The sequence below is a fragment of the Lucilia sericata genome, unplaced genomic scaffold (assembly GCF_015586225.1).
Source record: "Lucilia sericata isolate MDLA Ls3-8-SP2 unplaced genomic scaffold, ASM1558622v1 Contig000168F_arrow, whole genome shotgun sequence".
NCBI lineage: Eukaryota > Metazoa > Arthropoda > Insecta > Diptera > Calliphoridae > Lucilia > Lucilia sericata.
In genome coordinates, this window is record NW_023994197.1 from 187,433 (window position 1) to 259,521 (window position 72,089).

Here is a 72,089-nt window from a genome sequence, read left to right on the forward strand (position 1 = left end):
GGAATTATGTCTAGGAAACTGAGTTTCAGAACATTGAAAACAACAGACCTTTTTTTTCATGAAAAGCCCGAAACAGTTGCCTGTTTTTAATACATTAATAAATTGTACGATATTTTATATAAAACAGTTTGTAAAAACGTCTGCAAAACAGGTAGACAGTTTAATGTATTTTTGTACGAAAACTGTTTTTTATCCGTATCTAAAGAAGGTTTTTGGCAAGTTTTATTTATATTTTATTAAATTATCCGAATAAAAACTTATTCGTTATTCATTCGAATAATCGAATAATTTTTAAAATTTAATCGACTATTTGAATGAATAAATAAAGTACATTTTTATTCGAATAATTTTAAACATGAATAATTGACAACCCTAGTGTTTAATTTCGGCACAGTCGAATACAAACTTTATTTTTCAATACTAGAATAATTTGCATTTCAAACTTTCTACAGATCTGAGTGATACCGTTAAAGGTGAATTACCTTGTTCCTAATGTACATACAATTTTAAGTAAATACTACGAATATGATATGTTCCAAAACTAATACGTATTTTGTGTAAAATTCCAAATATTTTTCAAAGAAAATGTTCTAAATTGATGTTCGAATAATTGAATTGGGCTCTGTTATAATTATTGGTTCACATGGAGCAGTATGAGGTTTTTAAAAGTACTTTCAAGCGGCAGCAGCATTGCTTTAATAAAATTAATGTTTTTACAAAATTTTCCATATACAAATATTGACACATTACGAATATTTTGATTTGGCAATGATGAGCGACGCAGCAAAGTTGAAAATCAATTGTCATTCAAAATTTTTTATTTTAAAATTTTTAAAATCAACAAAAGGAAAAAAAATTTAAAACAAAAAACATTTAAATAACAAATAAAAAAATCAATTGGAATTAATTGAAAAAGATTTTAGCGCATTGCAGAGGAATGTTCCTTTAAACCCTAATGCTTTGAAATTTGGATTATCTACATTACACGCGAGCATTAGATTTTTGGAATCGATTCTTCATCTGTCTTATAAATTGGGACTACAAAAGTGGCGAAGCCAGGATATGGCAGTACTAATGATGGCAACACATCAAAAAGATTTTTTCGGACCCAAAACCTGTATCGAAAATCACAGGAATAAATGAAGAACTGATCCGAAGGCTAAATATAATATTGGAAGCTATAACGAGTGGACATCGCATAAATATTGAAAAATTTGAAGATTATGCATATAAAACTGCCGTAATGTATGTCCAACTCTATAGTTGGCACCCCATGAGTCCAACGATGCACAAAATTCTTATTCATGGCGGTACTGTAATAAAGCAAGCAATTTTGCTAATTGGACAATTGTCAGAAGAAGCTTCCGAGGGCAGAAATAAGAACTTCAGATTATATCGTACCAATTATGCGAGGAAATTCAGCAGATGCGAAAACAATCGAGATGTACTGAATAGATTATAAGCTGTAGTACACGAAAACCGCGTATGAATATAAAAGCATTTTCATCAGATATTATTGAATTGCTCCATCCTGACATGGATGATGAAAATGATAACGATTGTAGTTAGTTTCACTTTTTAAGTATTTTTAAGTTAAGTATTAAATAATATAAAATAAATTAGTATTTGTATTATAAATATGAAATATTATAGAAGTTTCAAAGCCTAATTATATCGACTATTATAACAATATATCGTCACCTAAAACGCAAACGGCCCTATCTAACATTTTTAAAATTTTACAGGAGAAGCAAAAAACTATTTAAATTGAAAAGTTTGTTTCTATCAAAGCGATTTATTTGTAGTAAATAAACAAATTGTTTAATAGTGAAATAGTGATAATTAACAATGGCGTATATAAAAATGGATAAATTGTACTTTTTACCTTTAATATTTAAATGTTTTTGTAGATAGGGCCTTTACTGTCTATAAAAAATATAATTGACCTAGGGTCAATTATGATCCGATCACAATAAAAATGATTAACATTCATATAAAATTCGTTCATGTCGAATTTCATCGCGGTACTAAAATGTTTATGTCAATTACTATTGTTAAACTGATTTTTTAACGGGCCTTATTCGGGACCTAGGGTAAATTATGGACCGATCATAAAAAAATTTAGTAAAATGATTGATTTACGTAAAGCACGTTCATGCCAAAATTCATCACAATATCAATGTTTTTAAGCCATTTATGAGCGTTAAGGTGAATTTCGAAAGGGGAATTTATATGGGGACTATGTGATCCGATTTTTACCAAACTTTACACTATGATTTCTAAGTACACAAAACCGTGCCAAATTTTATCTTGATTGTTTCATAACTGCCAAAGTTATGGGTAAAAAACTGCAATTTCGAGGGGAATATGTATGGGGGCTAGGCGAAATTGGACCTGTTGTGCTCTCCTTATCATGAAAAAAAAGTTCACTGAATGAATTATTTTTCAGTGTTCAGAAACTCAGTTTCCTGACCGCAATTCCTAAGAATCTTCCAAACAATGTTAGTCAGGAATGTTGTTTCCAGAATAACATCACTTCCAAGATCTAACTTAATCGAATGCCTGGCAGTGGCAAAGAAAGTGCTCCAGAGTTTCACTGTCCTCTCCACATGCTCTACATTCGTCTGAATCCGCATGTCCAATTTTGAATAGATATGTGTCCACTCAGAATACGTACCATCATACTAACTTTAGACTTGCTCATTTTTGAGGAGATTTCTCGTCTTGTTTTCATCAGGGTCACCCCATGGGATCTTTGTGGTTCTACCCACCGTTTCATTATTCTTATGGGATTTCTCACCCATACTTTTAGTTCAGCTTTTGTTGCGTCGAATGGTTTTGCGTTCGTCAGTTTAACTACCTCGAGCTCCCTTCCCTTTAAAGTTATTACATTCGCCCTTTCGTTGCCGACTACTACCGAGTGTCCTGGTACCCATATGATGTAGACCTTACCTCTGGGAGAGTATTCAGTTAAAGCTTTCTTACAATCCAATACGGTCTTAGATTTAATTCTATCACCTGATATCGCCCTAATTGCCTTCTGAATATATTAGGGGCCGTGTGCGCATTATATTTATGGCCGCGGGCGCATTATTTGTTCTTATCCAATTTACACATTCCGTTATTGCTCGGACTTCTGCCCGGTTACCCAGGGCTTCTCCTGGGCAGATCTCCGCTCTCGCAGAGGGCAGCTGTCCTCGAACGATTCAACCAGGGCATTTGTGAACGTTTCTACTTTGCCGCCTATATCCTCCTTATTTAGACATTGAAAAGTGTCCTGACCTAAACGATTCTTTAGTAAGGTCCCGAACATTGTCCAATTAGTTTTAGACTTATTCCGAAACTTTATCGGCTTTGGTGGTGGTCTGAATTTCGTTTATAAGCTCTTCTGAACATATAGTTATATCTAATACTTCTACTCTGATTCTATTGACAAAGGTTGATTTATTACCTAAGTTCAATGTGATCAAGTCTTTAGTATTAAGGAAATCCATAAGGGCTTGTCCCCTGCGATTGGTATTTGTACTACCGCAAGCTATCACAATCTATTAAAATTTTCTTATTTTTCCTTTGTGCCTCTTCAACCAGTAACATCAGATCCGACGTTGGTGGTAGTGTCGGAGAATCGAAGGGTAGGTAAACGGAAGCGAGATATATGTTGCCACTACCTTGCTTCAGTACGGTTGCATCCGATGTGGATAATCCTGTTGAGAGGAGGAAACATAAGTTCTTGTGACGTAAGATACATGTTCTCGGGCGAGACCCTGTCTCAGTGTAAAAAAGTTGGAAATTTACGTGATTTAATCCAGAAACCTTGCCGCGAATCGTCCAAGGTTCCTGGATTAAAGCTATATGTATTTTACCTGTGTTAATTTTAGCCATCAGTGCGTTGGTAGCCGTCTCGCTCCGATGGAGGTTTATTTGGATAACTTTAATTATGGTCATCCATTAAACTGTCTTCCAGTCCGTCTTTCACCTCCTCGCTCTTTGGACTTGACTCCTCCGGGTAGACTGAAGTGTTCACTAATGCAGTGGGTACTATTGATGGCACTGCGGTGTCCTTATCTGGCATTGGAATGTGAGACTGTTTAATCGACACCTTATCAATTTCTTCGCTTTTAGGATTTGACTCAACATTACCAGTACTTGCTAATGATGCTTTGGGTACCGTCGTAAGTGTTTTAGAGACCTTGTCGGGGCCGGTTTTGACAGCCCTTTCAATCGGCGCCTTCCCAATTTTGGAAAGGGCAGCTGCACTTTCTTCTGGCGAGTTAGTGGTAACTTCCTCGATTTTAGGATTTGACTCCTCAACCTTATCAGTAGTGGTTACTGATGCTGTGTTTTAGGTTTTTTAGTGTCCTTTTCGGGGCTTGTTGTAACAGCCCTTCCAATCGGCACCTTCCCAATTTGACAGCTTTAGAAGCAAAGTAAGCCATACCTTAGTAGCCAGTTTACTGCCCCATTCTTTTATGTAGACAGTGGACTTTAAGAGCACCGGAAGTTCAATCTTCTTTGCCAGTCCCAGCTTAGCGCCGTCCCAGAGAGAAGGGATACTTTCCACCAATTTCTTTAGGATGCTAACACATTGCTGAGATGCCAACCTAATCAACATCATGCCCATGCTGAACTCGCAGCTCACGCTCTTTATTGGTTGTTTGCCCTTTGAAGCGATTGCGTGGTCCACTATCTTATTGTTCACCAGATCTTCTACCTTACTCCGTTGGTCTATTGGAATTTTTCCAATTGGATTACCGGCATCGCAAACTTGGTTTCGACTGCGTATTAGAAGACGGGGAGCTCTTTTTCTTCATAGGTTTATTCTCAGTTGTCAACTCTTCGGGAGACCAGATCTTGTGAGAGTCCGATTTTTCCTTAGGAGTGTCGTGGGATTGACTAACAATGATATCCTGAAGCATCTTTTTCAATTTCCTCCTCTGTGCTCCAGATAGTCTTAGTAATAGGTAGCTTAGCTATGCTATCACTTACCTCTTTCACCATTTGCTCTACTTCATCCTTCTTGGGATTTGCTATAATGGTGTTGTTATAATCATCTGAGGATTCAGAATCGGAACCCTCACCTATGTTTAAAGGCTGAGGTAGCTTAGAGCTCTCTCCGAGTATATCCTTCTCTTTCACCCCTATATTTTTGCCAATGGCATGCTATACACTTGACGCATTGTCCGCCACGGAGGCCAAGGTAACCACCTCCGTAGTAGTATTTTGCTCACGATTGCAGGATGACGACGACAAGTGACTCGCGAGTGGATCAACACTTGCCGCCGGTACTGGGTTATTTAGGCTCTGCAACGTAAAGTTTATATTTTTATTTTCCATGTTGTTTTTTTCAGTTTTTTGGTTCGCGGGGAATATAATATTCCCAGGTATTGGACAATCTGTCCTCCCTCAGCTTGAGTGAAACTCCCACCCAAGGACGCGCTCGGTAGGAAAAACGGGAAAACTCTCCCGAGCAAATGGCCCTAATTCAAAATAGATTTTATTGTTGATTCTAATGTATTGCATCAAAACAAATGTCCATACAAGCAATTGGACTTCTCCAACCAAAATTAGCGATTTTATTGACAAAAAACAAAGGCCCTATCTACAAAAACATTTAAATATTAAAAGTAAAAAGTTCATTTTATCTATTTTCATATACGCCATTGTCATCTATCATAACAATTGATAGATTTTACTATTAAACAATTTGTTTATTTACTACAAATAATTCGCGTTGATAGAAACAAACTTTTCAATTTAAATAATTTTTTGCTTTTCCTGTAAAATTTTAAAAATTTTAGATAGGTCCGTTTGCGTTTTAGGTGACGAAATATTGTTATAATAGTCGATATGAAACGAAACTTCTATAGTATTTCATATTTATTTATGAAAGCCTGTGCTAAAATCATTGCTTCTGCAGCTGTTTTAAGTACTTCGATGGAGTAAATTTTACTTCTTCTTCGCTTCTTTGAAGATTCTTATATATATATATATATATATATATTTTGCTTGATTCATGTAGAATAAAGGTAATAAACATTTTAAAATAACAAAAAATCTCTTGTTATTCCCAACATGTGTGATTGTTTTTAGATATGCAATTTGTAGTGTACTCAATAAAAAATCAATTGTAATTTTTTTTGATGTTAGGATATTTTGCATTTTAGGTGGTGATATACATATGTACATATAGTATAAAATAAATTAAATATTACCAATAACTATTATTTTTGTGTAAAATAAACTTTAAATTATGTATAAATAAGTTGAATTACAAACACAAACAAAAAGAAACGAAATTAGAGTTCTAGCGTTTTTATTAGATGCTGATTATTTCGTGCAAAATTAAACCTTTGCTGTACTATATATGTATATATTTGTTAGTAATTGTTGATACATTCAGTAATTGTTTTAAATATAAACTGATGTGTGTTTTGTATTTATTATTTAACTCCAACACAGTTAGCATTTATTGACATAATTCAAAATTATTAATATTAATAATTATCGTAATATTATATTTTTAGTAAATGATGCAAAATTTTTTTGCAGCACATTTTTAAAAGTAAAGTAAAATTTGTTTTTAATGTTGAATTTTACATGAGTTCATACATTTCAACTATATTTAGCGTTAACCAAAATATTTAATTATTTCACATTTATTCAGAGAGCATAGTTTTTCCACTCGCTTTCTCCTTTTCCTTCTCTCTTTCACGTTCTCTGTCGTTACGAGTTTCAGCTTGTCCCAATAAAAGTGCCGGATTTGGTTGACTTTGATGGGTTTTCTGCTTCAACATTGTCCAATCATATATATAATCGTACTGATGATTAAGAGTACGGAAGAGAATTCTGAAATTGTACATATTATTTATTTAATACCACAAACTAATCAAACATTTCGGTATTTTAATAAAAAATTTATATAAAAATTGGCAAGTTTGTAAAAAAAAATCAGGCTACTACAAGACAACTTTTAGCGGAAGAAATATTAAATGATTCTGGGGTCCACCTTTTACACTAATGTTATAACTTATAAGCATCTTTATTATAGGTATAAAAGTAACTAACTACTTTTAGAGTTCCCTAAAACTATCATAAACGTAGTTCTTATGATTAAGTAACTAGTTTCAGAACTGTCACATAGAACAAGTGTCGACTTCATAACACTTCCACAGATCCAGGTGATAATTTCAAACAAAAAACAACTAGTTGGTTTCAACGCATGATTATAGCCTATGATTATGAAATTTCTGAAATATAATTATGCCCCAGGAAAATTAGGGGAAAAAATGAGCAATCTGGGCAATTTTAGATAGCTAAATGAAAATTGGCATTGAATTTCCTACATTTTGGTTGAAGAATATTTTTGCGTATCATTATTTGTTTTCGAGCTATACTGCATTACTTTCCAATGCACTAATATTTTCAAATCTTAATATAGATTGTACCAATAGCAATTTTTTTGTAAATTTTACGTTATTCATAAGTAATTAATATATGCTTATACACTGTTATACGTTTTATCTCAAAATCGCTCTATGTCCCATAGTTCAATGTCTATCTATCCATAATTTCAGATAGTATCACAGGTCATGTTTATAATTAGAATTAAAAAAATTGGTGGTCACAATCCACATATTAGAGTAAGATTTCCACTAACTTTATCTTGAAATATTTTGGAATAATTTTTCAATTTTCAAAAGAGTAAAAACATTATGGTATAAATTAATATTGGAAACAAATTAAAGCCAGTTGCCTATATTAGACATAGTTGAAGTCGTAGTCTGATTTCAATAAAAAGCTAATAATAAATTCTGACATAATCTGTATCAGCGTTAAGCTAGATAATTCGCCAAAAACTGATTTTTGTAACATTTGACTTTCAATATCTCGCTTAGCGTACACGACATTTTCGGTGACTTTTAATCCCATACTAAATATTCATTTAAAATTCCGCAGCAAAACCCTTATTTTCCTGTGCTAATAAAAACTACTAAAATTAGAAATTTTTGAAATTCAATTAGAAAGTTTTGAAATACAATTGGAAATTGTGTTATAGGGTATTACGGCTAATTTTAAAAAAGATTTTTTTTTTTTGTTTTTTATTGAATTCAGTTAAACAATTTAGGTCTGAAATCTAAAGAAACAGTCATTTCGCAAAGGGCATATGTCCATCAATACTAGGATGATCGATTATTCTACATTTTCCAAAAACCGGTTTTCGAATAGTTCGAATAGTTAACATTTGAAAAAAACGGTTGGCATTTTTAAAATTCCGAAAAAAACGGTTATCCCTTAATATTAAACAATTGTTGGGATCGACAAACGACAAAGCCTTACATAATATGTTGTTGCTAATTTTCACAGTATTTAAAATTTGTATTGAAATACAAAAACAATTTGTGATAACTTCTAACAATTTTTTGTTATTGAACAGAAATAATAAGGGAGATGATTATTTTAACTCACCTGAAAAGTTGTCTCAGATACATATAATCTGGCTGCTCATCGAATCTTAAACTGCGACAATAATTCAAATACATTGAAAATTCTGCTGGGAATCCCTTGCATAAAACTTCTATGGGAGTTGACATCTTTTTTTCAGAAATTTTTTCATATTTTTGGGTCTTGTTGTTGGCCTTCATTCCTTGCCATGGCAAAACACCGCGATTGAAATACATCATAACATATCCCAATGATTCCATATCATCTCTTCTAGACTGTTCAATGCCTAAATGAGCATTGATAGATGCATAACGAGCTGTTCCAGTCAAATTTTTGTCCTCACGGTATTGAATATGAAGTCGGGTTGTAGGATCTCGGTACTTTTTAGCCAAACCAAAATCAATTAAAAATAACTTGTTACAATGACGACCAATACCCATTAGAAAATTATCTGGCTTAATATCCCGATGTATAAAACATTTCATATGAATATATTCTAAACGTCCAATCATCTGATCAACCAACATTAATACAGTTTTAATAGTAAAGTGGCGAGTGCAGAAATTGAACAAGTCTTCCAATGATGGTCCAAGAAGATCCATAACAAGAATATTAAAATTTTTTTCCTTGCCATGATGACGAATTCTAGGTATTCCTACACCACCATTAAGAATACGATACAATTTTGCTTCGTACTGGAGCTGTGGGTGGCGAGCTGAAGTACTTTCCATTTTAATAGCAACTTCTTCTCCACTCTGAATACTTATACCGAGATAAATATCTCCGAATGAGCCACTTCCTAAAGTTAAAAGGTGCTAAAGCTTAGTTTATTAACAAATTTTCTCATTTGTAATTACCTATTTTTCGACTTAACCTGTACTTTCCGCCCACAGTAGCATCGGACCGAATCTTCATCGGATTAAACTTATCCATGTTGGAATATCCACCAATTTATTTATATATTAGAAACTAAAAAGTAAAAAAGAATTAAATTATTACAATTTCACAATATCTTTAAAAAGAAAATAATAAGAATGATAAAATAAATATAAATACATACACATACATCTGTGTCAAAAAAGATTAAAGATATATCTTTAATATGTAATAGTTACAATAGTTACAATACAATTTTCCGACCCTATAAAGTGTATCGTCATATACAGGCCTGTCACAGAATTCAATTCCAATCGAAAGTGAAATTATAACTTGTAAATAAATCGATAAAAACTTTAAACTTTGTCAATTCCACGTTGAAAATATGAATCGGTTTCATTCTGAAAAAGTTGTAATTTTCCTTTTTTGAAGAAGAAAATTAGGAAAGATAATTCCACTTTCGATCGGAATGGAATTCTGTGAAAGGCCTGATAAAATCCAAAAAGCCCTACGTTACATTTTAAAAAGATATATAATACAAAAATTTTCAACACTTATTCAAATTAAGCTTATTTTTATTATCAAAATAGTATTTGAAGAAACATTTGCAGTGCCACTTTTGTTTTATTTGATGCCAACATTTTACAATTTCTAAGTCAAAAATTCAAAAGAATTGGAACATGTATTTTGATATGGTTCATCATAATCAATCAATAAGTCAATTTTGATTTTTTTTGTAACCTAGGGCTTTTTGGATTTCATATGACGTTATACATTCTGGATCCTCTTAGATGGTTTGTCTGTCCGTTGAAATCAAATTTCTGAAGACCCAAGATATCTTTGGAATCTAAACCTTAATAATTTTTTCAGACATGCTTCCCAGAAGTTTCCTATTGAAAAATCCGATACAACCTCTAAAAATTTCATCAAAAAAAGGGAATTTTTGCATGCTTTGACAAAAAAGCAACAACGTACACTTTGGGTAGATTATTGCTAAAATAGTTGCAAAATTATTCACTACTTTTATCTAAGTTTAGTGGGGTGATCGACTGTTATTCAATTGGTTTTTTCTGTTTTACTTTTTCTAAATGATCTTTCATTAAATATGTTTGATTTCCCTAATTATATAACAAATTTGATTAATTAAATTAATTGGAATAACCATACGAAATTGTTAGAATAATTCGTTGCATTTAGGGCTGAAATTTTATGGAAGTGTTGGAATGTCTATGAGAATTAACTAAACTTTTGACATAAAACTAAGGGATTTTTGAATAAGCTAGGATAAACTAGTTTCCCTAATTGTAAAAAATTTTTAATACATTAAAGAAATAATGTAAATCAGACGACTAGGTCTAAAGTTATAATCTTTTAGAATTTTAATGTTATTATTTTGTTAGCTTAGTACGCAAACGTAACAAGTCCACTTTTTATAGAAATTAAGATTTTAATGCAGAATGGTGGTATAACTTGAAATACTCATGTTACAATAAAAAAAATTAGCCTATTTTTACATTGAACATGTATTTTTGCTGTGGTAGGCAAACGTGCTAAGTTCTCAAAACAATAAAAATATACAAAACAAGTAAGAAATTATAGTCGGGCGTGGCCGACCATATGATACCCTACACCAGTTATGAATATTAAATGTGATTTATTTTTCATAATAAAGCATTTATCTTCAATATTCCCTTATTCCGATACATTTAAGCAATTTATGGATGAAAAACTAATTTTCTGAAAGAGGCTTTATATGGGGGCTAGGGGCAAATATGGACCAAGCCCGATAAAATTTTGTGAATATATTTATATTGACATAATATTTTATAGTGCTGAATTTCATCTCGATATTTGTGTTTATAAGCTAATTTGGGACATTCAAGTAATTTTCTGAAGGGGACTTTGTATGGGAGCTAGGGTCAAATGTGGCCCGATCTTTATGAAATTTGGCAGGGTCATCAAGACTTCTATAAAACTTAGTTGTGCCGTATTTTATCGATATATCTGTATATTTAACATAATTATGAGCTCAGAAGCCCTTTTCGGGGGGTTCTGTGAAATAATGGACCGATTTTAACCATTTTCAATAGGCTTCGTCCTTAGGTCAAATAAAACGTGCGTGCCAAATTTCATCCAATTATCTTGAAAATTGCGACCTGTACCTTGCGCACAAGGTTTACATGGACAGCCAGCCAGCCAGACGGACGGACGGACGGACGGACATAGCTTAATCGACTCAGAAAACGATTCTAAGCCGATTGGTATACTTTAAGGTGGGTCTAGGACGAATATTTTTGTATGTTACAAACATCAGCACAAATCCAATATACCCTCCCCACTAAAGTGGTGTAGGGTATAAAAAGTGCCAAGTCCTTACAATTTGCTATTATAAAAGCATTAATTAGTTTTGTAAAAAGAAATATCAAATATTTTATACATCAACGTTTAGAAAATAGTGTGTAGTTTGTAAAATCTTCAATTGAGTAAGAACACATGGAATACTTTTTAAAATAAAGTAAAACAAGTAAATATTGACAATAAACTGATTTTCTTTAAGAGGGATGATATAGAGAATAGCGTAAATAATGGACCGATCTCATAGCAGATAGTAAAGAATTTTTGGTTCCTATAAAACTTGTTGACGTTAAATTGCATCGCTATACTTTACATAGTTTACAGATTTTAAAAATATGATATACAAGTATAGTTATGAAGTCTCTTGCTTCTCCTGTAAAATTTACAAAAAGAGAACTTGTTACGTTTGCGTACTAAGCTAATGATTTATTGAGCCAAAAATCAATACTCATTTTCAAATATTTTACCAGAACAATCTGCACTCAGTATGCAATCGTTCATGGTAAATTCTATCTGCCTTCTGAGGCTTATGACCCTACAATTGAGACCTAGCACGAAACATTTAATTAAGAAGAGATTTAAGCTCTGTAATAGTATTTTTGGTCAAATATGGCCTCATATTATTATCCGAATTGAAATACATATGTAAAATAAAAAATATCTCTAAACTCATAAAAAATCTCAAAAGTTTTTACTATGTATTAAGATTTCATATTAGGTTAGGTTAGGTTGATAGGAAGATGTATACTACATCAAATCCGAAGAAATACACCTAAGCCACTATCGGGCCTGTTGTGCGCTCCAATTCATGAAAAAAAATTGTTCACTGAATGTATTATTTTTCCATGTTCAGAAACTCAGTTTCCTGGACGTAATTCCTAAGAATGTTGGTGTTGGTTAAGAATGGTATTTCCGGAATAACATCAATATATTAAGCCCTGTGGGCGCCATATTTATTCTAATCCAATTTACACATTCCGTTATTGCTCGTACTTCTGCCTGGAAGCTTGTGTTATAATTAGGTAAACGGTGGTATATTTCTGTTTCTGGGTCTTCAATATAGAACCCCAGGCCCACTTTGTCCCCTAATTTAGAGCCATCCGTGTAGCAACGGATTCCTACTGGTATTTGCTCCAATGTTCCGCTTGACCAAGACATTCTAAAGTTTCCGACATATTCTGTGTCTGGTATGCGATCAGGCACGTCCGATGAATGTGTATAACCTTCCAATGTGTCCAGTATACATTGATGACGTGTTCTATAACCGTTTTTGGCCAGTTCGCCTAAAGTAAAGAGCCGTTCGGCTGTAAGCGCCGCCTCATATCTTAAATATGTTTTAATGGGTGGAATATCTAGCAACGTTTCCAGAGCCTTGGTTGAAGTAGTACACATGGCACCACTTATACCCAAGCAGCATGTACGCTGAACTCCCTGTAGTAGTTTGATATTACACTTTTTAACCAAAGCAGTCCACCAGATTATTGTAGCATAAGCTAGAATTGGCCTAATTACAGTTTTATAAGGCCAATTTGTCATAGTAGGACTAAGACCCCATTTCATGCCTATGGTTCTCCTACATATCGCCCTGCACCGATATGCCTTGTTGATCCTATCCTCTATGTGGTGTCTCCATTTTAATTTCCGCTCAAGTATTACACCTAAGTACTTAACTTTGTCTGTCACCGGTATCTTCTTGCCCAGGAAGCAAGGTTCAGTATACGTAGAAATTTTTTCGCAGGGTTAACATTGAGGCCTCTCGGTTGAGCTCAGCTCAAGGTCGTATTCAGAGCCTCCTCAGCCCTTCTATACAAGTAATTTGGATCCTTTCCCTTTAAAAGTATTACGACATCGTCTGCATAGCAGACAGGTCTATGTCCTTTCTCGGTTAGGGTCCTTAGGAGGCTATTAATCGTGGTAATCCAGAGTAAAGGTGACAAAATGCCACCCTGTGGTATACGGCGAAATACCTTTTTCCTGATAGTTATATCGTACATCTCGCAGCTTATCCATATGTTCCTTAGCATGTAGTTGATCCAGTTACGAAGCACCCGGTCAACATAAAACTGGTCTAGGGATTGGATAAGGGTATCAGTGTGCACGTTATTGAAAGCGCCTTCGATGTCAATGCATACCGCCAGTGTATACAGTTTGCTATCGAAAGATTCACCTATGTAGTGGACGACTTCGTTTCATATAGTTTTGTCTTAAGATTTCCAATACAGTTGATATTTTGATATTTCCTATAATAACCTGATTTTTTTTTTTTTTTTTTTTTGTAAGTAGGAATATGTTAAAAATGTGTTTCCCTTTCTTTTCTGGAGCTGTGGGACTTATGAAGATGCAATTTTTGCATATAAAACGATTACTCGCCCTAACATTTTTATATGCAAAAAAAGAATTCTTAGCGAACAGATTTTGAAAACATTTCAGAGGAGAAATTTTGAAAAGATTTATAATTTTTTTTAACAAATTTTAGTTTTGATGGAATTTTATTATTTGTAAATATGATTAAAAGAAATAATGATTTAGAGAGTTTATTTATGACCATTTTCAGCCACTAAAATGTGCACATCCATACATACATATGTATATTTATATGTGAATGTATGCATGTGTATACAGTTCATACCCAGCAGTTCGGCAGAGTAAAAGCACCTGGGTAGCCGGGTAGCTAGGGGTAACCATATGTGACAGATTAAATATGTAGCTAGTTAGGTTCAGCCCTCCCGATCTACTGGGTATTACGAACAGCTGACAATTGACAATATTCATGCAGACGTCTTTTTTAAAAAAAACTTACAATAAAAATGTGGTGTTTTAAACTAAAATTATTTAATGAATTAAATTATACATACATATGTATGTATGTACTTAAAATGTAAGTTTTTGGTATTATTATACTTTATATAAATATACCATATACCTATATTCAATTTTTTTAATATATTCGACCAATCTTACTATGCGAATAGTAAATATTAAGATTATTTAATTAAATTATATTTTTATGTATACACTTTATATTTCATTATACAAATTATAAAAAAATTACATATTTCTCATATGTATGTATATAGTACATGTTCATATGCATGTGTGTATATACACACATATGCATTTACATACATATATACGTACATACATATATGTTTTTAAAATATTTCATCGATTTTTTATTTTTCAAATTATAAAATATTAGCTATTCAATAAACAATTTCGCATTTAATCTTACCTAATTTGCCAAATGCGTTTAATCGGAAGTAAAAAATATATTAACTTTCTAAGAACTAAAAACATGCACAACAAAGGTATGTATATACACAAAAAATATTTTCACAAAATGCCTTACCACACAAAATGGTTGCCTTCTTTTAACAAGGTTGATGATTTTTTTCTACCAGTTTCGTTGTCAACAAAATAAAATATATAGGAAACTATGTGGCGAAAATCCTTTTCCTGTTACTTTTTCTATGTATATTTTCAACTTCAGCAAGAGCACATTCGATTTTATATTTCACTTAAAATGTTTGCGTAAAAATATTTATTAAAATGTATTCAGTGAGTATGAATTGGATAGGTAGCCAAGTGTTACCACATATGTGTACTAAAAATATAGATATGGTAAATTTAAAATGGAGAGTTGTATTCGAGAATTTACCATGCATCTAGTCACATAGGTTAATTCGTTAACTACCACTAGCTAGGGTTCTATTACCCCATGTCTATATTAGACAAATATTTATCACAGCACTTGACAAAACGTCGGTAGAAAACTTTTCAGTTTTTTGTTTATGTTAATGCATAGGGGTAACAAAATGCTGATTTTATCATGATAACTCACAGATAATTTTACTGAAATAATGCTATATTTTATAAAAACAATTAAAATTATATGCAAATTTTGTAAAAAAAAAAAACTAATGTAGCTAAAACTTATGCTAAAAATCAATTTTAATTGCACAAAAACAAAATTCTTTAGAAATTTTACATTACGATGACGTTTGTTATCAAGAGAACGTTTAGACAACACTGTCATAAAGACGCTAAAACACTAATAAATGCTGTCTGTACCTGCTAATTTGTTATCATGATAACAATTTGACGTTTAGCATAATAAATATTTGTCTAATATAGACAGGTGGTTATAGTAACAAAGTCGCCTGTCGACTTTCATTAACGAGAGTCGATTTTACGACATTTACTATTTTGAAATATCGACTATTCGACTTTTCACACTTTTTTGACTTTATTCACGCTTTGACTTCTTTTACCCCGTGTCTATATTAGATAAATTTTGTTATGCTAAACATCAAATTGTTATCATGTGTTGTCTAAATAATTGTTTTTATCCTGATAACAACGTCAAATTGTTATCAGGATAAAAAATTAACAGGTACAGACGTCATTTATTAGCGTTATAAATAAAATAACGATATAAAATATAGCATTATTTCAAAAAAATTATCTGTGAGTTGTCGTGATAAAATCAGCATTTTGTTACCCCAATGTATTAACATAAACAAAAAACTGACAAATTTTCTGCCGACGTTTTGTCAAGTGCCGTGATAAATATTTGTCTAATATAGACAGTGGGTTAAACGCCTCAATATGCCCGTCCACACTAGAAAACTATTTTTGGGAAACTTTTGATTTTGCGTGAGTTAGAAAGAGAAAGAAATATCATTCATCACTCTCGCGGTACGGAGTTTCTCGTACTCGGAAACTCGTTTTGTTTTCTTATTCTTCTCATTCGTGCAAAAGCAAATCAATGCAATTAACACGTAGTTTCTGAAAAAGTTTCTATGTGTAGAAATTAGCGAAACTTTAAAAGAGAATTAAGAAAAAGATTCTCAACAAAAGTTTCTGTGTGTGGACCGACACAATGTAAACATTCAAGATTTTACGAAGATAATGTTAAAGAAAATTGAGAAAAGCCCAGGGGGAAAGTGTTTATGTAAAAGAGGACTAAGGTGGAAACACACATCACGCGTTGTACGCGGCAACACGTTATAAGGCTTCTTTATTGTATGTACTTTCATATAACAAGTTAGAGCTTGTCCAAACTAGAAAACTTTAGATGAGAATCTTTTTTTAATTTTCTTTTAAAATTTATTTAATGTCTACACATAGAAACTTTTGTTTTAGAAACTACGTGTTTGTTGCATTGAGTTGTTTTTGTACGAATAAGAAGAATAACAAAACAAAACAAGTTTCTTCTTATATCGAAAGTGGCAGGGAATACCTCTGCAGGAAGTTTATTCCACATAGGAACAGTGCGGCTGAAGAATGAATTTTCCCTGTAGTGTGTTATGCGGTCCACTGGCTAATCTACCACAAATGGGTGTGTTCTTGAAGAAAGACGTGTGTTACTCAAGAATAGACTTGCCAGATTTGAAATCAACAAAAAACGTACATCGTACTTAAAAAAGCAGTACAATTGAGTAAAAAAAAGTACAATTGTTTATTTTTAAAAAAATTAAATTGTTCTAAAAACGCTATATTGATATATGTAGGTTGTTATGATATTTCACAACAAACTCAATTGAAAACTAATTTATGAGAAATAAATTTATAATTAATCCAATTACAAATAATTTTTTAATATTCGTGTGTTATTAATTTAAATTTTTTCTTTAAAAAATGTCGAATTCGCCAAATTTTTGTTTTGTTTGGTTTGTTTACATTTTCAAATATCAATAATTTGTTGTGAACATTCATATGTTTGATATCTTTTACTGGAGAAAAAATATCCAGTAAAAAATTCTCTATCAACGAACTGTCATATTTATCATTCTCATACTCTCTCGTTGCAAATTTTGTAAAGTACGCGAACGGAATATAGTAACAAATTGTTACAAATTACCGAGAACTCGAACTGATTATTGTTGACAGAAAAACGTTCTAAAAACCCACAAAATTTTATTCTGATATTCAAATTTGTCATTTAGCTCTTTTTTATTTAAAACATATCAATTATTACAATTCAATAAGTTTCTTCCAACTTCCTCAGATACTTCATTTACGAAAAATTAAAATGTCAGGATCGTTTTTCTTTAAATCGTTCCACAGCGGGGATGGATAAAGTCATCGAATGGTACATGACGGAGCATTACAGACCATTTTAACATTCAAACATATTCATCAGATTTCAAATTTTTTTATTTCGAAAATTCATTAAAAACTTTCATTACATTGATGTCTACATCAAATGTTAATAACTTTAAAGCATTTTTAATAAATGTATTATTTAATACATGACAAAGGCATCCAAACCTCACATCAAATGGATGAGAATTATCTATTAAGTCCTTAAATAGCGATTCTATACGTAGAATAATTGTCTATGGTCATATTTATACCTATAAAATTATGGTAAAATACAAAATACAAAAACAAAGTACAAAAAGAAGTACAAATACTAACAAGATCTTGAAAATTTCAGCAAATGGTGCGATAATAATTTAATGGATCTGAATTTAAAAAAGTGTAAGCAAATGACATTCTACAGACGAAGTCCAGTACTCTGTAGATATTCGATTTATGGGTATCATCTTAATAAAGTTGATGTTTTTCTTGATCTAGGCGTACTACTTGATGACAAATTGAATTTCAATTCTCATATTTCGCAAATTATTAATAAAGCTGAAGGCGTGTTTGGTTTCATCAAACGCTGGGGAAAAGAATTTGACGATCCTTATGTCATAAAGCAATTGTTCACATCTCTTGTGAGACCAGTATTGGAATATGCGTCTGTTGTTTGGGATCCACAATACGAAATCCATATAAAGAGAATTGAATCCGTCCAAAAACAATTTCTTTTATTTCTTTTATTACATCTGATATGGTTAAAGGGGCATTCACAGCATGCTTGAAATTCACATATACCCCCATAAAATGGCAGGATGAAAGGTTAATATTTATACCAAAACCAGGGAAACCTAACTATTCGACACCTAAGTCTTATCGACCGATAAGTCTTACGTCCTTCCTACTTAAAACCTTGGAACGGATAGTTGATAGTATGGTTAAAAGCAGTATACCCGACAAAGACCTAAAATTTAAGCAGCATGCTTATGTAAAGGGACGATCGGTGGAAACCGCTTTAAACGAAGGTGACCACTACATAGGGTGAAATCGAAGGCGCCTTCAATAACATGCACACTGATACCCTTATCCAATCCCTAGACCAGTTTTAAATTGACCGGGTGCTCCGTAACTGGATCACCTTTACTCTGGGTTACCACGATTAATAGCCTCCTAAGGACCCTAACCGAGAAAGGACTTAGACCTATCTGCTATACAGACGATGTCGTAATACTTTTAAAGGGAAAGGATCCAAATTACTTGTTTAGAAGAGCTGAGGAGGCTCTGAATACGGCCTTGAGCTGGGCTCAACCGAGAGGCCTAAATTTAACCCGGCAAAAACGAAAGACAAATATTTCTATGTATGCTGAACCTTGCTTCCTGGACAAGAAGATACCAGTGACAGACAAAGTTAAGTACTTAGGTGTAATCCTCGACCGGAAATTAAAATGGAGATACCACATAGAGGATAGGATCAACAAGGCACATCGGTGCTGGACGATATCTAGGAGAACTATAGGCATGAAATGGGGTCTTAGTCCTACTATGACAAATTTTCTTCATAAGTGTAATTAGACCAATTGTAGCTTATGCTTCAATAATATGGTGGACTGCTTTAGACAAAAAGTGCAATATCAAACTATTATAGGAAGTTCAGCGTACACGCTGCTTGGGTATAAGTGGTGCCATGTGTACTACTTCAACCAAGGCTCTGGAAACGTTGCTAGATATTCTGCCCATTGAAACATATTTAAGATATGAGGCGGCGCTTACAGTCGAACGGCTCTTTACTTTAGGCGAACTGGCCAAAAGCGGTTATAGGACACGTCATGTATACTGGACACATTGGAAGGTTATACACAATCATCGAACGTCCCTGATCGTATACCAGACACAGAATATGTCGGAAACTTTGAAACCCATAAGGCCTCTTGGAATAATGAAACAGTGGGTAGAACCACGAAGATCCTATGGGGTGACCCTGATGAGAGCAAGACGAAAAATTTCCTCAAAATGAGCAAGTCAGACGTTAGTATGATGGTACGTATTCTGAGTGGACACACAGGATTACGAGCACATATCTGCAAATTTGGACGTGCAGATTCAGACGAATGTAGAGCATGTGGAGAGGACAGTGAAACTCTGGAGCACTTTCTTTGCCACTGCCAGGCATTCGTCGAAGTTAGATCCAAGTAGTGATGTTATTCCGGATCCAAGTAGTGATGTTATTCCAGAAATAACATTCCTGACTAACACTGATTGGAAGATTCTTAGGAATTACGTTCAGGAAACTGAGTTTCTGAACACTGAAAAATAATTCATTCAGTTCCAGTATTTCTTCGGATTTGATGTAGTATACATCCTCCTATCAACCTACCTACCTAACATTTTGGGAAATAAAATGGCGGGCTACCTATGAAGGGAGCGGCACCTCCCATATGAATTAAATACTAAATTCTTAAAATTTTGCACGAAAAACTTTAATATTCATCTGGGGGCATGGATCCACCATATGAATTAAATAGAAAAATTTGTATATCTGAGAAACTATTAGAGCTGGAAATTTTACATGAAGATCTTTGACATTCATGTGAACAATTAGAGAATTACTGGCGGACGTTCAATGGGGGGGGGGGCTTGGCACCTCCCATATGAATTAAATACAAAATTTCTTATGTCTGGGAACCTATTACATTTTTAAAATTTTTCATAGATCTCATTAAAATCTTAATTAACGTTCGGACAAATTGGCGAATTGTAACAAACTATTGCAAATATAATCTTCAAAATAATGTTTAAATAAGGCCCTATTAAAATATATGTCGTTGCAAAATATTTGAATATTTGCAGGCAATAAGTTCCAAAGTCAAATAGATTGTGTATAAAAGTGCCACGATGATGCCAGAGTTTTATATCTGACATGCATCAAATTCATTGACCAGCGAGAACTAAGTCCTCTTTTACATAGAGACTTTTCCCCCTGGGCTTTTCACAATTTTCTTTTAAATGCCCTTCGTAAAATCTTGAATGTTTACATTGAGACTTTTAAGGCATGCCTGATTTTTGAAATTATGAGTGTAAGAGTTGCCATTTTTATAATTCTTAATTTATTGTTTTAAATATTTTATAAATGAATAAATCTATTTTTTTAATATTTGTTCTTTAATATTCGATCTTTACGCTGTGAGAGCAGAATAGAAATAAAGCAAATAGCAAATTCACGAACATGAGGCAAAAGCAATGTCGAAAAAACTCCTCAAATTACGATTCGTAAGTGTCTTGCTACTTCCCTTTCTTCTTTCCCCCCTTTGCCAACAAACTCTACACGCTTGCGTGCTCACCCTTAAGAAAAAGTCTCATATAAACTGGCACTAAAGCTTGTGTAGTCGCAGCATGAAAAAAGTTCGCATCCGTATATAATCGTAGGCATTTAATACGTTTTAGCAAGTAATGTAGAACTTTTAAAGGTGTAAAAAATTTATTTTTTTTTCAAAATTCATAAATTTTTTTATATAAATATTTTCTTAAATAATTAAAACAAAATTTAATATAACAAATATTAAAAAAAAATAGATTTATTCATTTACGAGGTGGAAAAGTCTCTATGTAAAAGAGGACTTAGTTCTCTCTGGTCAATGAATTTGATGCATGTCAGATATAAAACTCTGACATCATCGTGGCACTTTTATACACAATCTATTTGACTTTGGAACTTATTGCCTGCAAATATTCAAATATTTTGCAACGACATACATTTTAATAGGGCCTTATTTAAACATTATTTTGAAGATTATATTTGCAATAGTTTGTTACAATTCGCCAATTTGCCCGAACGTTAATTAAGATTTTAATGCGATCTATGAAAAATTTTAAAAATGTAATAGGTTCCCAGACATAAGAAATTTTGTATTTAATTCATATGGGAGATGCCAAGCCCCCCCATTGAACGTCCGCCAGTAATTCTCTAATTGTTCACATGAATGTCAAAGGTCTTCATGTAAAATTTCCAGCTCTAATAGTTTCTCAGATATACAAATTTTTCTATTTAATTCATATGGGGGATCCATGCCCCCCAGATGAATATTAAAGTTTCTCGTGCAAAATTTTAAGAATTTAGTATTTAATTCATATGGGAGGTGCCGCTCCCTTCAAAGGGTGAATACATGAAATTTAAGCATTTCTTTTTAAATTTCAATGATTATATACATATATATATACAGTGGAAAAAAATAATAGAAACGACTTTATTTTGGAGTGAAAACTCAATTTTCTCAAAAAGTACCCGTTAGAATTTGATGATTTGTATCTTAAACAATACCCCATTTACACATACACGAAATCTAGTAGATTTCATTTAAAATCTTTTTCCAAATCTAGTCCGTTTACACTTACTATTCTTGACATTTAAGAAGATTTCATTTTTTCTAATATTTCTTGAAAAAGTGAGTGATATGAAAAATAAGAAAGAAAAATGGGATATTTATCAAAATTCCATTTAAAATAAAAAAATAGATATTTAAATATAACATTACCTTTTATTTTAGATTAACTTTTCATTCATGTTTTTCAATTTATAAAAATTTTGTCGACATTTTAATTTTTTTTGTTTGTTTTGTTTTCCTCTTTTTTCTTGTGTAGTGTCGTATTTTTTAGTATTATTTAGGAAAAAACAGAGTTGCATCACTAAAAACTATTACGGCTGTATTTATAAAAACTTATTTTAGGTTTATTAAACAATTTTAGGCAAAATTCAGGAAAATCGTATTTATAAACGTGAAATAGCTTAAAACACCTTCAATAAACCATTGACAATTAGAAAAATTTTATTGTAGGCTCGACCCTTCTTTAAGCCAACAATAAGTTGATTTTTAACAATTTTTTTCTCAGATAAAGATTTTTCCGGTAATTTATGTTGATTGCGAAAACTAATTATGGTCTCTTTTAAAATAAAATCTAAAAATTCTAATTTTAACGTTTACAAATTTGTAAATAAAATCCCAGAAAATTTTTAAACGATTATATTTTGAGGAAAAAACTCAAATCTAGGCATTATTGGATTAATGCATGAATATTTGACAATATTCCAATTGTCAAGCACTATTTTTAGGCAATTTGGAAGTGCCCGTCTGTCAACCAAATGATGGACAAAATCATTTGATTTGGCTTTTTCAAAGTTTGTTGGTTAAATATAATGCCATAAAGTAATTAACCATGTAAATTATATTGATTAGTGTTATACTAATGCAAAATATATTCGCCGGCATTAAAATTAGTCAAATATTAAAGAAATTTATCAATATTTGCAAAAATTACAAGGAAAATAAGTAAAAATAAGAAAATGTGTCATAGTGATGTATATTTTGTCGCAAAATATCCGTTATTCGGATACTTTTAATAATTATTAGAAATTATATGTTATATTTATACATCTGAACTAAATAGACATTTATTAAAGCCATATATATATATATTTATTTTTCTTAAATGTTTGTTTTTATTGTCAAAAATCTATTATAAACAAAAATATGAAATTAAGAAAACCGAATCAACGAATATTTTATCCTAATTGTACGCAACACTAACACATAAAATGACAGCCATATTGTACAGTGCTGCCAACTTAAACAGAAATCAGCACAATAGTTAATATACGTTTATTATTTGTTTATGAATATCACAATTTTATTAATGGTTTTTAAGGCTAAAGTGTGCTTTAACTATTGGGTGCATTAAAAGCAGGGTAGGTAAAAATATCGCTCGCGATCGCTATTTTATTTATATCGCTCGTTTTAAAATTCAAAATCGCGAGTTTTATTTTTCAACACGCGAGCACAATTTTAATTAGAGTTTTATGTGTTTTGTATTCGCTTCGTAAGCGATATTTACATGTTTTTGTTTTTTTCAACTCGCTTACGAGCGAGTGGAAAACGAGTTGAATTCGAGTTAAATTCGAGCCGAAAATCAGCAAATTGTGTGTGCAAGAAACAGGTTCTGTTGTGGTAGTAAAAAAGAACCATTAATATGGGAAATAATTATGTATGTGTGATTGTGTAGCCGTAGGTTTTATGACGGTCTGACAAAGCAAAAGTGGGAAAGTATAAGAAATATATTGTCTACCTTTTTATTTAAATGTGTGTTTTTTATCTGTAGTAATGTATGTACATATGTATATTGATGGACATGCAAGTGATCTTCATCATTTTCTTTCTTACAAATATAGTGAAAACAACAAATAAATTAAAAATTTTGTTTTTGTTTTCAATATATTTATAAGAAAGAAAATGTTGTCGATATTGTGAAACAGGCAGTTAGATTATTGATTGTGAATCAAATGGTTTGGAAAATTTTATTATGAAGATAATAAAACACGTGTTGAATGATGTATGTATGTATGTATGTATGTATGTATGTATGTATGTATGTATGTATGTATGTATGTATGTATGTATGTATGTATGTATGTATGTATGTATGTATGTATGTATGTATGTATGTATGTATGTATGTATGTATGTATGTATGTATGTATGTATGTATGTATGTATGTATGTATGTATGTATGTATGTATGTATGTATGTATGTATGTATGTATGTATGTATGTATGTATGTATGTATGTATGTATGTATGTATGTATGTATGTATGTATGTATGTATGTATGTATGTATGTATGTTGTATGTATGTATGTATGTATGTATGTATGTATGTATGTACGTACGAAGTGTCTCCTACTTTGCAGCAAATAATGTACGTACATATGTATTTGTGTACATAATTCTAATGGGAAACTTATTTGGTTATGTCATATTTCTATATAAATTGATTATGCCTTATAAATTTACATTTATTCCATTTACAAAATTATAAAACTCGCGATTAACTCTTTTTGACTCGAATCGCGAGCGAGTTCTATTTTACGCTCTTTAAATTTTCAACTCTTATCGCGAGTTTAAAAATTAAACTCGCGAGTCGAATAGATTTATTCGCCGGAAAATTAATTATTTAAATCGTACCCTGATTAAAAGCAAAATAAGATTTTTTATAAATACAAGCGTTAGATTTTGAGTAGATTTTAACGAAATCTAGTTATGAAGTAGATTTTGTTTTGTATGGGAAATCTAGTTAAAATAAAGTAGATTTGGCTCGAAATCTCATAAGTACTAGATTTCGTGTATGTGTAAATGGGGTATAAAACTTAGGTCTACTTTCCTGTGATAAATGGAGTTTGTAAGTGTTTTGGTATTTAAAAAATATGGCATTGCAAAAAATAATAGACACAGTATTACACTGGGGACATAAGCTGAGATTTATTAAACTACGTTTTGTTATCATTTTTAAAAATTTTAATTATAAATGAAATTTTTAATATAAAAGTATACTTTTTACTTTAATTTTTATGTTAACATTTGTTTTTTCGAAACTTGATTAACCATATGGATCCTGAAAGCTCAATTCTTCCAATTTTTTCTTAAAAAAAATTTCAGATATTGAAAGAAATGTCTTCTAATGGTTAAATTATCTAAAAAATTTGTTTTTGAGAAGATTTCGAGAAGAAAAAGTTTTGAACCCACTTATAGATAAGGACAATCCACCGAATTTTGGGCCAAATTTCGAGCAATATTTCGCTATTTTGCAATTCGACCTGTTCTTGGTGGTTCACAAAACCTAAAAAATTTGAAAATCAGTTTGAATTTTAGGTAGTCTACTGTAACGTAAGTTCAGATAAAATGCACCATATTAAAACATCAGAAAGAATATTCTTTGTAATTTTTTCCATAAAATAAACGAATTAGATTTTAGAAAAAATAATGAAATAAAAAACATATTTTATTTCCCTCGTTTAAAAAGATTCTGTTTTATTTTTTGCAGTATATCGAAATTTTTATATTCCTTGAAATTTTAGTTTTAAATTCAAGATCTTTGATATTTAAGCTCCTTTTTTACCACCAAGAACGGGTTGAATTCAAATTTTATAAATAAATACAGAACGCAATTTAAGAAATCTCAGCTTATTTCCCCATATATACAAGCTGTGCTTGCATAATTCTCACAAAGTATACAGAGGTGTCACTTTTGACATTTAAAAAAGTCTAAAATCAGCTTTTGTTTGATTTTGAAATTGTTTGGTGAGAAGAGGTATATATATATACAGCTAAAAAAAATTATTGAATTCGTTTTGTGCGAAAGAGAGGGAAATAGTTTTTTGCTCGTGACGCCTCTGTATACCCTGTGATAATTCTGTTTGTAGTGCCTACGAATTACGTATGAATGACTGTCATCTCTAATTATACCCTACACCACTTTAGTGGGGAGGGTATATTGGATTTGTGCTAATGTTTGTAACGCACAATAATATTGGTCCTATACCCACCTTAAAGTATACCAATCGGCTTAGAATCATTTTCTGAGTCGATTTAGCTATGTCCGTCCGTCTGTCCGTCCGTCCATGTAAACCTTGTAATCAAACTACAGGTCGCAATTTTGAAGATAATTCAATGAAATTTGGCACATGATCTTCTATTGGCCCAGGGACGAAGCCTATTGAAAATGGTTAATATTGGTCCATTATTTCACCTAGCCCCCATACAACTGAGCCCTCGAATAGGGCTTGTAAACCTTGTAATCAAACTACAGGTCTCAATTTTGAAGATAATTCAATGAAATTTGGTACATGATCTTCTATTGTCCCAGAGACGAAGCCTATTGAAAATGGTTAACATCGGTCCATTATTTCACCTAGACCCCATACAACTGAAAACGACGAATAGGGATTTTAAGTTTATAATTATGTTTAATATACTCGTATCTCGACAAAAAGCTGCAAAACCAAGTTCTATACTAGCCTTGATGACTCGCATGAATTTTATAATTATAGGGTCTCATTTGACCATAGCCCCTATACAAATCCCCCTTCAAAATTTGACTTAAATGTCAACAATTTTATTCAACAATAAATGGCTTAAGTATATGTATCTGACACAAGTCAACTTAAATGCTTTATTATGAAAACTAAATCACATTTTATTTTTGTAACAGGTGTAGGGTATTATATGGTCGGCCTCGCCCGACTATAATTTCTTACTTGTTTTTACCTGGTATTTATCATAATCAGCAGTTTGTATTCATTTGCTGAAGACAAATAAAAAATTAAATTACAAAAAAATAGAAAATATATTACTAAATTTGTTAAAACAATATAACAAACGTATTTTTGTATCATACACACACGTATTCCAAAAAATAACAAAATAATGAATTAAAAAAACAACATGGCGGTAAACTGTTAAAACGATCCAGCAAATAAAGAACTTCCAAAGAAGCGAAAAAGAAGTAGAATTTACTCCATGAATGTACTGAAAAAGACCTGAAGAAGTGATGATTTTAACACGGACTTCTCATAGGAGTGATGTCCTTTTTATTGGATTCCAAATTCACTACTTCTGAAGTCATTCTCAAGAAATAATTTGTATGGTCTTTTTTGGAAGTTATTCGGAAGTGAAATTGTAGTATTATAGAATACAACTAATTTGACTTAAATAATATTAACATTAATAAGGATAATATACACATTTATTACAAGAGCCCAAAAAAAATATTTATCCCATAAAAATGTAAGAACAAAAAATGTATCTTCAACATTGAAAAAACAGAATTATTTTCGCTTCTTCGGAAGTCTTTAAACATCACTTCCTCAGAAGGTAAAAAAATTCACTTAGTGCTTCTCTTGAAGTGGTGATAAACGTTGTTCATTTGGAAGTACTTCGTTTTATTTTTGCAGAGGAATTACGAATGTGTCGTGAAAAACGGGTTAATTGTCTATTGTAATTCAGAAGCCGAATTAAGTAATTCAATTCTTCCTGCGAACTGGGCATAAAATATCCAATTTAATTATTGTTTTGACAAATTTTTCTTTTGAGCTAGATACAATTATTAGTATACCACTGTACGATTGTACTTTGCACGATATTTTGTTTGTTGATTTAAAAACCGTTAGTTTAATGTTAGCCCGTGTCTAGATTTGATTTTTGTTATGCTAAACGTTAAATTGTTAACATGATAAAAAATTATCAGGTATAGTCACCATTTATTAGCGTTATAGCATCGATATGACAAAGTTTTCAGAACAATTGATTAGATAACAAAATTGTTTATACACAAAATTTACTTGGGTAAAATAAATTGTGGTTTGCCGTGATAAAAATATCATTTGTTTCCCATGTTCATCGATATAAACAAATAGTGGTCAGCTATGATTTCGACGTTTTGCTAGGCATTGTGATAAATATTTATCAAGTATAGACAAGGGTGACATGGAGACGAAATAAAATTAAACTTGAGGTGCGTACCAGCCATTAAGGAGATTTTTCAAACTTTTTATATACACTTTTGTTGTAGATATAGAGTTGTAAAACATGAGTACTACTTTTCTGAGTACTCGGTACTTAGCAATATATTAATTATAGCTATATTTAAGTAAAGGTTTTTAGTTTTAAAAAATTTAAATATATTATATATAAGAAAATGTTTCTTATAAAATTACTTCAAAATAATTTGTAATATAATTGTAGTTGAACTTTTATTAAAATATAATTTGTTGTTGTATTCAGAAAAAAGCAGTACATCTTGAGTACAGAGTAATCGAGTATTCAATATATTGACACCTCTATATCAAAGGGTTAAAATTTTTCTGTGAAAAATTAATTTTTTAATACAATTGGAAATAATTGCTAGAAGAGAACTGAAAATTTAATCTTTATGTATTGTATCAGCCCAAAAAAGAAGCTGCTGAAATTGGACTTATTTTCTCGAATTGTATAATTCTTAAGTTAAACTTAATGCAGTCAAGATTAGATGAAAAACTGTAAAACATTTTCTTCGGAAGATTTATGGTCGGGGCAGGAGGTAAATAACCACGATGACGAGAACAGGATCCTGAAGTTTCATAATATAAGAGTTTACTGTGCAAATAGTTTGTTTTACTGACATAAAACGATAGTAAAACATTTTTTTTATATACATACAAAAATCCATCATCACTACCACGAGATACTCAACAATAATCAATATGAAGAAAGATTGAATGAAATGCCATTTATAAAAGAAAAAAGAAACAAAACAACTTAAAAGTACATATGCAGATCAAAATTCAATTTAATCTGATATTTAAAACGTAACTTTTTAATTACGGAATCAGAATATCTAAATAAGCAATATTTTGTCTTGTGGAAAAGCACTTGTGATGTGACAAAAACTGGTAATAATTTTTAGCTGAAAATCAACCGCTACTGTGCCATCCTTAGTGTCGTACCGGAAAAGCTTATTTACCTATGTACGAGGAAATATCCAAGCCAATTTGTTCAGATATTGTTACCAATAAAGAAAAGTGTGGAGACTCATTTAACATACAGTCAAAGAAAGATATTACAGGTATTAGTTTTATAAATCCTGATCTCAGCTAATTATACATTAATCATACATTGAATATGATTGTTTTACAAACTCAGCTCCATCAAAGTAATAGAAAACAATCAACGAATCAGTTAAAAGTGAAGCGAGTCACTACAAATTTGTTTATCGTTAAGAATTATTTAAGAATCCGTAAATTGGCGACATTGGCAGCTACTTTTCAAGGTCCATGTCACAACCAGTACTATCATTGCCTTCTACAAAAGAAAAAACGCCATCATCATTACTAGAAACTAGAAATATTAATTCGCCGAATCATCATAGTAAATCAATCACATCAGCTCAATCTTCATTAATTAAGATGAAAACGTTATCATTAACAAACCCACCACAACCTAGCAAACAATCATGCCCAATTGAAAGTGCTGCTTCTCCAAATGCTTCTGCTATTTCGACCAATACATTGACAATAAAAAATGCCGGAGTCATAGCTAATAATTCTAGTAAAGAATACTCTGCTGATGCTGCCAGTAATGGAAATGTTGTATTTGTACCAATTTCTAACAATTCAATGGAACCGTTTTCATTTCACGAACAAATTTTAATGTCTGGACAGGAGAAAAGCGCTTTGACAGAAAAACCAAAACCACTGGTTGTATCGCCGCAGCAAGTGATGATTCTATATATGCATAAATTAACACCATATGAAAGAACTGAAATTCTTTCTTATCCACAGATCTATTTCATTGGAGCAAATGCAAAAAAACGTCCTGGTGTCTTCGGTCCCAATAACTCTGACTATGATAACGAGCAAGGTGCTTACATTCACGTCCCACATGACCATGTAGCATACCGTTATGAAATGCTAAAGATTATTGGCAAGGGAAGTTTTGGTCAAGTAATTAAGGCATATGATCACAAAACTCATGAACATGTAGCCCTTAAAATAGTTCGCAACGAAAGGCGATTCCATCGCCAGGCCCAAGAGGAAATTCGAATTCTTCATCACTTGAGGCGGCAGGATAAGTACAACACCATGAATATAATTCATATGTACGATTATTTTACATTTCGTAATCATATGTGCATTACATTTGAATTGCTTAATATCAATTTGTACGAACTAATAAAGAAAAATGGCTTTAAAGGATTTAGCCTGCAATTGGTTCGAAAATTTGCACATTCACTTTTACAATGCTTAGATGCACTGTACAAGAATGAAATAATCCATTGTGATATGAAACCGGAAAATGTCTTACTAAAACAACAGGGACGCTCTGGCATTAAAGTTATTGACTTCGGATCATCATGTTATGAGAGTCAACGGGTGTACACCTATATTCAGTCGAGATTTTACAGGGCTCCCGAGGTCATATTGGGTGCGAAATATGGACGTGCTATTGACATGTGGTCACTTGGATGTATATTAGCTGAGCTGCTATCTGGACACGCCTTATTCCCAGGAGAAAATGAAGCCGATCAATTGGCGTGCATTATCGAAGTATTAGGTATGCCACCGAAAAACTTGTTAACAAACTCAAAACGCGCCAAAGTTTTCTTTAACCCTGATGGTTATCCAAGATATTGCACAGTTCGAACTATGGCTGACGGTATGGTCGTTTTAATAGGTGGCCAGTCTAGACGCGGTAAGGCACGTGGACCACCATGTTCAAAAAGTTTTTCTAAGGCCTTAGATGGATGCAAAGATGCACTTTTTTTGAACTTTATTCGAGGATGCTTGGAATGGGATCCTGAGAAAAGACTTACGCCCGCAGAAGCTCTCAAGCATCCTTGGTTACGAAGACGACTACCTAGACCTCCAAATAACCAAAATGGAAGTGGTATGAGTGTTAGCAGCTGTGTGGGGAATATTAGTGATAACAACAAATCTCCTACAACAAATATAAGTAATGAAAGCGGAAACAGCCGAGGAGCTGACGAAAGTACTTCTACAACTAATGATCTCAGCACCGATAACAATATTGACGACTGCTTCACTAAAACTGGATCTGCAGCAGCAACTTTAGCCTCATCAATTATTTCGAATGTCACGTCAGATCAATTATGGGACTCTCAACATGCAAATATAGCTCAAAACAGAAACAGCAGTAAAATGAATAGTAAATTATCATCATCTTCAGAAATAGGAACGAGCGAACATGTAAAAGATACAACAGCTACATCTGCTCCAGCAAAAGCTTCCAACATTCTCTATACATCTTCGATTTCTCTTATATCGAATGCTGCCCATAGATGCGGAAGTGAGTATGCATCGAAACTCTCATCTACTCTGCAGAAAGATAAATAGTTTTAAACATTAATTTATATTTTATATATGTATGTCTCAGTGCGTGTATTGTTAATGTCTGAATAATATGGTTACTTATTCAAATTGCAAAATAATTCATTTTCTCTGACAAAAAATATACAATGTTTTTGCAAAATCACTACAAAGTATTTAAATTTCGATTTGGGGTTCACCGTACTTTTAACTAATGTATGATGAGTAATATGGCTTTTCTATTTAAACATATACAGAGCTACAAAAAACTATATATACCCACTACGTAAAACTGCAAGTTTTTCATCAACCAAATCATACGTAAGAAATAAAACTTCTTAAAAATTTGGAAAAGAATAAATTAACGAAGTTTTTAATGACAATTTATCGGTGAAATTTGTTCTCATTTCTTCATATTTTTTTTATAAATTATTGGTCGTTATTGCCCTTATTTACTAGGAATAGAAAAAAATTAATCAATTTTAACAATTTTTAATGAAAAACTTTCATTCACCATATTACTGTATATGTTGATATTATCCAATTCATGTTTTGCAGTATCTCTAAGTATGAGTGGTAATTAAAAGTTAATTTACTACCCCCAACTCTGATTAGAATGGCTCATTTTACATACAGACCCCATATTCTGGAGCAATTTAAGCCCAAGGAAATATTTTTTATAAAATATATTTCAAATTAAAAGGGTCCATACACAACACCAGCATGCTGGCATAAACAAGTAATTGTGCAAGTAATTGAACGTGTATGGGGTTGTGGTGCGATTGTGCCATCAGATTGTGTAATATCAAACTTAATTTGATTTTTTTGTGATTGTGCCAACATGCTTGTACTGTGTATGGGGAAATTTGCTTATTATTAGTTTTTATTATTAGTTTGGGGATAATTGTTATATGCCTACGGGTCGATTTCATGCTTGCGGTAAACAGAACAGGTCAGTTCTATGTAATATTTGTATTATTCGCAACGACCTTTACCACACAAAATTTCTGAAAAAAATGAATATTGTACAAGCATGCTGGTGTCATATAGGGTTCGAGCATGAAAGCACAATCAAATTATTGTGCCAGCATGCTGGTGTTGTGTATGGTCCCTTTAATTTTACTTTTGGTTGATAACAATATTACAGTTTTACTTGAAATCCATTTTTAGGGTTATGTTGTTTTCTATGCCTCTGTATGTATCTTGATTTCTTTTATTATGTTTTCCAAATATTTTGCTATTAGTGAGGGACCTTTTTTAGCAGCATCGTATTCAAAAATGATTTTTTATAGTTCGAATTATTATTATGATAAATAAAATATACAATATGGATCATATATGAGCGATCTAATAAAAACCCAAAATCGATCCCTTAGTATTTATTAAAACGAAGGAAATTGATCCAACATAATTTAATGAAAATAAACCAAAATTTTAATGAGACGAAAATTTGTTTTTAATTTTGAAACAGTTATCGTAAGATGTTTAAATCAAAAAACACGTATGTATGCTTATGTTGACGATCAGAAAATAAGTCATTTTACCCTGTAGGATTTAGTGATTTAACTAAAAATCAAGTTAAATTTTTGCTAAAAATTTAATGTAATCAATAAAGATCGTTTGGCACAGCAAAATGTAAAAATGTTCCCACCATAGGAAAATTACAATCCACCATAGAACTTTGCTATCATTTGGCACACGCTCTAAGCATTAAAATTTCATTACCAGTTATAGAAAAAATTCTAATGAAAAATATTTTAAGTACCATTTAATGAAAATGATATTTTTTTCATTATAACTTTTTTGATAATGTTAATGAATTTTCAAAAACAAATTTACAGTCTTCGTTCTTAAAAATAACGAACGAAATTGGCTTTACGTTTTTGTAACGAAAAAATAAATTTTCATGTGAGTGGCAACGAAAGAGCTTTATTTTTCAATATATTTTTGGTTTTTATACCCTACACCACCATAATGGTGAGAGTATTATACGTTTGTGCTGATGTTTGTAACGCACAAAAATATTGGTCTTATACCTTAAAGTATACCGATCGACTCAGAATCACTTTCTGAGTCGATTAAGCCATGTCCGTCCGTCCGTCTGTCCGATACAGGTCGCAATTTTCAAGATATTTTGCTGAATTGGACATTACGTGTTTTTCGGCCCAACGACGAAGCTTATTGAAAGTGGTTGAAATCGGTCCATTATTTCACCTAGCCCCCATATAACCCTACCCCCCGGAAAGGGCTTTTGAGTTCATAATTATGTTAAATATTGTAGTATCTCTACAAAAAACGGCAAAACTTAGTTCTATAAACTTCTTAATAATACTACCGATTTTCGTAATTATCAGACTTTATTTGACCCTAGCCCCCATACAAAATCCCTTTCAGAAAATGATTTGATGGTCAATAATTCACTAATAAACACTAGTATCACGATGAAATCCAGCATACATAACTCTTAATGTTAACGTAAAGTACCAAAAAAAAAAAAATATGTACCAAAATTATAGTGATTGGCCCATATTTACCCTTGCCCCCATATAACCTCTCTTTTAGAAAATTACTTTTTTCAACAAATTGTTAAAACATTTCGGAATTAAGGTCAACAACTTAAATGCTTTGTTATTAAATATAATCCACATTTTTAACATACTCAGTGGTGTAGGGTATCATATGGTCGCCCATGCCCGATTATACTTTCCTACTTGTTAGAAAATGAATTCGTTCGTAGTAAACGAAAGAAATGTCAGAAATAGACGATAGGCAAAGGCCTTTCGTTTGCCCAAAAAACAGCGAAAATTAATAATATGAGGCCACTTGAACCTGAATGCAATTTGCAATACAAACCTTTAAATTTCTTGAGACATTGCATACAATTTTCATGTTGTTTTTAAAAAAAAAAATTTTTCATAATTTAAATTTTTTTTTGTAAAATTATTTTATTTTTGTTTATTTTTTAGGGTTAACACCAAACCCCTTATTACTACAAGAAAAAATATTTAAATTTTCAGAAATGAATTACGTAGGCAATAATGTTCTGTTACGATAGAAAAAGCTCATTTCATTTTAGACATTTTTAAACGAAAACTTTCAAATGTTTTATAAAAAACTAATTTAAACTTGGTCGTAATAAAATAAAATGTTCGTGTGAGAACTAACAGCCTGTTTTTCTAAAACAATTTAGTTCTCACACGAACATTTCATTTTATTACGATCAAGTTTAAAATTAGGTTTTTATAAAACATTTGAAAGTTTTCGTCAAAGAATAAACAAGAAGTGAAACGCTGTCATTTTTTTACAACAATAACGTTACGCTCTTCTCACAGACGAGTGCTGTGTTAATCCAACACATATGTAAAAATGTTATTCTCTCTCCAAACTTCAAAACTTTTTCGCGAAAATTTGAGGATAATAGCACTTTGAAATATTTTTTATCACTTAACATTATATTTTATATTTTTTTTTGCACAATTTAAACACATTTAATAGCCCGAAAATAATATATTTTTTACAAACGAAAAAAAAATATTTTTTTATTTTTTGACATTGAATTTTTGTTGGTTTAAAATAAAACTAAAAAAACAATGTTGTAAATTTTCGTATGGTAAACGAAAAAGATATTTCAAATAAATAATTTATTTTTTCAATATTATAGATTAAAAAACAAATAGACGTGTTTATAAAATGTTTGTAGATAAAATATGTGGAAAATATCTTAAGAAACCTTTCAAAGTATAAATTGAAATGTAATATTTTTTTCAATATTTTTCAATACGATTTTTAGCAACTATGTCGACTTGAGAATTCTACTAATACATTCTTAGAGTTAGGTACCGGATGACAGTAGACTTAGGTACTTTTGACAACAGTTTCATTTCTTATTTATTCTTTGGTTTTCGTTTAAAAATGTCTGAAATGAAATGAGCTTTTTCTATCGTAACAGAACATTATTGCCTACGTATTTCATTTCTGAAATTTTAAATATTTTTTCATGTAGTAATAAGGGGTTTGGTGTTAACCCTAAAAAATAAACAAAAATAAAATAATTTTACAAAAAAAATTAGATTATGAAAAAATGTTTTTTTTTTTTTAAAACAACATGAAAATTCTATGCAATGTGTCCAGAAATTTAAAGGTTTGTATTGCAAATTGCCTTCAGGTTCAAGTGGCCACATATTATTTCATATTTTGGTATAATTTTCGCTGTTTTTTGGGCAAACGAAAGGCCTTTGCCTATCGTCTATTTCTGACATTTCTTTCGTTTATTACGAACGAATTCATTTTCAAAAAACCAAAAATATATAGAAAAATAAAGCTCTTTCGTTGCCACTCACATGAAAATTTATTTTTTCGTTACAAAAACGTAAAGCCAATTTCGTTCGTTATTTTTAAGAACGAAGACAAATTTTCATTTTAGAAAAACAGGCTGTAAATCACTTTCGTTGCCACTCACATGACAATCTATTTTTTTCGTTACAAAAAAGTAAAGCCAATTTCGTTCGTTATTTTTAAGAACGAAGACAAATTTTCATTTTAGAAAAACAGGCTGTAAATTGTTTTAGAAAAACAGGCTGTAATTAGTATTTGTAATTGTCGAAAAATATATTTGATAAGAATTCAGGAAATTTTTTCGAAGATTCGAGCACAGGTTTGAAAGCTTTTAAAACCAGTTCCCGCAGCCCAAATTGGCTTAAATTTAGCAGTCATAGGTACATCTGGTGAGAATACAATAATATGTTCAAATATTCGAAATTAAGTTCGAAAATTCGAAGTTATTTTCGAAAAATTTTTTATGTTTTTAAATGAATCTCTATGTCATAAAAACTAAAAATTTTTTTCGAAAATTCGAACTCGTGTTCGGAAAAATTTTAAAGCTGTTAAAACTAGTTCTTCTAGTCCGAATGGGCTAAATTTGGCATGCATGATTTCACCTAATGACAATACATTATAATGTTCGGATATTCGAAATTAATTTCGAAATTCAAACCAATGTTCGAAAATCCATTGAATAATGGTAATGATAATTTATTTTTAAATAATTACTAATAAAATCGTTTCATTAAAAGGCATTACCATTAGACAAAATAATGCTAGTGAAAAAAAATAATAATTATAATTTTTTTCAATTTAATGCTAATGAAATCGTCAATTAATTAGTCGATATAATTAACTACTCCCATGTATGATATGTAGATAGGAATATTGCTGGATATTGACTGCATTTATAATAAGTAATAATTTGGTAAAAACAAAGTATGTATGTATGTATACGAATATAAGAAAATTGCACAGGTAACTAAAAGCTGCTCTTTTATTTATGCACTAGAAGCTAACTCATCATGAGGTATAATGAGTGATTACTGACTCGTTCCTATGACATTACATTGAAAAACTGAATAGCATTTTATAAGCAAAGTGGTTAGCTTTTGAGTTACCTCTGACTCATTTGTGGTTTACCATAAGTTAGTTTTAAGTCACTTCCAATTATTCTTAAATGATTTATTCTAGGCTTCTAAAACATAGCACATGTGGCTCTTACCTTCAACAGAAGTCTTTTGAGTTCGATTTAGTATGTATATCGTCATATGAAATCCAAAAAGCCCTAACTTACATTGAACAAATTTTTCAGGAGAAGCAAAAAACCGTCTAAAATGATAAATAAACAAAAAATGTTCAATATTTTCTCAAGTTAAGCTTATTTCTTATTGACAAATTATTATTTGAAGAAAAGTTTGCAGTTTTTGTTTTACTTACGGAGATATGAAACTTACGCCCTTGAGAATTTTTTTTCTGAAACCCAAAAGGGCGCAAATTACATTAAAAAATGGTAAGTTTTAACATTTTCATTTTGTTTTATTTGATGCCAACTTATAACATTTCAGTTTTGAAGTTAAAAATTCAAAAGAATTTTAAAATTTTTATTAATTTTAATGTAATTTTAGAACAAAACCTTTTAGAATTTCTTTAATAGGGACGTTGATTTTAATTTTAGGAGTGTAAAATTTAGCAGGAACATGTATTATATATATTATATAAAAACAAAGTGGACCCGTTATTTTCAGTCTCTGTATGCTTGTGGAATATCTTCCGCGAGAAGGCATTGAGGAATGAGTATCGCATCTTTTAGAATGAGTAAATATGTCTCTTAGAAGGCCTAAAAATCGAAGTCCTACCATTTTTTCCGCTGGGTTGCGGTGGCTGGTAGTGGTATTGGTTTCACTAATTTACCATCTATAAAATCAACTGCTCCTTCATGATGATCCAATAAATCACGCATCTTGGGTTTCCAGATTGGGCAATCCAATTCATTTTGAAGAGGCTTGATGTGTTTTGAAAAATCCATTTTTACTTACAGATTCTTCTTGTAATCTAGAAGTATTTTAATCTTTATAAAATGTCTTTAATATCTTGTAAAATTTCTGAATTCTTGCTTTTCTTGATATCTTCAAAATTTTTTTAATTTAAAGTTTCTTGAAAATTTTAATAATTTTATTTTTTGAGTTTCCTGGACACAAAACCTTTTGTTGTAAATGTTTTATTTCGAATGAAAATATTTTTGAGAATTGAAAAGTCAACAAATCAGTAGACAAAGTATGTATATGTATTAAACATAACATAACAAATTAATTCAACAACTTGAAAGAATAAGTCCATCAAATTTAATGGTCAAGAGTGGTTACATGTTGTAGTAATATGCATTTAAAGTTAAACTTCTAAAAAAAATAACCACTATAGTCCATATTTAATTGCTGTACCAACTATAAGTAAAGAATTTCGTGGTCGCAAAGAGTTGAAACCATATTTATACAATTTCAGAATATGTCGCTGGCTGCGACCTGAGCCTTTATGTTGAGGACAGCGAATTTAACAAGTCCCAAATAAATGAACCACAAATGTGAAATTAATGATGCATATATTTGAGCAACCGTTTATTTCTATTAAAAAATACAATTATTACAAAAGAAACTTATAAATAATTTAAGCGACTTACCGCAGTCTTTATCCCCAACAAACTAAACTTTAATATTAATGTCAGTTAATACTGAGCCTACAAATTCTTTTGTCTATGTATTTTTACAACAGTTTATTTCCAAATAAATAAACTGAACGAAACTACTGCAGTAGAATATAGGGACAAAGAATGCGTTTAGTTCGTAAACAAATGAGAACAAAAAGGAATGCAAAACAATATAAAAAAAATCCTAACGGACAAATGAACTAAACAACAACAATGATCTTACAATAAGTATCACTAACAATTTGGTAAATAAGACAAAATTAAACAACATTAGGATAGCCCACAAAAAATATTTAAATTAACAAAAATATTTTAAATTAAATGAAAATAAAAATAATAAATTGATGAGCCATCAGGCGACATTCCCACCACCGTGGATCGGCAACGATTCACCATCCAAATCAAGGACTGCTAGTTTGGAAACCGGGCGTTTAAGTATTCCACTACTTGTTTGGACATCAGCTCTCCGTATTACACCATCACTGCCAGGGAACACATTTATGACACGACCTCTCTTCCAATCTCGACGGGAAACAGCTGGATCACAAATTAGTACAAGATCACCCGGAGCCACAGGCTTGGTATATTCACACCATTTTGACCGTCTTGTAAGTGTGGGCAAATATTCAATAATCCATCTTTTCCAGAAATGATCTCGTAGCTGTCTAGCAATTCGCCACTGCTTTTTCAGTACCACTGGCTTTGTTATTTCAATACCTTATGGTGTTTGAGCTGTATTTGTAGATCCCAACAAGAAATGATTTGGCGTCAATGGTTCTTCGTCTTCAAGGCTGACAGGCAAGTGAGTCAATGGGCGAGAGTTTACGATGTTTTCGGCTTCAATTAAAAAACTTTGCAATGTGTGCTCTTTTGGGGCGACTTCTTTAAGAGTTACTCTTAAAACCTTTTTAACACATTGAACCATTCGCTCCCATATACCACCTTCTGCAGGATTATGTGGACAATTAAACTGCCATTCAATGCCCTTTGTGGACAACTCATCTTCAATTTTAACAAGATCAAAAACTTCATCAAATTGCTGGGCTTCTTGGTTAACTCCAACTAAATTCTTTCCGTTGTCGCTACGAATCTTCAACGGGGTGCCACGACGATTTATAAAATTCCGTATACACAAAATACACGCATCAGTCGAAAGATCATAAGCCACTTCTAAATGTACTGCTCTGATTGTGAGGCACGTAAACAGGGCAACCCAACGTTTTTCATGACGTCTACCAACAGTCACGTTTATTGGGCCAAAATAGTCCACACCAGTATAAGTAAATGGACGGACGTATGGAGTTAGTCTATCACTTGGCAATGATCCCATAAAAGGAGCCACTGGAACGGCACGTCGAATCTTACAAATGTTGCAATTTGATGTGGTCTTACTCAACAGCTTTCGTAGTCGTGGAATCCAGAACCTTTTCCTTATTTCGCCTATGGTAGCCTCAAGATTTTGATGTCTCATGTTATTATGCACATGGGCAACAAATAGTTGTGCAAAGCGGTGACAGGGCGACAAAATAATGGGGTGCCTAGCATCTAAAGGCAACCAACTCGCAGCATCAATACGTCCGCTCACTCGAAGTAAATTATTTTCATCAAAATAAGGCGAAAGCGAAAATAACTCGGTTTCCTTTTTTAAAGAACCACCAGATTTTAAAATGTTTATTTCAAGGGCGAAACACTCTTCTTGGGACAGACGACACAGACTAGTTTCAGCAACCCTTAACTCTTCAGCAGATAGGCATCTCGAAACATTATATTTATCATCTTTTCGGCAACGATTAATAAATCTCAGAACCCAAGCCATAGTACGTTTAAGCCTGAGAAATGAAGAAAAACGATTAAAATCAATAACTAAATTTGTACTAACCAGCATGACAAATTTGGGGCGTAGTTCTTCTTCACACAAATCATCAGATTTCTCAGAATTCTTATTCGGCCAATCAGCTTCGTTTTCATACAAAAATTGTGGCCCTTGGAACCAACGTGTTTCAATAGCAAAATCAACTTCATTTTTAGCTCTTGTAATGTCATCGGCAACATTTAGATCCGTAGGCAACCATCTCCAATCAGTTGGGCGTGTCGAATCAAGTATTTCGGCAATTCGATGGGCAACAAATGGTTTATATCTCCTACTTTCAGAACCAATCCAGCTAATGACAGTTGTAGAGTCACTCCAACAGATTCGACGAGAAACATTGAGATCGTGTTCCTTCATTATAGTGTCCATCAATCGGGTCCCCAAAACGGCGGCTTGTAGTTCTAATCTGGGAATGGTCATACATTTCAATGGGGCACATTTCGACTTGGCAGATATAAACGACACTCCTATTTGTCCATCAGATGTTGTATATCTCCAATAGGCCACTGCACCGAAGGCATCTTCACTGGCATCAACAAAAACATGCAGCTCTAACTCCAAGGGCAAACCATTTCCAAAATACCATCGTGGAACCTTTACATGGACAACATTTCTTAGCTCTTGGCGCCAATTATTCCACATCGCTTGTAATGACACGGGCAACATCTCGTCCCAAAGTACTCTATGTCTCCAGACTTCTCTCATCAAAAGTTTGGCAGTTATCATAAAATGGCACAAAAAACCAATTGGATCAAAAATGGACATTACGACACATAACAACTCACGCTTTGTGGGACAACTTTTACCATTGATCACGTCCGAATTCACACGATGGAATTTCAAAACAAATTTGAACGCGTCATCCTTTGGATCCCAAAGCATGCCAAGAACCTTTTCAGTTGAACCGTCCAACTCTTTAAGCCACCTAAGAAACTGACCTGATGATTTAAACTGCCTTCGAGAGCCACAACCACCTCTGATGAATTCAATGTAAAATTACGCATTTCAAACGCAGCAGCTTTATGTATTTCACGAACTTGTACGGCAGTTTCAATGGCTTTTGACGGATTAACAAAACTGTCTACAAAGTCATCTACATAATGATCCCGATACTCCATTGCATTTGCTTCCTTCACATAATGGGCAATACAGGGTGAACAGGCAGCTCCAAACGTCATCACAAGCATCTCATACACTTCCGGTGGACCACTTTCATTATCTCGCCACAAGAACCTCTGCGAACACCTGTCTTCTTCAGCAACAACAACTTGATGAAACATTTCCTTTATGTCTCCGCATACAGCTACGGAACCGACTCTGAAATTAAACAAAACGCATGGCAACGGTTTGTACTGCTGAGGGCCTTTCAATAACTTTGACTTCAATGAGACACCTTCCACCTTTGCTGCCGCATCAAACACCAAACGAATTTTCCCTGGCTTATTAGGGTTAACGACACCAAAGTGGGGCAAGTACCACGTTCTCGGATGAAATGTATCAACTTCACTCAATGATAATTTGCGTACATAATTTTTTTTCAAATATTCACTTATTATTTTCTTATAGGCCACACCAAAATCCGCATTATTTTTCATTTTCCTTTCCAATCCAAAAAATCGATTAAGTGCCATGGAATAGCTATCCGGCAGGACTACGTCATCATTACACCATAGTAGTCTGGATTCAAATCTTCCGGCAACCCTCTTCGTCGAATTTCTCAATATCTCTCGTGCACGCAAATCGTCTCTTGACTCAATCACCGGTAGAGCCTTAACACCAAAATTTTCTGTTTCAAAATAACTTGCCACCAAATTATTCAAATTATCCAACTGTGTTGTCAGCAAACAAGTTTGTGTTCCAAGCACTGGCTCGACTGTTGAAGATCTCTCTGTTGGCTGCACATTTACGGATCGTTCGCTTGGTTCATTAGGTTTAGTTTCATGCAATAATTTATTGTGATTTCTTTGGCACTTTTCCATGGGACACTGCTTGCGCCGACGACAATCTTTACATGAATGGCCACCACTGAGACACGAAAAACACAACTTCAATCTCTTCACTTCACTCCATCTATTAGGCACACTCAATTCTATAAATTTCTTACAATTAAAAATTTTATGTGGGCCAACACAATAAAAACATTTTAACTGCCGTTCTGGGCCATCAGAAGCATATAAAACCACTTTTCTTTTTGGATCACTGCTAGATCTACCGCCACTTGAACTACTTATTTGCACACTTCTTACCAAATTTGCAACACGCTGGAGCCAGGTACTAAAATCCGAAATAGTCGGCAATTGAGGAAAAGTTGAAGCAAACTGGGCCCAATCCAAACGTTTACTCATTGGAAGCTTCTGGACTAACTCCTCCATCAGAGTTGGATTCGACAAATGTTGATGACCATTGGCAGATTCCAAAAATGCTGCTAAATTTCTGACCTTAATGGAATATGGCACCAATTTATCGATCGCGTTTTCTGCTATGGGCTGAACTTCCTTCATCTGTTGCAACTGGCATCGAATAAGCAACTCTGGGCGACCATATTGTAGCTTTAATTGCTCTATAACTGTTGGCACATTATTTGGGTGGATGAGCAACGACTTCACACACTCTCTGGCTTCACCTTTCAAAGCCTTCTGCAATCTCAAACAATTTTCAAAATTATTGTACGAATATGCGGCTGTCGAATGTTCAAGGGCAGACAAAAACATTGGCCAGTCTTCGGCAGTACCACAAAATTCAGGCAGATCATAAAGTTTGCGTTGTACTGGCATGGACACTGTAGCAGGGGAAACAAAAAGAGGCTGAGATGTCATCAACTGGTCTGACTGACTACCATAGCAATATGGCGTTGGATTCCGACGATCAACCATGTCTTCAGGGCCACTGCTCATACTTTGAATTACTGGCGCATTTTGTCCAATAACACTTGGCATATTTAAATTTTGATTTGCTCTTAAAGCACGTTGAGCGTTTGCCAACTGGGCTTGCAGGATATCAATTTGTCGTTGCAGGTTCTCATTATCAGACGATATAGCTTGTGGTGGCTGGGTTCTCGCATTAGGACCGGGCACCAACGGCGGCAGACTTAAGGGCTCTTCAATTGATGAACTAAAAATGTTATGCGTTGATATGGCAGGTGTCGGTTCTCTAGGGGCACTTATGGAGGCACTAGTTGCTGTTGTTGTTCCGGGGGCGACAGAACTGACATTTTGTACCGACGGCATTTGAGACACATTTGCTAAACTTTCAGTTTCGGCAGGCGTGGAACTTTTCACATTTTGGCTCGTTGCCGTCTGCAAACGAGTGCTTTTTCTAGCTGGCGACCGTTGCATTACGAATCTCAAACGTTTTCAAAGGGCACACAAATCACAAATATTAAACAGCAACACACTCCAAATATTTCACAAAAAATAAATTTGTTCCGGCAGGACAGCAAATAACTTCACACAAATTCAGCTTAATAAAAGTTTTACTCGTTCCGTCATATAAGGAACCACAAAAATGCACACAATTATTTTAAACACTTTGTTCCAGCAAATATAGAACCACTTCACAATTATTTCAATTTGTTCCGGCAGCTTGGAACCACAAATCAAAAATCCAAAATATTTTATTTGTTCCGGCAGCTTAGAACCACAAATCAAAAAAAGGCTTATCTTGTTCAGGCACCTTGGAACACCTTCGCTCAAGATTTCAAATAAATTTCGTTGTTCCGGCAGACATGGAACACAACCGCACCAAGGAATGCGAAATAAAATTTGTCGCTGGCTGCGACCTGAGCCTTTATGTTGAGGACAGCGAATTTAACAAGTCCCAAATAAATGAACCACAAATGTGAAATTAATGATGCATATATTTGAGCAACCGTTTATTTCTATTAAAAAATACAATTATTACAAAAGAAACTTATAAATAATTTAAGCGACTTACCGCAGTCTTTATCCCCAACAAACTAAACTTTAATATTAATGTCAGTTAATACTGAGCCTACAAATTCTTTTGTCTATGTATTTTTACAACAGTTTATTTCCAAATAAATAAACTGAACGAAACTACTGCAGTAGAATATAGGGACAAAGAATGCGTTTAGTTCGTAAACAAATAAGAACAAAAAGGAATGCAAAACAATATAAAAAAAATCCTAACGGACAAATGAAGTAAACAACAACAATGATCTTACAATAAGTATCACTAACAATTTGGTAAATAAGACAAAATTAAACAACATTAGGATAGCCCACAAAAAAATATTTAAATTAACAAAAATATTTTAAATTAAATGAAAATAAAAATAATAAATTGATGAGCCATCAGGCGACAGAATATTTTTTCGAAAATGTGCTCTTGAATAAGTCCTTGTGGGAGAAGCTTAAATGTTGGAAAAATAAACGTGAACGTTTCGAAAAAATGGCACTTTTGCGAAGCACATTAATGTAACTTCATACTTGTGTATGAAATTAATTTCCAAACTTTATATAGATTTTCATTTTAACGGTTTTTATATTATTTATTAGTGTCCGACCGAACATTCGGGTACGGGTTCGGAGTTCGGTAAAAAGTGAGGTTCGGTCAATGTTCGGTGTTCGGCGAAATTTTGACCGAACACCGAACGCCGAACTTTTTATAAAATGTTTTTTTATCATATTTTTATATCGTCAAAAAGTTTTAAAAATGCTGAAAATCTGTTTACAGAAGTTATCATACATCCTGGCTGTACAATAAACTTCGGATATACATAGGTACAAAACGCCTTTTTAACCGTTCATTTTTTCGGCTGATTCGAAAAACTGTTAACCAGGAACTGATTAAAAAGTTAAGAAAAGTGAAACATTTAATTTGAATTATCTAGTTTCGATTATAAATCTTTAATTTCATTTGTAACATCGAAATTTTCTAGGTTCTTATTCTCAAACGATCTAGACATGTCTGTCAGTCAGTCAGTCTCTTGAAAAAACGATAGGACCTAAACTATTGTTGCAGTTTGATTGGTATTCGAAATGGACAAAATCGGTTTACATTTGGACCTGGCCTCCATATAATGTTCGCTTATAACAGGCTTAAAAATACTAGTATTTCATATAAATTCGCAAAATGAAATTTGCGAATTGTGTTAAGTATTGTATATATATTTTTTATTCATTTTGATTTCGATACATATTTAAAACGAAATTTTGATCACATTGGATCATAATATCATGTATAACAATATTATGATAAATACAAAAATATCATGATGAAATATTTTGACGATATTTAATAATATGATATTTTAAAATTGTTACAATAACGATATGTTTAGACTACAATCATAATTTTAATCATAATATGTTGTTCTTAGAACATGGTTATCACAACCATGTTGTTTCTCAGCGTGCTCTTACAGATAATTATATCATTGTCAATAAATCGTTTAAAAACCAAAAATAAAAAGTATCATTTTTCATTTAAAAAAAGTTCGTGTTCACCGAACTTTGAAAACCGAACAAAGTTCGGGGTTGGCCGAACTTTCAAATTTACCGAAGTTTGGGTTCGGTACCGAACGAAATTTTGAGTTCGGTCGGACTCTATTATTTGTCATTTAAATTCTGAAAAGGAAGCTGCAAATAATAAACAGTAATTGGCTAACCACAAAAGAAATTGATAGGTCAATTATATATCTCAGTTGCCACTTCAGTTGCGTTGCCAGTTGCCAAAATGTGGTTACTGGACTTTTTTAAGCAAACACATTTTATAAATAATGAATTTTTAATCATTAAGGTATTTTCAGACTACAATACTGAGTATTAACACACTTCAAATTAAAAATATTATGAAAATAATTCGCATTTTCAAAAAATCAATCCGAAAAATACATTTTATGTTTACACTATAATATTTGTAATATTTTTTATCCAATTTTCAATTATTTATGCACTTTTCGTTCTTATTTTTAATATATTTTACAATTTTTGTTTGTTTTTTATTGTATTTATAAAATACATCCCGAATACGTTTGAAAATAAAAAGTTTTTGAATTGTTTTAAAAAATTTATGAATACCGACCGTATGCCAAAAAAATCAGTAATATTTTTGAAAATCAAATTACAAATTATATTTAGACTAGTAAATTGTATTATGATACAAACATTTTTGACAAGTATTAATACTCAGTATTGTAGTCTAAAAATACCTTTAATAATATTCGCCCAATGAGTTTTCGTTTGTCTTGAGCTATTTCTAGAATGAAAACATTCTCTTATTTTGAAGCCATACATAATTAAAATTTATAAAATTATACTTATAGATTGCTATTAATGAGAACTATAGCAAAATCTATAAGCCGTTCGAAAAAATATAACCATTTCAGATATAATCAATAAAAAATGCATTGGTTAATGATTGTAAATAAATAGATTAATTCACCATGTTAAGTAACACTGTACAACACAAAATATATCAATAACAGTCGCCTTAGTAATATAGAGCGGTTATGTTATTTGGTAAAAAGGACGGATAAGGAGGCAAGAGAGATTGTATTTAAATGTCCATTGACTAACCTAGGTTTTGATATCGCTTGGAAAAGCTTGAAAGATATGTATGAAAATCCTCGAATGTTAGTAAATAATCAGTTGAAAGGTTTGTTTGGGTTAGATACAATTACAAAAGAAACTAGCTCGTCTTTGAAAACGTTGCAACGCGGAATCAATGGTGCCATGGCAATTTATGAAATTTCTACTCAAAATTGGGACCCTATTCTAGTTTTTATCTGTATTCAAAGATTACGTTCTCAGACCGTGACATTATGGGAACAGAGTATCAAGGACAAAACTGCCTTATCCATGTGGAAGGATTCCATAAAGATTCTATCAATGTATTCTCCACTACGATTGCCTTTTCGGAAGAGGATAATTTAAATGAGAATTTAACAAAGTTTTGGGAGTTGGAACAGCCACCAAAACGGAAAATGCGGTCGCATTCCGATAAAATGTGTGAGGAAATCTATAGGAGAACTACCTTTCGGGATTCGGAGGGAAGATATGTAGTATCATTACCCTTTAAACCTGAGTTTCCTCAGGAAATTAATTTAGGAATCTCGAGGACAGGAGTGTTGAAACAGTTACACGAAAACCAGATGTGAAGAAAATGTATGATGAAGTGCTGAAGGAGTATCAGGATTTGGATCTTGCTATTTGTCACATCTTCCAGTTTTAAAACCGGAAAGTAAAACCACAAGGCTTAGAGTGGTGTTTAACGTCTCGAATAGGACCTCCAATGTTAAAAGTTTGAATGACTGTTTATTTGTAGGACCCACTTTGCAAGCAGATTTGGTGAGTTTGATTTTGAGATGGCGACTATTTAAGTTTGTATTTAACTGTGACATTTCTAAAATGTATAGGCAAATTAGAGTCTATTCATCTCACACTCCATTCCAGTGAATTCTTTACAGAAGTTCAGCTGATGAGGAGATTGTGGATTATGAACTGCAGACCGTTACATTTGGTATTAATTGCGATCCTTATTTAGCTATTAGGACTTTGCTAAAACTAGCAGAGGACTCTGAGCAAACCTTCCCATTGGCTTCGAAGATTTTAAGGGAAGGAATGTACGTCGACGACATGTTATCTGGAGCTCATGAAGTGTCTAGTGCTTTGTTAGCCAGGGATCAGTTGGTTAGGGTTTTATCGTCTGCGATTTGAACTCAGGAAATGGACTTCGAATGACAAGTAAATTTTAAAGGATTTGCTTCCTAGACATTTGGTTGACGCAAAGCTTTTAACTTTCATGGAGTCTAGTAGTTCAAAAACTTTAGGTATTTTTTGGAATGCCCAGTTAGATTCATTTTTCTTCAGAGTATGTCCTTTGGAAATTAAAACGTCTTATATCTACAATAGCAAAGTTTTTTGATCTAGCAGGCTGGTTAAGTCCAGTTATTGTCATTGTAAAGATAATTATGCAACGCATCTGGCTTACAAACCCTACTAGAAAAGAGTGGTTAAGATTTATGGAGTTTTTTAACCAAGTAAATTTTAATAAAACCCAAGATGGGTTAATTATTATAGAGATTCGGTCACTGAACTTCATTTATTCTCTGATTGCTAGAGAAAGCTTATGCCGGAGCGTTATACAGTGGTCGACAAAACAATGGAAACTTTTTCAAATATTTCAGAAATGTTCCAAATTCTAAAATTATTATTAATATATTATAAATAATTATTATTAGTTTTTATTTGTATGTATTCATTTATTTACCAAAATTAACAAAAAACCAAGAACATAATTAATTAAATTTAGTAAAAAGAAAATCAAATAACATTATTTATTATTATGGTACTGACAAAACATTGGAAACTTTTGAACTTCCTGCCTATTCACCAGATCTCAATCCCATAGAAAATCTATGGGAAGCAGTAGTTCGAAGATATGGACTCATAAATCGTCCTTCCGGGTGTAAATCAAAGGACGATTTTTAGGATGCGGTTATAAGGGAATAGCAAAATTTTTAGAAGGAAATTTTTAACTCAATTATTGTTCCAATGCATCGCCGGTGTCAAGCAGCAATACAAAGTAAAAGATACCCAACTATATTATGAGTTACTGACAAGTTCTGACCGTTTTTGTTACGATAATACCAAAGTTTCCATTGTTTTGTCAGTAACTGAAAACCAAATACTTTAATCTTGTTTTATTTTTTCAAAATTTTATGAATTATTTTCATACATTTTTATTAATTTAGGTAAATAAGGATATATACAAAAGTAATATTAAAAAATTATTTTTTTTTAAATAAATTTTTTGGGTTTTGAGTCCATTTGTGAATATATAGAAAAAGTTTCCATTGTTTTGTCACACACGGTATATACGTATAACCCAGCAAAATCTTTGCTTACAATGATTACCATTAAGTACTTCATTAATGACTTACTTTGTAGGCAAAGTCTAAAATAAATCAAAATAAAGAAACAAACAAAAATAAAACAGTTAGTTTTTCTGTTTTTTCCTTTTTTTGTGCACACGATATCAAATGTCTATTTTTAGACAAACAGAAAATAAAATAGTATTTGTGTGTGAAAACTATTATTTGACGCACAATAAAACAACAAAGCAGTGGTGTAGTAAGAGTAGCATTCAACTGGTAGACGGAAGGTACTGAGTTCAACCCCAGTCTGTGTCGACTTTTTATTTTTTCATAAATATTCTATAAATAACTCTACTAAAAAACAACTTATTTCCAACCAAATAATATTGACTTACTTTTGGAACATCTCAAACAAAAATAAGTACTTTTTCTAGTAGAATTGTAAGCACTTTACTCGATGAGTTCTGGTGATTTTTCTAGTGAATTTGTAAGCAAATATTTTGCTGGGAAAGTCACCATGTGGCGAAATTACTTCGAACTTGTTGATTTCCAATACCAAAGTAGCCCCATTAAAATCTGTGTCATTGCCTCGCCTTGAATTGTGTGGTGCGGTTTTGGCGTCGGAATTGCTTGAGATTGTTGCTCGGGACATTCAAATTCCGATTGAGCGTATCTATTGTTGGACTGACTCAACCATTTTTTATTGTATTGACTTGGTTACTCAAACCACCCTATTCTTGGACAACATTTGGGTCTGTCGCATCCAAGAGAACACAGAAGAAAATCCTGCAGACTTAGGTAGTAGAGGTATAGATCCTCTTACCTTATCCAAAAATGAATTGTGGTTATGTCAGGATCGTGGTTATGTCAGGATCAATCTAAGTGGAAAACCCGAAGTTTGGATAATATGGATACTGACCTAGAAGTTCGAAAGACGAAAGTTAATGCTTCCTTCTTTACCCGTTTTGAGGATGAGCTAGAAAGATTTTCTTCGCTTTCAAGAGCTTTACGCGTTATAGCGTATATATTCAGATTTTTCAACGCCACACAGTGGTATAGGAAAAAAAAAGAGGGAAATAATTCGGTAACTTCTAAACGGTTAATCCGATTTTAATGAAATTTGGTATGCACAAAGAGGAGGTGTTGTCGAGTTTAGGTTTTGAATTTGGACCTTATAGGCCAACCAGGGGCCCGGCGGGGGGTCCTCAAATTAGGACACCTCGGCTATGTTAAATTTTTAAAACGATCCTATTTCTTCATTTGAGTTCCGATTTAAAAAAAATTTCGTATATAGAATTAAATTATAAATTATAAATATTAAATTATCTCTTATAGTTTAGGAGATATTCGCATTTGAATATTAAAATTTTAAAATTTTTACCGTCCTTACTTTAGTTTTTTTGATAATAGCAGGTCCAAATATTTCCGATTTTCGCCATTTTTTTTTATTTGCTTAACAACAAGTTTATATACCAAGCAGTGAAAGAATTATGTAAAAATCATGACTGAGTCCAAAGTTATAGGCATTTAAATTTAAAAAATTAAAAAAAGGCGATTTTTTGTCATTTTTTTGGGAAAAAAGTATCTTTTTCTTTTTAAGTTATCTAAAAAGTTTCTAAGAAGATGTATATAGAATTTATACTTTTTGGAAAGCTGACTTTACATAAAATACGATAAATGAAACAAAACCTAAAAATTTTTGATACCGAGGGGACCAGGTCCATCCAAAAAAACCCTATTTTTTATGGAAAATTAAATTTTGAGCAAAAATTCTCAAATCGCATAGTCGATATCAAATTATAGTGACCTGTTTTATATGACCCAATAAGTTCTTAATCATTTTGTAACGGGTTTCGATAACCCCGCCCCTGGTATGGATATAATAGGCAAAAAACCAAAAAATCCCATTTTTGGGATTTTTTAAAACTTTTTTGGGAATTCCGGGATTTCTAATAAGAAAATTCGAAATTTTTATTTAATTTTGGATTTTGAGTAAAAAAATCTACCTAACTGTAAAATTTCATCAAAAAATATTCATAAATAAAATTTTTATTGCAATTTGAAAAATTTGTATCTTCGCAAAAACTGAATAAAAAACATTTTTTAATTTTTTTTAAAAAAAGTATTCCGCGAATTTTTTAATTTTCAAAAATTATATACAGTTTTGAAAAATAGACAAAATTACCTTTCCATTGATATATAACATGCCTACCTAATGTTTTTTAAGTGACAAATTAATTAGGGAAAACTCAACATCTTTTAGAAAATTTACCTAGCACTATTATTTTCATCCATATATGTAACAAATTTAAGAGTTAACCTTATGGATGAAAATAATAGTGCTAGGCAAATTTTCTAAAAGATGTTGAGTTTTCCCTAATTAATTTGTCACTTAAAAAACATTAGGTAGGCATGTTATATATCAATGGAAAGGTAATTTTGTCTATTTTTCAAAACTGTATATAATTTTTGAAAATTAAAAAATTCGCGGAATACTTTTTTTTTAAAAAATTAAAAAATGTTTTTTATTCAGTTTTTGCGAAGATACAAATTTTTCAAATTGCAATAAAAATTTTATTTATGAATATTTTTTGATGAAATTTTACAGTTAGGTAGATTTTTTTACTCAAAATCCAAAATTAAATAAAAATTTCGAATTTTCTTATTAGAAATCCCGGAATTCCCAAAAAAGTTTTAAAAAATCCCAAAAATGGGATTTTTTGGTTTTTTGCCTATTATATCCATACCAGGGGCGGGGTTATCGAAACCCGTTACAAAATGATTAAGAACTTATTGGGTCATATAAAACAGGTCACTATAATTTGATATCGACTATGCGATTTGAGAATTTTTGCTCAAAATTTAATTTTCCATAAAAAATAGGGTTTTTTTGGATGGACCTGGTCCCCTCGGTATCAAAAATTTTTAGGTTTTGTTTCATTTATCGTATTTTATGTAAAGTCAGCTTTCCAAAAAGTATAAATTCTATATACATCTTCTTAGAAACTTTTTAGATAACTTAAAAAGAAAAAGATACTTTTTTCCCAAAAAAAATGACAAAAAATCGCCTTTTTTTAATTTTTTAAATTTAAATGCCTATAACTTTGGACTCAGTCATGATTTTTACATAATTCTTTCACTGCTTGGTATATAAACTTGTTGTTAAGCAAATAAAAAAAAATGGCGAAAATCGGAAATATTTGGACCTGCTATTATCAAAAAAACTAAAGTAAGGACGGTAAAAATTTTAAAATTTTAATATTCAAATGCGAATATCTCCTAAACTATAAGAGATAATTTAATATTTATAATTTATAATTTAATTCTATATACGAAATTTTTTTTAAATCGGAACTCAAATGAAGAAATAGGATCGTTTTAAAAATTTAACATAGCCGAGGTGTCCTAATTTGAGGACCCCCCGCCGGGCCCCTGGTTGGCCTATAAGGTCCAAATTCAAAACCTAAACTCGACAACACCTCCTCTTTGTGCATACCAAATTTCATTAAAATCGGATTAACCGTTTAGAAGTTACCGAATTATTTCCCTCTTTTTTTTTCCTATACCACTGTGTGGCGTTGAAAAATCTGAATATATACGCTATAACGCGTAAAGCTCTTGAAAGCGAAGAAAATCTTTCTAGCTCATCCTCAAAACGGGTAAAGAAGGAAGCATTAACTTTCGTCTTTCGAACTTCTAGGTCAGTATCCATATTATCCAAACTTCGGGTTTTCCACTTAGATTGATCCTGACATAACCACGATCCTGACATAACCACAATTCATTTTTGGATAAGGTAAGAGGATCTATACCTCTACTACCTAAGTCTGCAGGATTTTCTTCTGTGTTCTCTTGGATGCGACAGACCCAAATGTTGTCCAAGAATAGGGTGGTTTGAGTAACCAAGTCAATACAATAAAAAATGGTTGAGTCAGTCCAACAATAGATACGCTCAATCGGAATTTGAATGTCCCGAGCAACAATCTCAAGCAATTCCGACGCCAAAACCGCACCACACAATTCAAGGCGAGGCAATGACACAGATTTTAATGGGGCTACTTTGGTATTGGAAATCAACAAGTTCGAAGTAATTTCGCCACATGGTGACTTTCCCAGCAAAATATTTGCTTACAAATTCACTAGAAAAATCACCAGAACTCATCGAGTAAAGTGCTTACAATTCTACTAGAAAAAGTACTTATTTTTGTTTGAGATGTTCCAAAAGTAAGTCAATATTATTTGGTTGGAAATAAGTTGTTTTTTAGTAGAGTTATTTATAGAATATTTATGAAAAAATAAGAAGTCGACACAGACTGGGGTTGAACTCAGTACCTTCCGTCTACCAGTTGAATGCTACTCTTACTACACCACTGCTTTGTTGTTTTATTGTGCGTCAAATAATAGTTTTCACACACAAATACTATTTTATTTTCTGTTTGTCTAAAAATAGACATTTGATATCGTGTGCACAAAAAAAGGAAAAAACAGAAAAACTAACTGTTTTATTTTTGTTTGTTTCTTTATTTTGATTTATTTTAGACTTTGCCTACAAAGTAAGTCATTAATGAAGTACTTAATGGTAATCATTGTAAGCAAAGATTTTGCTGGGTTATACGTATATACCGTGTGTGACAAAACAATGGAAACTTTTTCTATATATTCACAAATGGACTCAAAACCCAAAAAATTTATTTAAAAAAAAATAATTTTTTAATATTACTTTTGTATATATCCTTATTTACCTAAATTAATAAAAATATCAAATTATAGTGACCTGTTTTATATGACCCAATAAGTTCTTAATCATTTTGTAACGGGTTTCGATAACCCCGCCCCTGGTATGGATATAATAGGCAAAAAACCAAAAAATCCCATTTTTGGGATTTTTTAAAACTTTTTTGGGAATTCCGGGATTTCTAATAAGAAAATTCGAAATTTTTATTTAATTTTGGATTTTGAGTAAAAAAATCTACCTAACTGTAAAATTTCATCAAAAAATATTCATAAATAAAATTTTTATTGCAATTTGAAAAATTTGTATCTTCGCAAAAACTGAATAAAAAACATTTTTTAATTTTTTTTAAAAAAAGTATTCCGCGAATTTTTTAATTTTCAAAAATTATATACAGTTTTGAAAAATAGACAAAATTACCTTTCCATTGATATATAACATGCCTACCTAATGTTCTTTAAGTGACAAATTAATTAGGGAAAACTCAACATCTTTTAGAAAATTTACCTAGCACTATTATTTTCATCCATATATGTAACAAATTTAAGAGTTAACCTTATGGATGAAAATAATAGTGCTAGGCAAATTTTCTAAAAGATGTTGAGTTTTCCCTAATTAATTTGTCACTTAAAAAACATTAGGTAGGCATGTGTAGGCCGAGGTGTCCTAATTTGATGACCCCCCGCCGGGCCCCTGGTTGGCCTATAAGGTCCAAATTCAAAACCTAAACTCGACAACACCTCCTCTTTGTGCACACCAAATTTCATTAAAATCGGATTAACCGTTTAGAAGTTACCGAATTATTTCCCTCTTTTTTTTTTCCTATACCACTGTGCGCCACTCACCCAGGGCGTTTTGTTTATGAGACTCATAGAATCTCTTGTCAATAGATTAGAATGGTGAAAGTTCATTTAGCTATTGTAGCTCAAAAACCCTATTATGCCAATGAATATAGATGTCTTGTGGATGAGAAACCTTTACCAACAATGAGCTCTTTAATCACTTTAAACCCCTTCCTCGATGAGAGGAATGTGATGAGATTAAATGGTAGATTAGTTAGGTCACCTTCTTTGTCATATCGAGAGCAGTATCCTATCATATTACCTTACGGGTGTCGGCTTGCAAAACTTGTATCGGAGTTTGTTCATAAGCTGAAGATTCATGGTGGGAATCAATTAATGTTGAGAGTTTATCAAACTGAGTATTGGGTCCCTAGACTGCGAACCCTGATGCGGACAGTAGTTCATCATTGCAAACGTTGCACGATAGATCGAAAACGTTCATGCAAATTATGGCTGCGCTCCCTCCGGAGCGTACCACAATCGATAGACCATTTACAACCACTGGAGTTGATTTTGCAGGCCCTTTCGATGTGAAAAACTTTACTGGTCGTTCGTGTTTAATAAAAAAAAAGGTTATGTATGTGTATTTGTCTGTTTTACTACCAAAGCCATACATTTAGAAGCGACTGACGCTTTTTTAGCTGCCTTTGATCGATTCATTTCTAGAAGAGGTTGTCCTCAAACTATTTTTTCGGATAATGGTACGAACTTTGTTGGAGCGTCAAATGAAATAGCTAGAAATTTTCAAACCTTTTTTAAAGAATGCGAGGCCAGAATGAGTTCGAGAATAGGTTATGAGAGTTTGTCATGGAAATTTATACCAGCTGGCGCCCCTCATATGGGCGGCTTATGGGAAGCTGGAGTCAAAAGTTTTAAACTCCATTTTCGGAAATAAGTTCAAAATTGTAAATATACGTTCTGGCTATGATTGAGGCATGTCTGAATTCTCGTCCTTTGTATCCTATGCCCGATAATCCTAATAATAGTATCCACAATACTGCCTCCACCGGAGCCAACAATATTTGACAGACCAATTATTGTTATTTTGTTAATCGTTATAGGAGAGTGAAGGCTACATTTAACTGCATTTGCAAACGTTGGAAGGAGGAATATTTAGTAACTTTACATAAAAGGTACAAGTGGCAACATCCAAAAAGAGATGTTTCGATAAATGATTTAGTTGTTTTACGAAATGAACAGTTACCTGCTACTTCATGGAAGATAGGAAGAGTAGTTCAGGTTTATAATGGTACTGATGGTCACGTTCGAGTAGTTAATGTTCGGACGTCAAATGGGATACTTAAAAGACCGTTAACCAAACTTGTTGTTTTGCAAGATTAATTTAGATATCACTTTATGTCAATATTTCCCTACTAACCTTTTATTTTCCCTAGAATAATGGACTCCGTTAGCAAACTACAACCAGTTACCACAGTTTTGACTGAGGATGAACTCCTTAATGAGGAATGCCCCAGTGAAGTTAATGGATCCCTGGGTCTAACTATTGATAGCTTAAAGGTAGCAGCATTAAGTTTGAATTCCCCAACCATGCCGGTGGAGTCCATAGTTTCACCCATTAATGAAATGCCTGTTGCAGTTGAAGCAGCTGTTAAGGAAGTGGTTGAAGAACCAGCTATTGTACCACCGCCAACCATTACTGCGCCTGAACAAGTGGAAGCTTCGGGCTCAAATCCTAATGATCAACAAGCGCGTCCTAATCCGGAAAACCCGAGATGACCAATTTGCCGTAAAAAACATTTATTACGGTTTTGTCGTAAATTTGAGAAAATGAACCTTGAGCTCAGATTTCGCAAAGTGGCATTGCACAATATGTGTTATCGCACAGTGGGGCAGAATCAAAATTTTTTGGAAATAAATCTGGCATTTCTAAACGGCTAATCCGATCGGGATAAAATTTGGCGTGAGCGTAGCCAAGGAGTATTCGAGGTTAAGTTTTGAAGATGAACCCTGCTGTAGCGACTCAAAGTAGGGTACCTACGACATATAAAATTTTTAAACTCGTGCCATTTTTTTGTTTTTCACCCAAAGATTTTTATATTTTCTGAAAGCGTTCGACGAGATCTTGAAAAAACATGCTTGGACATACTACTTACTACCCTGCAGATGCCCCAGGGACGGCGCTGTAGCGACTCAAAGTAGGGTACCTACGACATGTAAAATTTTTAAACTCGTGCCATTTTTTTGTTTTTCACCCAAAGATTTTTACATTTTCTGAAAGCACTCGACGAGATCTTGAAAAAACATGCTTGGACATACTACTTATCTCTTATAATATCCAAGTTATAGGCATTTAAAAATTTAGTGATACAAAATTTATCATACCTTGGTCCGCCTTTTTTTGAATACCGGGCGTAATTTTGGACCAAATGGACTCAAAAAATTTCAGATCAATATCATTTACAGATCCAAAAATATACGTTTTTTAATTTAAAAATTCAAAAAATTTTAGATTTTTGCCAAAAATGTGTCTTAACTCTTTTATTAATAAAATAAAATTTTCTTTAAGAACATATAACAATTTTATAGTTTTCTAAAAGGTAAAGGCAGAACGCTTTGGCGTAAAAAACTTGTCCTATTTTTTGAAAATGTTGCCACTGCGTCCTTCCGAATATGACCTATTTTTTATCAAAACTTCAACTTTGGGCGACATGTTCTAAAATCCCAAAGCTGGGATCAGAAAACTGAAAGCAGTTTTGGAAACATCAATATGTTTTCTATTTACTCCAAAAGTATTTTCCCAGCCCTGAAAGAAATGGGCAAAAAAGTAAAAAATCCCATTTTTGGGATTTTCATTCCTATTTTTGGGAATTGCGGGATGCCCTTTGACCTTTTAAATTTTTTTTTTTTGCATTTTCTTATTTGAAATGACAAATTTAACAAGCGTTGAAAATTTCATTGAGTTTTGTTCATAAATAAAGATTTTGTCATATATTACATATTTCTAAAACTATGATTTATATCAAAATTTTAATAGGGTCGCAGATAGCTACAACAATTTAGTCCATATTTATCCCTTAATATCTTTTTTTAGTTAGATATGGAAATTCTCGATTCTTTACAAAAATTTTCAAGCCAATATCTCAATTACATTCAAAAATATGTTCATTTAAACTTGTATCCTTTAATTTCATATTTTTCATATTTTAGTATTAAATATGACAGAACATATTTAAATCTTATATCTACCTATTTTCTATTTGTTTGCTTACCCTTATAATTGAAAGGTCCTATTATGCTTAAATTTTCAGAAATTTATAACTATTTTTTACCTAAATTTTTTCGACAGATCATTTCGTTCTGTTTCGTTTATGATCATGTAGGTAAAAATATACAGGTAATGATAATTTCGATTCATTCACTAATAAGAAATATCATTGACTGAATTACAGGTTATAGTAATATAGTCCTAAATGTTAATAGGTAGACAATTCGTAATTTTTTACTTTGGAATACCTGTATCGGAAATGACAAGAATTGGTATATAAGTAAACTTCTCAGATTTTAAGTACCATATTTAATAAATCTACAATGAAGATTAAATTAAAGTACGAAGAGTTGTGTTCCGTTTTATGGAGTGTATCTTCAAAAGGGCCAGAAAGAATTGAAGACATTTCAAATTATATAAAAACTACATATAGTAGAAAAGTAGACAAAACAGGCATATCAAAAATTGAAAACTTTTTAAAACTTTTTGATGTAAAAAGTAAGTCTGTGGATGGAAATCAAAAGAAATTTCGATTAAAATTTTGTAGTTGGATGGAAACTACTACGGAAATCTCAACTTACAACACATCAACAGGAGCGCCTTGCAAGTCATACGAAGACTCATGTTCAAGGTCAAAAAAAAAAGAGGGTCACACAAAAACTTTTTTCAATTTCAAATGAGGAAATTGCTGATACATTTAACGAAATGCTGAAAAAGGAAAACCAACCTATGGATGCCGTACATATTGCAACTATTCTTCCTAATGCATCACCAAAACGACTTAAGCGAATTGTGGAAAGTATACCAACTCCAACATCACAATCAAATTTTACTGAAAAGGAAGCAATAGCGCTTATGTTGGAACTGGGTCTCAGTCGAAATAAGTACTAAATATTAAGGAAAGCTCTGCATGAAAAAGGACACAATATATTACCATCATACAAGGCGATCCAGGAAAAAAGACAAACTATCCTACCATCACCTATTGCTGTTAATGATATGGAAGCTTGTATTGATATATCATCTTTGCTCGAAAACACAGCATCAAGAATTGTGTCAGACTTTTCAGATGACCAACTAAGGAAAATTCACAACTGTGATGTTGTCTTAATGTGTAAGTGGGGATGTGACGGTTTATCAGCACTTCCAGAATACAAACAAGCTTGTGGAAGTCGGACATTAGCAGACTACAAAAGTGTATTTATGTCATCATTAGTGCCATTACGAATTCGTTCATATTCCCTTAATCCATCATCGTCAAGCATCGGAAATTCATTTGAAGATATATGGATCAATACAACTCCGGGTTCAAAAAATTTTTGTAGACCCATTGGATTTGAATATATAAAGGAGTCAAAGAAAACAACAAAAGATTTAGTGGAATATTTAAAAGATGAAACAAATGCACTGGAGCCCATTTGCGTAAAAATAAAGGAATTCTCTATTAACGTATCATATCAGCTAAGCTTAACAATGATTGATGGAAAGGTCAGCAATGCCATAACAGAAACTTATTCCTTCTGGAGATGCTCAATATGTAATGAGAAAAAGTCGCAAATTCTCAAATATAAACAAAAGCAGAAGTATTAATGAAGAAGTCCTGTCTTTCGGAATTTCACCACTTCATGCCAGAATACGATTTTTGGATTACTTTTTACACATAGCATACGACCTCAAATATAGAAGTGTGCCAGAGAATCTTACTAAATCAACAAAAAATAATGAAGAATTGAAAGAACTGAGAGCTGCGGAAAAAAGCCAAAAAAGCCGACAAACCACTTCCAAGTTGCGGTAGTACAAATGACGGTAATACGGCGAGAAGGGTTTTTCGTGATTTTGAAATTACTTCAAAAATAAATGGAATCGACAAGGAGTTGCTTCGAAGAGTTAACACTATTTTAATGGCACTGAATAGTAAACATAAAATTAATGGAAATCGATTTGGGGAATATACATCTGAAATTTCTAAATTACTTGTATCTCTGTATCCATTGTGTCATGGTCAAATAATAATTGAATCGAATATTTTTCCACTTGTAGAGTTAACAGAAGAAGCCCAGGAAGCGAGGAATCGAGATTTTAAGCATGTTCAACTATTCAGCTCAAGAACCTCAACCTCAGCAACAACTACACATTTTTACCAACGGAGCAACATCTTCCGGCATTGCTGCTCCGTATCCTGTTGGTCCGTGCCGGAATCGAACTAAATCCCGGACCATGGTTCTGTACAGTTTGCCAGAACCGGTTGCACCATATGTCCACCCAATTACGGTGCAACGCTTGTTAGGGCTGGTGTCACCTCAGAAACTGCTCTGGTCTAAATCATCATCGGGAGTGGTCGGAGACTTTTGTCGCCCCATGCTGCCAACAACAGCGACGGAATTCATTGGCATCATCGACATCGTCATCGTCGTCATCATACGCCACACCTCCACCCTCCCCACCGCAATCACAACAACCGCAGCAAACACAACATCTTCAGCAGCAACAACAACCCTCGCCGCTGACTCCATCGATTGCGGTCCAGAGACCTGGGGTGATATCCATATTGCAGTTTAACTGCAATGGCCTCCAGAGTAAATTACCCGAGATAACCAGATTTATGCAGCAAAACAACATTGTGGTCGCAGCGGTCCAGGAGACAAAACTGACGAGTAATTCCAGTCTGCACAGTTGTAACGGTTACAACGTTCTCCGAAAAGACCGCACCAGAAGCAACGGTGGGGGCATTGCATTTATAATTCATAACACTGTGCAGTATAGAGCTCTTTCCCTTGATCTCAACGCTAGGGACCAATACCTTGAAGTCCAAGGTATTGCTGTCAGATCGGGGGAAACCGACCTAGAGCTCTATAATGTCTACATTCCGCCAGTAGCCAGTTGTCCATCAGGCTACCGTCCCGACATTAGGACATTATTAGACGGCGATATGCGTCTAGTCCTTGGGGACTTTAACGCTCTGGCACTCTAGTCTAGGGGAAGACCAGAGAGGCGCGTCACTGGCGGAACAAATTGACGAATCCACCTTCTGCACAATAAATGATGATGCCCCCACACGGATTATGGGTAACTGCGCCAGCTCTCCAGACATCACAATAGCGAGCCCTGGTCTGATAAACTACGCAACTTGGAGAGCAGTAGTTTCTCTAGCCTCAGACCACTTACCCATAATCGTTTGTCTGGATCGACTCAATGACTTCATCGTCTCTGAACGCCGTCTCTACATAAACCAAAAGAAAGCAGACTGGCCCGGCTTCAGAGAATTCACTGATCGCATCTTCAATGATCTTCCAGCTCCTAGCAACGTACACCAAGCAGAGAGCAAGTTCCGCGAAACTGTCATCGCAGCAGCAGCCCGCTTTATTCCTGCTGGTCGACTATCCTTAGTGCGGCCGCACTTCCCAGCAGAGGCAGCGAGACTAGCAGACGAGCGCGATGACCTCCGAAGTATCAACCCCGACGACCCACGTATTGTCCAGCTGAATCATGATATCAGCAGGTTGGTAAATGAGGACAAGCGGAACAAATGGTTAGATCATTTGAAGAACTGCAACATGAGCTCAGGTGTTAGTAAGTTGTGGTCTACGGTTCGGTCTCTCTCCAACCCGACGAAGAAGGATGACAGGGTCGCGATTAAGTTTGCAGATACCACTATTTCCGACCCTGAACGGTGCTCGCGTGCATTTTGCCGACTTTTTATTGAGCACCCAGAGAGAGATAAGGCGAAACGAAGTGTTGTTCGCAAACTTCACAACCTTCCAGTCTCGGACATTCCACAACCTTTCACCCCTTCTGAAGTTGCAGAAGCCATCAACGCAGCCAAACCATCTAAGGCGATTGGCCCCGACGGCATATCCATGCTGATGCTGAAACACCTTGGCGAACGGGGAGTCGAGTACTTGACAATGGTCTTTAACCTGTCAATGAGCAGCCTGATAATACCCAATGCCTGGAAAAAGGGTAGAGTCATCCCGATACTGAAACCAGGGAAGAACGCGACAGAGGGTCAATCCTACAGGCCGATCTCCCTCCTGTCACCAGTCGCGAAGACTCTTGAGGCGCTCCTCCTCCCCCAGCTGTCCTGCCATCTTACAGCAGCTCGCCACCAGCATGGATTCCGTAAGATGCACAGCACCACCTCAGCATTAACCGCCATAACCACTCAGATCTCACAAGGCTTAAACCAGCAGAGGCCTTGTGAAAGGACACTCCTTGTGGCGCTAGATTTATCGAAAGCCTTCGATACAGTCAGCCATGCCACACTCTTCCAGGACATCCTGCAGTCCACCATGCCCAACAACTTGAAGAGATGGATTGTAAATTATCTGAGTGGCCGTCAGTCGTTCGTTGAGTTTAGAGACAAATGCTCCAAAACCCGTGGAGTTAAACAGGGAGTACCACAGGGCGGTGTCTTATCCCCCCTATTGTTTAACTTCTACCTCTCTAAACTCCCCACACCTCCACAAGGTGTGGAAGTGATATTTTATGCGGACGACTGTACCATTATGGCGACGGGCCAAAACGTTGATGAGCTATGCGATCGAGTGAATGGTTATCTCGGAGATTACGCACAAATTGCGAAGTAGAAACAAGGTCCTCAAAGCGCTAGCCGGCAGCACTTGGGGAATGGACAAAGAAACCTTGTTGGCTACCTATAAAACAATTGGCCGATCAGTGGTCAATTATGCTGCTCCAGTGTGGTCTCCATCGCTGAGTGATACCCAGTGGAGAAATATTCAAAGCTGCCAAAATGCTGCCCTAAGGACTGTAACGGGCTGCATGCAAATAACCTCAGAACACCATCTACATGAGGAAACGAAGGTCCTCCCAGTCAAGGAACATAATGTCATGCTGACCAAACAGTTCCTCCTGGGATGTCACCGGAGGAGTCATCCCAACTTTAACATCACACAGTTGGATGCTCCCCCGAGGCATGTCAGGAAGGACCTTCGTATATACGAAGAGAGCATACGAAGTTATGTTCAGGATCCCTTAGACCGGACTTCGTATACAGCAGCTTTGAACGACATTCATAGAGACGCCATCAATACCGCGGTTTCAGGTTACCGCATGAATGTCGTTCTTGGAGGTCGCCCACCGCCCATAGCAGAAATAGAGAAGAACCTGCCGCGGAAAACAAGAGTTGCTCTGGCACAACTGAGATCGGGATGGAGCAACAGGCTCAACGCCTACTGGTCCCGCATAGACCGTGCCATCCCCAATATATGCCCATCTTGTGGACAGGGTCCCCATGATACCCACCACATTTTCAACTGTCCAGCCCACCCTACTTCACTTAGCCCAATGGATTTATGGACTAACCCTGTTGAAGTAGCCCAATTTCTTGGCTTGGACCTAAACACAGAACCCCCGGATTAAAATTGTATAGTTTAAGCTGTTACAACAACAACAACATTCAGCTCAAGAAAATGCTCCAGGCAATCACAGAATGAAGATATTTTTAATAGTTTACTTCTATCTTCTGATCCTGTTCTTTCAACTATGCAAAAAAGATGGATTTGTTATGAAACTCTATCATCTCAAAGCAAGGAAGATTTAAAGGACTTATATTACCTTCTGGATATGTATACCGATATGACAGATTATTTTATAGAAAATAAGTAGTGTTAGGAATTAACTATATAAGTAGGTTGTAAGAATTAATTGTATTATGTTTAAGATAAACAGATCAAATAAAAATAGCTATTATACTAACTGATGATATTGTATTAAATTGTGTTTTATGTTTCGGTGGGCGGGAAAGGTGGTTTGTGTGGGGTGATTTAGGTGTTGTTGTGCGTGGCTCATAATAAAATTATAATTTTTTTATTGTATATACAATGTTATAGTCTTTAATAAAATAATTAACTAAATAATTTTTAAAAATTGTCCAAATATTTTATTCAACACCAAATGTATGTTCTGTCATACTTAATACTAAAATATGAAAAAGATGAAATTAAAGGACACAGGTTTAAATGAACATATTTTTGAAAGTAATCGAGATATTGGCTTGAAATTTTTTGTAAAGTGTCGAGAATTTCCATATCTAACTAAAAAATGATATTAAGCGATAAATATGGACTAAATTGTTGTAGCTATCTGCGACCCTATTAAAATTTTGATATAAATCATAGTTTTAGAAATTTAACAAATATGTAATATAAGACAAAATCTTTATTTATGAACAAAACTCAATGAAATTTTCAACGCTTGTTAAATTTGTCATTTCAAATAAGAAAATGCCAAAAAAAATTGAAAAGGTCAAAGGGCATCCCGCAATTCCCAAAAATAGGAATGAAAATCCCAAAAATGGGATTTTTTACATTTTTGCCCATAGGGTCCACATTTCTTTCAGGGTTGGGAAAATACTTTTGAAGTAAATATAAAACATATTGAGGTTTCCAAAACTGCTTTCAGTTTTCTGATCCCAGCTTTCGGATTTTAGAACATGTCGCCTAAAGTTGAAGTTTTGATAAAAAATAGGTCATATTCGGAAGGACGCAGTGGCAACATTTTCAAAAAATAGGACATGTTTTTTACGCCAAAGCGTTCTGCGTAAAGATACCTTTTAGAAAACTATAAAATTGCTATATGTTCTTAAAGAAAATTTTATTTTATTAATAAAAGAGTTAAGACACATTTTTGGCAAAAAAACGGCAAAAATCTAAAATTTTTTGAATTTTTAAATTAAAAAACGTATATTTTTGGATCTGTAAATGATATTGATCTGAAATTTTTTGTATATTATTGGAAATTTTGTTGTCTAACTAACAAGTTAGTACCCTACAAACTTTTTATGTATGTTTAGGGTAATTTTTCTTTTAGTTTGTTGGGTACTATTTATTTATTTATTTATTGTGAACTTTTATTTTATTTATTTATGTTTTTAATTTGTGGACTGTATCACTGTTTCATTTCACTTTTTAACGGTTCGAAGGACCAATGTTTATTCGGGTTAGAAAGGGTAGGGTATAGATTAGTTTTAAGTAGCGGGTTCCTTTTCTTTTCAAAAACGTTATAAACCGTATATACATATGTTTATTGAACTTTGGGTAAGTATATAGTGTGAGTAGGAGAAGTATATAATTCACAAAATTTTAGGTTAGATTTTATGTGCAATGTAGAGGTAAGTATTTATTATATATATAGGGTTAAGCTTTAATATTTATTTATTTAGATTTTAATATTTATTTATTTATTTATTTATTATAGGGTAAGTAATTTAATTAACCAAACTGTGAGACACTATGCTGTGATTTCTATTAGTATATAAGTTTTAATATTTTAATTTACTTTTAGGTTTAGGGTTTTAAATTTATTTTATAAATTCAAATAAATATTTAGTTTTTAGTTTTCTTTTTAAGTTATTATTTTTAACTTTAAAACTGCCGTGTTAACGAGGCGCACAGATTTGTTTGTTCTTCTTCAGATAGTTTAGTTTAGTTTATTTGAGACTTGATTTGATTAAAAATTTGTAGTGATACATATTAATATGAAAACAGTATAAAGATTCGAAAACTTAAAATTATAATGTTTTGTTTTAATAACATGTGAATAAAAGGACATTATTAGACGGCGATATGCGTCTAGTCCTTGGGGACTTTAACGCGCATCATCAGCTCTGGCACTCTAGTCTAGGGGAAGACCAGAGAGGCGCGTCACTGGCGGAACAAATTGACGAATCCACCTTCTGCACAACAAATGATGATGCCCCCACACGGATTATGGGTAACTGCGCCAGCTCTCCAGACATCACAATAGCGAGCCCTGGTCTGATAAACTACGCAACTTGGAGAGCAGTAGTTTCTCTAGCCTCAGACCACTTACCCATAATCGTTTGTCTGGATCGACTCAATGACTTCATCGTCTCTGAACGCCGTCTCTACATAAACCAAAAGAAAGCAGACTGGCCCGGCTTCAGAGAATTCACTGATCGCATCTTCAATGATCTTCCAGCTCCTAGCAACGTACACCAAGCAGAGAGCAAGTTCCGCGAAACTGTCATCGCAGCAGCAGCCCGCTTTATTCCTGCTGGTCGACTATCCTTAGTGCGGCCGCACTTCCCAGCAGAGGCAGCGAGACTAGCAGACGAGCGCGATGACCTCCGAAGTATCAACCCCGACGACCCACGTATTGTCCAGCTGAATCATGATATCAGCAGGTTGGTAAATGAGGACAAGCGGAACAAATGGTTAGATCATTTGAAGAACTGCAACATGAGCTCAGGTGTTAGTAAGTTGTGGTCTACGGTTCGGTCTCTCTCCAACCCGACGAAGAAGGATGACAGGGTCGCGATTAAGTTTGCAGATACCACTATTTCCGACCCTGAACGGTGCTCGCGTGCATTTTGCCGACTTTTTATTGAGCACCCAGAGAGAGATAAGGCGAAACGAAGTGTTGTTCGCAAACTTCACAACCTTCCAGTCTCGGACATTCCACAACCTTTCACCCCTTCTGAAGTTGCAGAAGCCATCAACGCAGCCAAACCATCTAAGGCGATTGGCCCCGACGGCATATCCATGCTGATGCTGAAACACCTTGGCGAACGGGGAGTCGAGTACTTGACAATGGTCTTTAACCTGTCAATGAGCAGCCTGATAATACCCAATGCCTGGAAAAAGGGTAGAGTCATCCCGATACTGAAACCAGGGAAGAACGCGACAGAGGGTCAATCCTACAGGCCGATCTCCCTCCTGTCACCAGTCGCGAAGACTCTTGAGGCGCTCCTCCTCCCCCAGCTGTCCTGCCATCTTACAGCAGCTCGCCACCAGCATGGATTCCGTAAGATGCACAGCACCACCTCAGCATTAACCGCCATAACCACTCAGATCTCACAAGGCTTAAACCAGCAGAGGCCTTGTGAAAGGACACTCCTTGTGGCGCTAGATTTATCGAAAGCCTTCGATACAGTCAGCCATGCCACACTCTTCCAGGACATCCTGCAGTCCACCATGCCCAACAACTTGAAGAGATGGATTGTAAATTATCTGAGTGGCCGTCAGTCGTTCGTTGAGTTTAGAGACAAATGCTCCAAAACCCGTGGAGTTAAACAGGGAGTACCACAGGGCGGTGTCTTATCCCCCCTATTGTTTAACTTCTACCTCTCTAAACTCCCCACACCTCCACAAGGTGTGGAAGTGATATTTTATGCGGACGACTGTACCATTATGGCGACGGGCCAAAACGTTGATGAGCTATGCGATCGAGTGAATGGTTATCTCGGAGATTACGCACAAATTGCGAAGTAGAAACAAGGTCCTCAAAGCGCTAGCCGGCAGCACTTGGGGAATGGACAAAGAAACCTTGTTGGCTACCTATAAAACAATTGGCCGATCAGTGGTCAATTATGCTGCTCCAGTGTGGTCTCCATCGCTGAGTGATACCCAGTGGAGAAATATTCAAAGCTGCCAAAATGCTGCCCTAAGGACTGTAACGGGCTGCATGCAAATAACCTCAGAACACCATCTACATGAGGAAACGAAGGTCCTCCCAGTCAAGGAACATAATGTCATGCTGACCAAACAGTTCCTCCTGGGATGTCACCGGAGGAGTCATCCCAACTTTAACATCACACAGTTGGATGCTCCCCCGAGGCATGTCAGGAAGGACCTTCGTATATACGAAGAGAGCATACGAAGTTATGTTCAGGATCCCTTAGACCGGACTTCGTATACAGCAGCTTTGAACGACATTCATAGAGACGCCATCAATACCGCGGTTTCAGGTTACCGCATGAATGTCGTTCTTGGAGGTCGCCCACCGCCCATAGCAGAAATAGAGAAGAACCTGCCGCGGAAAACAAGAGTTGCTCTGGCACAACTGAGATCGGGATGGAGCAACAGGCTCAACGCCTACTGGTCCCGCATAGACCGTGCCATCCCCAATATATGCCCATCTTGTGGACAGGGTCCCCATGATACCCACCACATTTTCAACTGTCCAGCCCACCCTACTTCACTTAGCCCAATGGATTTATGGACTAACCCTGTTGAAGTAGCCCAATTTCTTGGCTTGGACCTAAACACAGAACCCCCGGATTAAAATTGTATAGTTTAAGCTGTTACAACAACAACAACAACATTCAGCTCAAGAAAATGCTCCAGGCAATCACAGAATGAAGATATTTTTAATAGTTTACTTCTATCTTCTGATCCTGTTCTTTCAACTATGCGAAAAAGATGGATTTGTTATGAAACTCTATCATCTCAAAACAAGGAAGATTTAAAGGACTTATATTACCTTCTGGATATGTATACCGATATGACAGATTATTTTATAGAAAATAAGTAGTGTTAGGAATTAACTATATAAGTAGGTTGTAAGAATTAATTGTATTATGTTTAAGATAAACAGATCAAATAAAAATAGCTATTATACTAACTGATGATATTGTATTAAATTGTGTTTTATGTTTCGGTGGGCGGGAAAGGTGGTTTGTGTGGGGTGATTTAGGTGTTGTTGTGCGTGGCTCATAATAAAATTATAATTTTTTTATTGTATATACAATGTTATAGTCTTTAATAAAATAATTAACTAAATAATTTTTAAAAATTGTCCAAATATTTTATTCAACACCAAATGTATGTTCTGTCATACTTAATACTAAAATATGAAAAAGATGAAATTAAAGGACACAGGTTTAAATGAACATATTTTTGAAAGTAATTGAGATATTGGCTTGAAATTTTTTGTAAAGTGTCGAGAATTTCCATATCTAACTAAAAAATGATATTAAGCGATAAATATGGACTAAATTGTTGTAGCTATCTGCGACCCTATTAAAATTTTGATATAAATCATAGTTTTAGAAATTTAACAAATATGTAATATAAGACAAAATCTTTATTTATGAACAAAACTCAATGAAATTTTCAACGCTTGTTAAATTTGTCATTTCAAATAAGAAAATGCCAAAAAAAATTGAAAAGGTCAAAGGGCATCCCGCAATTCCCAAAAATAGGAATGAAAATCCCAAAAATGGGATTTTTTACATTTTTGCCCATAGGGTCCACATTTCTTTCAGGGTTGGGAAAATACTTTTGAAGTAAATATAAAACATATTGAGGTTTCCAAAACTGCTTTCAGTTTTCTGATCCCAGCTTTCGGATTTTAGAACATGTCGCCTAAAGTTGAAGTTTTGATAAAAAATAGGTCATATTCGGAAGGACGCAGTGGCAACATTTTCAAAAAATAGGACATGTTTTTTACGCCAAAGCGTTCTGCGTAAAGATACCTTTTAGAAAACTATAAAATTGCTATATGTTCTTAAAGAAAATTTTATTTTATTAATAAAAGAGTTAAGACACATTTTTGGCAAAAAAAACGGCAAAAATCTAAAAATTTTTGAATTTTTAAATTAAAAAACGTATACAGTGGACGTCCAATAGTACGTACACTCTTTATTACGAATATCCAATAATACGAATGGCAAAATTGTTGCATTGTCTACTCTATAGTACGAATAAAGTCACAATTTTTCTGTTCGATAGTACGAATAACGCATTTTTTATGGGAATTTTGGTTTTATTTACGTATGAATGAAGTTTTTATTATGTTTTTATTTTATTATTTCGGTATCATTCACCTTAAGCTCAGTAATTTTGAAGTTTTTTTTGTATTTATTACAAGTGTTTTGTATTTTTAAAAATCCTATACACACAATTTACTGCATGTATATTTACAAATCAACAATTATTTAGTGTTATTAATTTATTTTATTGGAATTTTGATGACCCAAGAGAAGAAATTAAATTGGATGATAACGCCAATGAGGAAAGTATTTTATTAGTTCCCGACAATAACTCTGCTGAGAACAATATCGAAGCCTCAAAAGCGCTGTTATTGAAAAAGCCGTAAGAATCATTTACAATGTAATAAACATCGATGTTAAATGATGGATTTTTTAATAAGTAAAATGATATTTATATACATATGTATGTATGAACTGTTAATTTTGAAAGTAGTGTGACTCCACATTCCAAACAATGGGTTTAAGGATAACTATTCTAATTTTTAAGAGAAAATTATAAATTAGAGAATTGTGGTATATTCCATTCAAGTTTCTAATAAAAGTTTTATGTAATCTGAACATTTTAATACATTTTAGAACACATATGTAAATTGCAAATTGTCTTCTTCTACATATATCTCATTTCAACCATTGGACTCACGATACTTTCAAAATTAACAATTCATATACGTAAATATGTCCCATATGTTTTATGCCTGTTTATGTACAAGAAATTTATTTAAAATAATACACATTTATTATATTTTGTTCCGTTATGTAATTTTTCATGAAAAATAAAACAAAAATAAATAAAATCCAATATTTTATGTGTATTATTTGAATTTAAACATACAAAATGTGTTGTTCAATAATACGAATTTTTCGGTATTACGAAAGGGCCTGACACTATATAATTCGTACTAGTGGACGTCCACTGTATTTTTGGATCTGTAAATGATATTGATCTGAATTTTTTTGTATATTATTGGAAATTTTGTTGTCTAACTAACAAGTTAGTACCCTACAAACTTTTTATGTATGTTTAGGGTAATTTTTCTTTTAGTTTGTTGGGTACTATTTATTTATTTATTTATTGTGAACTTTTATTTTATTTATTTATGTTTTTAATTTGTGGACTGTATCACTGTTTCATTTCACTTTTTAACGGTTCGAAGGACCAATGTTTATTCGGGTTAGAAAGGGTAGGGTATAGATTAGTTTTAAGTAGCGGGTTCCTTTTCTTTTCAAAAACGTTATAAACCGTATATACATATGTTTATTGAACTTTGGGTAAGTATATAGTGTGAGTAGGAGAAGTATATAATTCACAAAATTTTAGGTTAGATTTTATGTGCAATGTAGAGGTAAGTATTTATTATATATATAGGGTTAAGCTTTAATATTTATTTATTTAGATTTTAATATTTATTTATTTATTTATTATAGGGTAAGTAATTTAATTAACCAAACTGTGAGACACTATGCTGTGATTTCTATTAGTATATAAGTTTTAATATTTTAATTTACTTTTAGGTTTAGGGTTTTAAATTTATTTTATAAATTCAAATAAATATTTAGTTTTTAGTTTTCTTTTTAAGTTATTATTTTTAACTTTAAAACTGCCGTGTTAACGAGGCGCACAGATTTGTTTGTTCTTCTTCAGATAGTTTAGTTTAGTTTATTTGAGACTTGATTTGATTAAAAATTTGTAGTGATACATATTAATATGAAAACAGTATAAAGATTCGAAAACTTAAAATTATAATGTTTTGTTTTAATAACATGTGAATAAAATTTATACAGCTTCTAACTTGGCATTGATAGTAGCGTTAATAGAAATGGTTAACATTATATAGAAGTGTGCTTGCTCCCGGCACGATTAAGAATTAGAATAATAGTTTACATAAAAATAAGCTTATATCTATGTACATATATAAAAATATAATAATAAAAAATATGAGTTATCCCCTATGCGTTCCACTGATAGTGGAAACATAAAATTTTGTCGATAAATTGTGATCACATGTAATTTCATTATCCAAATAACCTAAAGGAGAAAAATAATTGGTATTTGACCAATTAAGATTACATTGTTCTTCAATAATATTTTTGATCAAAATATTATCATGAAGATGTAGTCTGTTAATGAAATTTTTCATTAATTGAAACGCGTAGCAAGCTATAGGTTTAATGTTTGCCAAATCGTAAATAAATTTATTAGAAAAACGTTTGTTTTCTTCTTCAAAATGTTTATCTAAACAAAGTCTAATAATTTTTCTTTCTAATATTTCAAAATTTTTCATTACAGAGGGTGATAATTGAATAGAAGTAAGTAAAAACGCAAAAACTGCAGCTGACGTTCGTATAAAAATGACGTTGGCTGCAGTTTGGTGTGTGTGCTATTGGACTTCAGGGACGGTAACGTTCAATTGTTCACTGATGTGAACATACACCAAAATAAAGTGCAACTGTAATGCTTTAAAATGATGCATAAACTATTGTCCTAGCATGAAAACTGTCAAAGTTATTTGCAACCATATCGGAACCTCAAATTACCGCGTTTTTAAACATAGAACAATAATTCTACCGATCCACAGT

The 72,089-nt window shown here is 33.2% G+C and overlaps 3 protein-coding genes across 5 annotated transcripts; 1 reads left to right on the forward strand and 2 right to left on the reverse strand.

Annotated features, from left to right (window-relative positions):
• Window positions 1–6,296: 6,296 nt before the first annotated feature.
• On the reverse strand, window positions 6,297–15,304 carry LOC119601476 (casein kinase I). Of its 2 annotated transcripts, none has more exons than XM_037952425.1 (4): window positions 15,023–15,304; window positions 9,300–9,411; window positions 8,467–9,241; window positions 6,297–6,846 (listed from the first exon to the last, which is right to left on the reverse strand). In XM_037952425.1, exons 2-4 carry the CDS (start codon window positions 9,373–9,375, stop codon window positions 6,657–6,659), a joined length of 1,041 nt encoding a protein of 346 aa, XP_037808353.1. In that variant the 5' UTR covers window positions 9,376–9,411; window positions 15,023–15,304; the 3' UTR covers window positions 6,297–6,656. The 2 variants fall into 2 exon arrangements, with proteins under 2 accessions (XP_037808353.1, XP_037808354.1); XM_037952426.1 differs by having other exon boundaries at window positions 6,564–6,846; window positions 14,906–15,037.
• Window positions 15,305–28,396: 13,092 nt separating this feature from the next.
• On the forward strand, window positions 28,397–31,612 carry LOC119601470 (putative dual specificity tyrosine-phosphorylation-regulated kinase 3 homolog). The gene is made up of 2 exons (XM_037952417.1): window positions 28,397–29,186; window positions 29,264–31,612. Exon 2 carries the CDS (start codon window positions 29,395–29,397, stop codon window positions 31,471–31,473), a length of 2,079 nt encoding a protein of 692 aa, XP_037808345.1. The 5' UTR covers window positions 28,397–29,186; window positions 29,264–29,394; the 3' UTR covers window positions 31,474–31,612.
• Window positions 31,613–37,428: 5,816 nt separating this feature from the next.
• Window positions 37,429–41,176, reverse strand: LOC119601478. Of its 2 annotated transcripts, none has more exons than XM_037952431.1 (2): window positions 38,444–41,176; window positions 37,429–37,850 (listed from the first exon to the last, which is right to left on the reverse strand). In XM_037952431.1, exon 1 carries the CDS (start codon window positions 41,103–41,105, stop codon window positions 39,189–39,191), a length of 1,917 nt encoding a protein of 638 aa, XP_037808359.1. In that variant the 5' UTR covers window positions 41,106–41,176; the 3' UTR covers window positions 37,429–37,850; window positions 38,444–39,188. The 2 variants fall into 2 exon arrangements, with proteins under 2 accessions (XP_037808359.1, XP_037808357.1); XM_037952429.1 differs by lacking the exon at window positions 37,429–37,850 and adding an exon at window positions 38,190–38,387.
• Between the last annotated feature and the right edge of the window lie 30,913 nt (window positions 41,177–72,089).

Bases quoted from the DNA above. Each gene is read 5' to 3' on its own strand.
- LOC119601476 (XM_037952425.1), bottom strand. From the start codon at position 9,375: ATGGATAAGTTTAATCCGATGAAGATTCGGTCCGATGCTACTGTGGGC. The intron at 9,242-9,299 runs GTAATTACAAAT...TTTTAACTTTAG, and splicing joins CAGGTTAAGTCGAAAAATAG to GAAGTGGCTCATTCGGAGAT. The intron at 6,847-8,466 runs GTGAGTTAAAAT...GTACAATTTCAG, and splicing joins TATCTGAGACAACTTTTCAG to AATTCTCTTCCGTACTCTTA.
- LOC119601470 (XM_037952417.1), top strand. From the start codon at position 29,395: ATGTCACAACCAGTACTATCATTGCCTTCTACAAAAGAAAAAACGCCA.
- LOC119601478 (XM_037952431.1), bottom strand. From the start codon at position 41,105: ATGTCCATTTTTGATCCAATTGGTTTTTTGTGCCATTTTATGATAACT.